The 71,523-nt window shown below is 32.1% G+C and overlaps 4 protein-coding genes, 7 non-coding genes and 1 pseudogene across 17 annotated transcripts in view; 3 read left to right on the top strand and 9 right to left on the bottom strand.

The window, feature by feature from the left end:
• LOC126676994 (NADPH-dependent diflavin oxidoreductase 1) overlaps positions 1 to 5,386 on the bottom strand; it is a 5,820-nt gene extending 434 nt beyond the window's left edge. The window contains exons 1-12 of one of the 5 annotated variants that reach the window (XM_050371398.2): positions 4,965 to 5,384; positions 4,808 to 4,885; positions 4,618 to 4,722; positions 3,751 to 3,842; positions 3,442 to 3,626; positions 3,115 to 3,212; positions 2,820 to 2,894; positions 2,630 to 2,740; positions 2,282 to 2,404; positions 1,354 to 1,473; positions 545 to 761; positions 1 to 452 (exon numbers count right to left, since the gene is read on the bottom strand). The exon at positions 1 to 452 is cut by the window's left edge and continues 434 nt beyond it. In XM_050371398.2, the coding sequence (XP_050227355.1) occupies positions 1 to 452; positions 545 to 761; positions 1,354 to 1,473; positions 2,282 to 2,404; positions 2,630 to 2,740; positions 2,820 to 2,894; positions 3,115 to 3,212; positions 3,442 to 3,626; positions 3,751 to 3,842; positions 4,618 to 4,722; positions 4,808 to 4,885; positions 4,965 to 5,105 (1,797 nt within the window). In that variant the 5' untranslated portion in view covers positions 5,106 to 5,384. Of the gene's footprint in view, positions 453 to 544; positions 762 to 1,353; positions 1,474 to 1,775; positions 1,816 to 2,270; positions 2,405 to 2,629; positions 2,741 to 2,819; positions 2,895 to 3,114; positions 3,213 to 3,441; positions 3,627 to 3,750; positions 3,843 to 4,617; positions 4,723 to 4,807; positions 4,886 to 4,964 lie in introns of those variants that run through there. The other 4 variants (XM_050371401.2, XM_050371400.2, XM_050371402.2 and 1 more) reach the window with 4 other exon arrangements.
• An 873-nt stretch (positions 5,387 to 6,259) lies between these two features.
• Positions 6,260 to 6,420, bottom strand: LOC126679629 (U1 spliceosomal RNA). The gene has a single exon (XR_007640918.1). It is a non-coding gene; the product is annotated as a U1 spliceosomal RNA (small nuclear RNA).
• Positions 6,421 to 7,811: 1,391 nt separating this feature from the next.
• Positions 7,812 to 8,007, bottom strand: LOC126679630 (U2 spliceosomal RNA). The gene has a single exon (XR_007640919.1). It is a non-coding gene; the product is annotated as a U2 spliceosomal RNA (small nuclear RNA).
• A 1,419-nt stretch (positions 8,008 to 9,426) lies between these two features.
• On the bottom strand, positions 9,427 to 9,543 carry LOC126679643 (U5 spliceosomal RNA). The gene has a single exon (XR_007640930.1). It is a non-coding gene; the product is annotated as a U5 spliceosomal RNA (small nuclear RNA).
• Positions 9,544 to 16,069: 6,526 nt separating this feature from the next.
• LOC126679637 (U4 spliceosomal RNA) lies at positions 16,070 to 16,220 on the bottom strand. The gene has a single exon (XR_007640925.1). It is a non-coding gene; the product is annotated as a U4 spliceosomal RNA (small nuclear RNA).
• A 1,896-nt stretch (positions 16,221 to 18,116) lies between these two features.
• Positions 18,117 to 18,312, bottom strand: LOC126679633 (U2 spliceosomal RNA). Its single transcript, XR_007640922.1, has one exon. It is a non-coding gene; the product is annotated as a U2 spliceosomal RNA (small nuclear RNA).
• Positions 18,313 to 22,084: 3,772 nt separating this feature from the next.
• Positions 22,085 to 22,197, bottom strand: LOC126679641 (U5 spliceosomal RNA; annotated as a pseudogene).
• A 4,095-nt stretch (positions 22,198 to 26,292) lies between these two features.
• LOC126677979 (protein SWEETIE) lies at positions 26,293 to 57,344 on the bottom strand. 3 transcript variants are annotated; one of them, XM_050372802.1, is made up of 48 exons: positions 56,957 to 57,344; positions 56,644 to 56,851; positions 56,173 to 56,279; positions 54,774 to 55,010; positions 54,554 to 54,643; positions 54,362 to 54,449; positions 52,116 to 52,180; positions 51,447 to 51,551; positions 50,755 to 50,844; positions 50,592 to 50,672; positions 49,538 to 49,606; positions 48,973 to 49,098; positions 47,181 to 47,284; positions 45,690 to 45,822; positions 45,499 to 45,605; positions 44,941 to 45,051; positions 44,653 to 44,820; positions 44,414 to 44,500; positions 44,105 to 44,198; positions 43,500 to 43,568; positions 42,965 to 43,087; positions 42,812 to 42,880; positions 42,525 to 42,629; positions 42,202 to 42,290; positions 40,843 to 40,999; positions 39,771 to 39,920; positions 39,152 to 39,201; positions 38,077 to 38,176; positions 37,932 to 37,988; positions 37,778 to 37,845; positions 37,378 to 37,471; positions 35,917 to 36,143; positions 35,290 to 35,431; positions 35,125 to 35,193; positions 33,975 to 34,031; positions 33,446 to 33,532; positions 33,231 to 33,359; positions 32,734 to 32,937; positions 32,189 to 32,638; positions 31,090 to 31,155; positions 30,370 to 30,467; positions 30,174 to 30,264; positions 29,874 to 30,018; positions 28,682 to 28,980; positions 28,463 to 28,597; positions 28,201 to 28,365; positions 27,984 to 28,109; positions 26,293 to 27,508 (listed from the first exon to the last, which is right to left on the bottom strand). In XM_050372802.1, exons 1-48 carry the CDS (start codon positions 57,119 to 57,121, stop codon positions 26,513 to 26,515), a joined length of 6,852 nt encoding a protein of 2,283 aa, XP_050228759.1. In that variant the 5' UTR covers positions 57,122 to 57,344; the 3' UTR covers positions 26,293 to 26,512. The 3 variants fall into 3 exon arrangements, with proteins under 3 accessions (XP_050228759.1, XP_050228760.1, XP_050228761.1); XM_050372803.2 differs by having other exon boundaries at positions 29,874 to 30,012; positions 56,957 to 57,343; XM_050372804.2 differs by lacking the exons at positions 51,447 to 51,551; positions 52,116 to 52,180; positions 54,362 to 54,449; ... (3 more) ...; positions 56,644 to 56,851; positions 56,957 to 57,344 and adding an exon at positions 50,948 to 51,038.
• A 1,888-nt stretch (positions 57,345 to 59,232) lies between these two features.
• Positions 59,233 to 59,351, top strand: LOC126679642 (U5 spliceosomal RNA). The gene has a single exon (XR_007640929.1). It is a non-coding gene; the product is annotated as a U5 spliceosomal RNA (small nuclear RNA).
• Positions 59,352 to 61,947: 2,596 nt separating this feature from the next.
• Positions 61,948 to 62,143, top strand: LOC126679636 (U2 spliceosomal RNA). The gene has a single exon (XR_007640924.1). It is a non-coding gene; the product is annotated as a U2 spliceosomal RNA (small nuclear RNA).
• Positions 62,144 to 62,737: 594 nt separating this feature from the next.
• On the bottom strand, positions 62,738 to 64,051 carry LOC126677986 (probable carboxylesterase 17). The gene has a single exon (XM_050372813.2). The coding sequence runs from the start codon at positions 63,980 to 63,982 to the stop codon at positions 62,966 to 62,968; it is 1,017 nt and encodes a 338-aa protein (XP_050228770.1). The 5' UTR covers positions 63,983 to 64,051; the 3' UTR covers positions 62,738 to 62,965.
• A 4,535-nt stretch (positions 64,052 to 68,586) lies between these two features.
• LOC126678630 (polygalacturonase-like) lies at positions 68,587 to 70,257 on the top strand. The gene is made up of 3 exons (XM_050373525.2): positions 68,587 to 69,039; positions 69,365 to 69,880; positions 70,008 to 70,257. Exons 1-3 carry the CDS (start codon positions 68,587 to 68,589, stop codon positions 70,224 to 70,226), a joined length of 1,188 nt encoding a protein of 395 aa, XP_050229482.1. The 3' UTR covers positions 70,227 to 70,257.
• The last annotated feature ends 1,266 nt before the right edge of the window (positions 70,258 to 71,523 follow it).

Here is a 71,523-nt window from a genome sequence, read left to right as displayed (position 1 = left end):
CCCACCTTCTTCAGATATAATTTCCTCAAAAGCAGACATTACATCTGACGGCATTTTGGTTGAAGATCCCGCAACATAGATAGAAGCTCCCTCTAAAACAAATTCCCAAATCCTTTTGCTATGTTTGCGAATTTTATGCTGCACATAAACCTTTTGTGGCTGATCTCTCGAAAAGGCAACGTAAAAACCTCCACCCCTTCCTTCAGAGAGCAATCCACCATCTAGTGCATGAGTCAACCATAAATCTCTATAAAGGAAGTCGTTCTCCTCATTTCGGCAACCAAAGAAGAACATAATTGGAGCAGCTCCACCAGACAGGTCTTGCATTGCCCTTTCCTCTACAAATCCGCGAAAAGGTGCACATCCTGTTCCGGGTCCAACAATAATAAGGGGAAGCGACGGTGGTGGAGGGGGAAGAGAACCTTTCCGAAACCATGCTGGAATAGACACACCTGTTCACGACAATAACACTTTAGAAGATAAAACACATCTGCTCTTTTAAAAATAAATTGAAGTTTCAATTGCTCAATTTGTATACTCGTACTTTGTTGTGGATTGAGTTTGGCAAGCCATGTGGAGCAGAGTCCAGCTCGCTTCCGTTTAAAAGGTGTCGTCCAAGAAACTACATTCACTGTCAAATGCACTTGATTTGGATGTGCTGAAGGAGAAGAAGAAATGGAGAAAAGCCTTGTTTTCAATGGAGGAACCAACTGCACAAGCCACTCAAAAGGCATTTGCACGGAAGGGAAATCCTCTAGTACCTGTATCACGAAGAAACAAGTCAGTTATCAAGAGCAGCTAGTTTATAGTCATGGACATGTATCAGATTCAACAAATTTAACATTTTTATTATTAGATTTTGAAGGTGGAAGGTGACCAGTAAAATGGGTAGAATGTGGAGCCCATTACCAAGAAATTAATAGAATTGGGTGTTATTGACCAATGAAATTCGTACAATTTTGTTATACTGCAATGACTAATCATATGAAGCAAATCAGCAAGTACTTAAATAGTCGATTAGTAGAAGTGCATCTTTTCAAAAGAGCCCTTGCAATGGGTGGCATCATCAATACTCTAAATTGGTATACTATAACAAAGTATAATCGTATTTCAATTGTATAATTTTATCCTCTGATGGTAACTAATTATCACTATCGGAGTATACAAACAATTCTGAGCTTTATTACATTCAAAATTTACCCTTTCCTATTTATGTCTTCAGGCTTCCTTTTATAAAATTATTCAAAAACATGTTGACATTTGTAAGGAGTTGAATCTTAAAGAAAGATGCTTATCAACTGATGCACAATGCACAAAGTTACAAAATGCAGCAATTATAATACAGGAATTCACCTCCAGCACAGTTCTTCGTTCCTTTTGGTTGTATTGATACAGATCATCTCTTCCTTCAGGTGATGAAAAATATTGCAGTCTCTCCTTTTCATGTTGAGTTGTTGCAAAAAAGCTCATGACCTGAAGAAAAAGAAAAAGATACTGTAAGTTGGGAAGAAAAATGCAGCACAAAGGCAGAAAGCAAGGCATGGCAATAAAATTCCAGCTAGCATAAAGCGTGAATTTATCATGCAAGCAATACAAGACTTGATATATTAATCAGAAGCCTATTTCAGCAAGAGCTATCTTGGATAAAGATGTTGATACCGGTTCATAAGAATAGGTGAAATGTGTCTAGAACAAAATGGCATACACCTAAAGTACAACTCTTAGATAGAGAGATTATGCTTTATTTTTAATGATACAGGGGTACAACATTTCACCTCTAAAAAGAGTGGCCAAAGGAATCATCTCCCTATGATCCTTCACAAAAAAAAAAAAAAATACATATCAAGGACTTGGAATTCATCATTTCATGCTAGAGGTTGAATTAATCGTTCAAATAATTAAATTGTCAGCATATCTGAAGATCAAACTTGGTTAATATGCATCTCATTATCAAATATAAAAATGGGCATTCATCAGTCAAAGACAGTATCTAAACATGTTTTTCTACATTTGCTAGAAATCCTATAGGTGTTCAGAGACTATGAAGCTGCAAAAAACCAAGGAGATGAAGTAAGGTGATCATCACCAATCAAGCAAACTGTTGGTCTAATGAACTTATCATTTAAAATAATTGTGGAAGAACAGTATGCTTGGAAATTAATAGACCTGGTCATAAATTGATTCACACAGTCCAGTGTCACAGAAACAGTAAAAGAGACGTTAATGAGGAGTCCTTAGTATGTTTCACTAGAAGAGAGTATAAGACATACAAGATTCTTGCCTCAAAGAAATAGCGTCTAGGAGAAGCTGACGCAATATCCATTGTCAATTCGACAAAAGATTTTAGCCTGATGGGAACATTAGGGGCATGACATTGAGCACTCTCTGTCACTCTAGGGTGCACCTGAAATACAAAATACGTATAATCGGAACAGAAAAATGCAAATTATAACACAAAAATTAGATTAATTTGCACTGGAAAAAAAAGGCAAAATAAAGGACTAATCAGTAGAGAAATTCACTGCAATAATCACTGAAACCCTTGTATCAAAGTATTAATAGAAAATTAATTTCTACCCACGCGCTGGCACTACAATATGCACACAATCAACCAATATAGAGCACATACGGTGATGAGTGATTCAGGGTCCAAATTACAGCGCCGTACAAAAGAATCCACTGCAGCAGGATCTTGACCAGGGAGAAGTTCAAGTACATCACCAACTTCGTAATTGATTCCCTGTACAAAATATGGAACATGCTAAGAAAAGACACCAAAATTAGTTCAGCATAACCATTATGTGACAGGAATGACCTACACATGAAACAGATTCAAATTCAAAATGGCGCACATCTTTTCCACAGCCTGCTTTAGTCAACGATTGATTCTTGACCTAAATATGCAAAATCAAATGAAATATGAAAGCGAAGTTTAATTTTAAATAAAAAAAATAAAGGATGTCTTGCAAAAGATCACCTATAGACAGTCTTATGCACCCAATTGGAAGAATAAACAATTGTCCACATGATTATCACAAATGCAATGAAAAAATAACTACCAAAACAATTTTCATAAGTGTCTTATGGAAAGTACAAATAATCATGCATGGTTACCATTTTAAGAAAGCAATCAGGTTTGTCCTTAGCATGAGCAAATTTTCCAGGTGACATAGAACAAGCTCTCTCAATTTGCATCTGAACATATTTTGGATCTGAGACAAACACATGAGAAATAAAAAATAAAATGTTATGATCAACAAAGAAGCTTGTTAGGCGAATGAAAGAGGGAAGAACTGTATGCATTTAAATAATCTTCAAAGAACTTTTTATTTTTTCTGAAAAAGGTTAAGAAACACTGGGTTTGTAATAAAACTATCCAACAAATTGAAATGTTGAAATACCTATCCAAAAAAAAAAAATTACTGCAAACAATTAATTTACCTGCGGCAGTAGATAGCTGTGAGTCCATGTTGTCAGTTTCATGATATGTTATTTGGTATTTTGGTTGATCAATCAACATTTGTTCTTGAGCTGCATAATCTGAACCTTTTGGGAGAAACTTTGGATTAATGTGGCACAGTGCACTCCACAAGGATGACATCCAAATATCCAATGCACCTTCATATCTGGAAATAAAGTTAATGTTTATGACCACTTAATTTACATCAATCTCACTGCCAAATTGTTTTTCAGCTAAAACTAATATCTTAATACAAAAGAAAAAAATATTGAATTGCATTGTGGTTATACCCTGAAGGGTGCTGGTCATCTCCCAAACCTCTTTCAACAATAGCCATCGCCCCAAGATCCAAAAGTCTTCTATCAAGCTTCTTTGCCACAAACTGCAGACATTACAGCATGCAAAATAGGAAGACCTCTTTCAAATATAAGGAAACAAAAAGGAAATCACATGCTTTCAAATGATTATTAAATTCAACATTGTATGCACTAAACTTAAATGCTTCCATAGATAGCAGTGTTTTCGGTCAATGCAGCATAAAGAACTTTCAACAATGCTCTGAGTTGGGAGAGCAATACAAATAAACCATAGAGAAACAGATGGTATTAAATATGAACCTAAAAGGAACCCAGGTCTTTATCTTCATGACAATAAATGTTCTCAAATCAGACAGACAAACAAGCAAAATGGGGATTAAATAGGACTTAATTGAATAATAGATAGAGATGGTATGAGCCAAAGTTCAGAGTTGGAAAGAGCACGTACGCTGAAAAATAAAAACACAATACAATACAGATTTTTTAGCGACGAACCTAATGCCATTTGGAATCTGTTTCATAATATATCATCTTCCCATAAAATAGTATTTCATTGATAAGAGATGCACAAAAATGTGTTTGTTTCATTTTGTCTTAGTTGAGTCATCGCCACGTTCTAAAAGATTATTCTGTTTCAGACTTATAGAGTTTATATTCTACGTACCCGACTTAACAAGAGTAAATATATTCAATCTTTCAGCCTAAATGCACACATCAAGATCTTAAAAATGCTCAGATTATATGATGTGACTATGATACACAATTGCACACCTAAAAGTTAAAGACAATGATTATTACCATTCTTTCTCCATAACAGATGAAATCAAAGACATAACTTACATTAAATTTCTGGTAACCAGAATCACCCAATCCAAAAACAGCATAATGAACTCCTTCCAGCCATTGCTTAGACAGATTTTTCCTCAATAAAAACCTCCAAAAACCCTATGTTTAAAAAAGAAAAAAATAACCCCATAAAGTATAAAATTGAGACCTAACCAAAAAGTAAAATAATAAATAAAAAGATTACCTTCATGGAATCTGGTGTGTCTCCCTGGCCTGTAGTAGAAACAACAAAGATTACAGCGTCTTCATGAGGTAAATTACACTGAAACAAATTATTAAAATTTAACACAGGAACTTGTAACATGCAATTCTAAATGAAACACAAACAAAAAAGAGCTTACAGGATCAAACTGATCCATAGAACAAAGAATGACAGGGCAGCCTCTGCGCTCCGCTTCACGGCCAATACGCTCCGCCGCGTCCAGAGCGTTTCCAGTTTCAGTTGCATAAAGTATCACCAGCTTCATAGACTGCTCCTCCATTAAAATAAATTGTGAATAATGATAATTAACGGCAACCAAGTCAGATAATTTGATGAAGCTATAGACTCTGGAGTGCTGGTTTGAAGGAGGTGGAAGAAAATGGGATTGCCGGTGAAGCACTGTGGCGATTAGGGTTTATCCAGAGTCCGGATCTTTAACTTTGCCCTTTGAATTCTGAGTTCTGACTGATTTTCTTTAGCGCCAAAAACAATTGTAAAATGTTTTTATTATTAATGAAATTATTATCTATGAAGAGCAATTCGTCCATGACCATCTCCTACCTAAAATATAATACTTAAAATTTAATAAAACTTATTTATTTGTTCACTTTTTTAGTTTTATTAGAAATAAATAAATTCAAGTCAGTGGGATCTAACCCAAGAATAAATTCTTAAGTAGCCAATGACCTCTAGCTCAGTTGGCTAAGAGTGAGGCATCAAGTCGAAGGGGAAGTCGAAGGGGACGTGGGTTCGAATGCACTCATGGACAAAGAAGATGAAGATATTGAAGATATTTGGAGAAAGATTTGAAGCATCAGAAGCAAGCGGCTGCGGCATCGTCCGCCATGTTTGGCGAGCTCGGAATAGCGATGGATTCAACGTAAACGATGTGGATGGCGTGAATGGCGTTTAAATTTGTAAATAGTAGTATATCTATAGTTTGTTTGTAATAGTGTAGTTCTATCTTTGTTAAAAAAATTTAAGTAGACTCGGTGCACTACGTCATCCGTAAACTAAACTAATCATATCATAACACTTCATTAAAATGAGAATATACTTATAATATCATTATTTAAAAGTTTATACTTTTGATAAAAAAAAAAAAAACAAGTCACTAACAATATAAGAGTAAATAAAAAAACATAATTATAAATGTTTTTTATTTTTTATGTATATAATTAAATAAAACTTTGTTTAAAAAATAAAGAAGACTTGTAAAACAAAACAAAATGAGTACTTATTTGCATTGCCTATACAATTTTAAAACAATAAGGGAAACTGAATAGACATAATTTAATTAAATATAATTCATCGTAAATGGGTCAGAATGTTTATAATATGAATAAACATTATAGGAGAGGACTGTAATTTGACAATTTCTCTGTTAATATGATGTTATAACATTGACCCAGAATAACATTTGTAATGGAATTGAAAGGGGCCGCGCGAACGCAGGCCCCCGCTATCACAAATTACGACGTAGACTCTCCCACTTGGGGAGACCTTAGGCTGTTGCATCTCAGAAGTGCAATTGAGGCCAACAACCTAGGCCATAGACCTTATTGATCGTCTATAGACCCCGTCCAGGTAAGTATGTTTTACTGTGCCACTGGTAATCACTTTATACATCTCATTATCTACTTTTTCTAAGCACTAGTTCGATGTGGGAGTAAAAGGATCACTTTCTTTAGGAAAAAGTCTATGTAAGTATCGGTGTTTTAATAAATCGAAACCGCTAATTCAATAAATTACTGCAAATAAAAAGTCGGTCTCATTTGATGCTTCATTAAGAAAAAAAATAGTTTAACTGAAATATAGTAAAATCTGTTGAATCAATTGAGCAGCGAAAATCGATAGATTTTTATAATTTTAGTTTTTTTTTTCAAAACTATAAAAATTTGTATATATAATTTAATTATTTTAGCGGTGTAAATGGCCCAAATCAAACCCGAGTTAGGTCGAGTTCAAGCTTAAATGAACTTTAATTTGTCAAACTCGAACTCCGATCCGTATACAATAAAGAACAAAATTATGTAATTTGATTGATTAATATGACATATCTAAATTTAGAGATATAAAAAGCATATGTAATTATTATTTATATGTGAGACTATCATTCAAAGCTCGCAAGTCTCGCAACTCTGTTTAATGGATACTCGAACCCGATTCGAAATTAAAGTTGAATAGCTCAAACTAAACTAGAATTTTCCGAACCATTTCCAAATAACTCAAAGTAATACAACTCGTTTACACTCCTAGGTCTCCTCTTCACTGCCGATTATGAGGAGATAGAAAAGGTTTTTAGTCCACCATTTTTTATAATATGGCCACAATATTGATCTGCTCATCATATAATCAGATATGCTAATCCAATTTTTGGAGGAATAGAATAAGAAAAAGGAGAATATTCCCGTAGCTATTGCTATTAACGGGAGTGTGCTTTCTGAAATTTACGCAGTAACTTACAAGTATGATATAGCTGGGATGTTCTAATTGAAAACCTAATTAATATAAATCCCCTTCTAAACATAGTAGCCTGAATTAATTTGACCAAGTTAAGTTTAATTGAAACCTACAAACCTTTGATATAGTTCAAAGAAAACACTTATATCAACAAAATATACTCCCTCCGTCCCATTTAAGAAGGGACATATCCCATTTTTATTTGTCCCACTTAAGAAGGTCATATCGTGTTTTTTGTGCCAATTTATATGAATTTTCCTTTTTTACCCCCTTTTCTCTTTCCATAATTAATGACTATTGGCCTATACACAAAATACAACACTATCATAAATAGGGGTAAAATAAGAAAATACTATAGTAATTAATACTTTCTTAATATATGTGAAAAAGTCATTTGTCCCTTCTTAAACGGGACGGAGGGAGTATTTCTTTTTTTCATTGAATGGACACGGCAATCAAACTTCGAAAGCTTTACAAATGATGAGAGAATTAAGCATATTACTTGTTAATTAGACTTGACTTGGTGGGGTGAGCCAGGCTAGTGCAGTAGTGCAACGCACAAGCGACTCGTGAAGATTCCAGCAGCAAGCTACTGTGATGAATCTTCTCCCTCAAAAAATAAATTTAATATCGTGTGGGTCAATGACCCACATATCAGATATTAAACTGATAAGAACAGATACTACACTTGATCTTAGCCAAAAGGCCGAGAAAGGTATGCTTAATAACTTATTGCAATTTCTGTTTTATAGGTACTCTTATTAGTTATTGTTTCATTGGGTTTCAATGTGGGATATATAGTAGCGAATGTGGGATATATGATTTTTTCATTTTATCTATTTGCCGGTGTGAATCAATTTATTAATAGATTGAAGCTAAATACAAAATCTGGAACTTAGTCTATTTTTTTTGTGAATTAACAAACATTTCCAGCATGAACACTACTTAATCCAAGGTAGAGAAACTGGCTACTTTAATTGATGTAAATTAAAGTATGTTTATGTTTATTTTTGTGTTCTTCACTTATGATCATGAAATAGAGGCAAACATTTATACAAGAGTTCAAAAAAACAAAACGATGGCCATAGGTCGAATAAAAATAAATAAGTATATAAAAATAAAAACCTTATAATAACAAAAAGAAGTATAATTATATCTTATATGGGCTTTTGCATTTTTAAAAATTTCAAACAAAAGAATTATAATGAAGCAAGTTGGTTTTCACGATTTAACCGCTTCGTGAGATTTATTTGGTTCAAATCGATGGAGCCACATTTTTAATTTTCACGAAGAATCGAACTGGACTGGCCTGCAATTTGCGATTGAGCAACGATTTTTAAAAACTGATTCCACTTACAAGGAAATTATGGAATGTACTCTACAAATTTAACTGTAGGCACCGCTCTAAAGAGCATGTAATAAAAAAAACGATTCAGTAGAATCCACTAAGTGCTCCACCTACACTTATTTTTTCTATGAAGACATGAGAACTTTTAAACATATTTTGAAAGAGATCAGTTAGTTGTATTATATCTACGGCCTACCCCTCTGCAATAGAACAGGAGACACCTCGTCGAGTTGCTGAATATTGTGACATGCATCTCTCAGTCAGCATGCATATGCATCCACAGTAAGTTTGTGACTCTACATGGAGCTTTGGCAGCAAGAAGTCCACAGAACCTCATTATATGAATCAAAACAGAAACAAGATTGAATTGCAAAAGATCAAAACCATTGACGTATTTCAGGACACTGCAAACTCATTACAAGCAAAAAGACAATGCAAAGCCTTCATTTGCTGTAAGTTTCATATTCATCGGTCTGCTTCAGCCTTATCAAACCTTTATTTGTTCTCTGAAACCATTAAAAGACAACACAAACAAAACAATCAAACAATTTTTTTATCCATCTCCTCTTCATCAGAGGTCTTTGAATCTTTCCTCTTATACCTGGCCATTAGCCACCACTTGCAAAACACCACCACCATTCATTTGCCCTGATCTGGAAAATTACGTTTTCTTGTAGTTAACTGCCTTTAATGACAGTTACCTGATTTAAAAAGAACCGTAGTAAACGAAATATAACATGAGGTTACCCTTAAGAGAGAGATGAAGATTATACTTAATTTGATAAAGGGTTTTCTCCAATGGAGGAGATACCCTTCCAAAAATTAGTGTATGCCATTATAAGTGGCAAGCACACGGTATTCGTTAGTAAAAGGCGAAAGAATGTTATGTGACTATTCCACCAAAGAGTCTCCTTTCAGTTCAAAACAAAAAATATGTAGAATCAGAACAAGTGATTGCTGAAATTCGGGCGGGAACATACACTTTGAATTTTAAAGAGAAGGTTCGAAAACCTATTTATTCCGATTCAGAAGGCGAAATCGGGAAATTCGTGCAGATCCAGTATAGTTCCTTTTTAACTCCACAAGGATCAAGATCAAATGAGCGTTCATTCTCTTTCTGTCAAAAGAAGATCTATTTCTAGTCCTTCCGTAAATAATGATTAAGTTAACCCCAAATTCTTTAGTTCATATTTTTCGGGTAAAAAAGAAAGTAGGATTCCTGATTATTCAAAACTTAATCGAATCATATGTACTGGATTCGCTATGTGTATACCGCATGGCTGCATGAAATCTCTGATGGGGTTCTGCCAGCTACTTTAAACAATCGAAACAATTGGTTTTAGCTCTTAAAGTCGATGTGGGAAATTATATTTGATCATCTACAACACCCAATGGCTGACATTTTATGATAATTGCATATTAGGCTTGTTATTCATGAATTCCATATCCTTATATTTGTATTCAATGCTTTTGAAATATAGTCAAAACAAATTAATAGTGCATTTACTCCAAATAAATCTTATTACATTTTATATAATTTTTTTTTCATTTGATAATTTTTTATGAAAATAATTAATATTATATCAAATGAATTATTAAAATCAAACACAACACTATTACCTGATTCAATTTTTAATACTAGCACCAATTAATTCCCGTGATAAATGTAATCATATTTAAAAACTTAAATTTTGTGTAGATTCAAGTAGGGGTGACGAGTAAAAAATTGGATTGAATTAACCGATCTATTTCGGTTAAGTCGGCTATTTTTATTGGTTATTCGGTTGGTTAAATTGGTTGATTAATAAAAGGAATAGTTTGGCTATGGTTAAAAATGAGGTTAACTTAAATAAAATAAAATTATCGGTTCACCAAATTAATTGTCTAATTTGATTGGTTTGATTTTATATTATAATTTTTTTGACTAATTCCATTAATTTTGGATTTGTTAATTCAATTAATTTATCTTATACTATAAAATTGGTTAATTTAGTTATGATTAAATCGGTTAATCTCTCTATATATATAGTACTAAAGTGAACCTTTTTTGGGTTCACTTGAGTAAAAACCATGCTTTACAATATTATTACAGAACTGCCAGCATTATATATTTTTTTTTTGCCCTATTTAAGTAATTTCCTCATGTATCCTTTAGAAAAGCCCACTTTCCTTCATTTAATATCAAGAAAACCAATGCGTGATGACCTTTTTATATAGTTTTGTCCTTACATGAACCCTTTGGGTTCTTTTACTAAACAATCCTCACAATATAATAATAATATCAAAAGTATTATACCTATATATATAAATTCATCAACAATGCCATATGAATGTCCAAATTTTTCTATTAAATTATAGAAAGACCAGCTACAAGTGGGCCCTCTTTAAAAAAAGGCCATAATTATAGAATTAATCATAAAATTAACAATCAACAATACTGCTATTTTTTTCATTAGCTAAATATTTCTCTATTAGGAACCATAGTTTTAGGTGTTCAAAAAGATTTTCAGTTTTTCTATTTACAAAATGCTAACTCTTTAATATTAGTATCTTTTTAGAATATTAATTTTAAAATGTTATTTATATTATTAATCCTTATTGTTAATTTTATATATTTTTTAATTTCAAAGACAATTTTATTTTTAAAATTATCAAAACTAAAAATGCAAAATTAATCTTTAGTTTTAGTTTTATATCCAAAAATTCTTATTTTCTCATATTTTTTCATAAAAATTTAATGTATTAGTTTATTTAAAACATTTTCTACTAAAGTCGGTTTTTCATGTGCTATGAATTATAAAATTTATCTTTAAAAATTTTAAAAACATGTAACGATATAATAAATTTTATGTCCAAATAATCCTTAATTCTTAACTTAGTGTACAAGTTTATCCTTAAATTTGATGTTCAAGTTTATAAAAAAAATCATTATATAGCAAAAAAATGTATTATATATGTAATATTTGATGACAAATTATTTTATATTTTTTATTATCTATTCAATATATTTCACTTTTTCATTTATATCCGCATTTTTTTTATCTCTTTCTCTCTCTTTTGTATTTTAATTGTTTATAATAAAAAGGTTTATTCACCAAAAAATACCAAACCTTTGCTTCTCGAGTCAGATTTAGCCAAACCTTTAAAAACCACCAGATTTAGCCAAACCTTATATGTTATGTGTCAATTGTGGCCATTTTTGAATCGAACCGAAATTGTTGCCCATATGTATTCCATGTCACCTCCAACTCAGCAAAATTTGGTGACATGGCACATTTCAAACCACTAACCCAACTTAATCAAACCAAATAATAAACTAAAAAAAATCAAACCCAACTAAATTAAATTTATTATTAATTAATTACTAAAATTCATATTTTAATTATCTCAACATTATAATATTAAAAAAAAATCACCGCCACACTACTTCGACCTCCCTGTTTTAACCCGGCTCTGATGTTTATTTAAAATAATAAATTATTTATAATTAATAAATTAACATCACGCAAAATTTTAATTAATTTTATTCAATTAAAAATATCCGGTAAAAAATTAATTTAATAATTAAAATTTTTTTACATAATAAAAAAACATTTATTTTCTGTTCCGATGAGTTTCGTTAAATATTAAATAAAACAAAAAATTAAAAAATTCTGTTCCGATGGGATTCGTTTTCAGGCGAACCAAAGTTCGCCTGAAAACGAACCTCTGTTCATCTTCCATGGAAGATGAACAGAAGCTGTTCATCTTCCACTGAAGATGAACAGAGCTTCGTCTTCTTCATGAAGACGAAGAACGGATCTTCATCTTCATGAAGAAGACGAAGATATTGTCTTCGTCTTCTTCATGAAGACGAAGAAACCGATCTTCGTCTTCATGAAGAAGACGAAGATCTTGTCTTCGTCTTCTTCATGAAGACGAAGAAACCGATCTTCGTCTTCATGAAGAAGACGAAGATCTGTTCTTCGTCTTCTTCATGAAGACGAAGAACAGATCTTCGTCTTCTTCATGAAGACGAAGAACAGATCTTCGTCTTCACGAAGAAGACGAAGATCAGATCCCAGGGATCCCTGGGATCTGTTCTTCGTTATAAAAAGAACAGATCACAGGGATCCAGGGATCTGTTCTATCCCTGTTCTTCATTGAACAGATCCCCCTGGGATCTGTTCCTTCAATGGGGGATCTGTTCTTCAACGAAGAACGACGAAGAAAATTCCGCCGGAAAGAAAAATTCTGGCGGTGGTGGCCGGTCATCCGGGCGGAGGTGGTCCGACGAGGAGCAGATCGTGTTCCGTAAAAAAAAAATTATTTATGAAATTATTTATTATATAAAAAAATTAGTTATTAATTTAATTTTTTAACGAATATTTTTAATTGAATAAAATTAATTAAAATTTTGCGTGATGTTAATTTATTAATTATTTTAAATATACATCGGAGTCGGGAAAAAACGGGGAGGTCGAAGTAGTGTGGCAGTGATTTTTTTTTAATATTATAATGTTGAGATAATTAAAATATGAATTTTAGTAATTAATTACTAATTAATTTGATTTAGTTGGGTTTGATTTTTTTTGGTTTATTATTTGGTTTGATTAAGTTGGGTTAGTGGTTTGAAATGTGCCATGTCACCAAATTTTGCTGAGTTGGAGGTGAAATGGATGACATGTGGGCAACAATTTCGGTTCGATTCAAAAATGGCCACAATTGACACATAACATATAAGGTTTGGCTAAATCTGGTGGTTTTTAAAGGTTTGGCTAAATCTGACTCGAGACGCAAAGGTTTGGCATTTTTTGGTGAATAAGCCTAATAAAAATATTCATGTCTACTAAAGCAAATCATGGAATGAATAGAATTTTAAAAATTGTATTTGTTCAAGGGTTGGTTTTTTTTTTGCTTTTTTTTTTTTTGAATTCAGTTCAATCATCAATATGTTCAATTAAATCTAAGCATGTGTGCAATATATGCTAAACTTAACATTGATGCGCATGAATATGGATTAAAAAAGTAAATTTTATTTTAATTTTATGGTTTATTAATAATTTTATTTTTCCAGTTCCTTTTTTATTTGTTTAACTCAAATCGGGTGATTTTCAATATGATTAAAAAAACTATGAGGTTTTGAATTAGACTGTTCTTTTTCTTCAAAAAATCATCTAGAATCTTCATTATATTTTATTTTTTTATTTATTTTTTTATTTACTGCCATTTTTTATCATAATTTTTGTTCAGTTTGTTGATTAAACCACTTCAGAGATTATATTTGTTTTATTTAGTAGTCTTTTCATTTATATTTCATTTTGGCCTTTTGTTCTTTTTGAATTTATTTATTTATTTTAGTTGTGTTTTTTTTTTAATATTTTTCTCAATTTTTTGTGTTTGTATATCATGAGTTTAATTAATGAAGATGGACCAACAAAATAAAATCTTGAATAAAAAAATAAACTTTTTAAATATTATTGAAAAGTAAAATTTCAAATTTATAAATAACTTGGTTAGTTTTGATTATATAGTACTAATTTTATTAACTTTACGATGTAGTTGAAAATACCGGGTTCATATATAAAAATGATAATCCGGTGTCATTAGAATTGATATTACGATGATCTGAATGTGGAGTTCGTATTAAATAATTAATCGCATTAATGAGGAAACAAAATATATTTTCATCTAAATATATCAATTATACAAAAATTATTTAATTGCATTTAATATTTATATTTATCTACTTTACTATTATAAAATATTTAATTAGTGTTATATATTATTCATTTATTTAATTCAAATTTTTATTTGTTAATTTGTTTCAATAAAAATTAAAATTCCGATGCGAAACAAGGGTTTTTTACTAGTATAGTATTAAGATCAAAATACTTGATACAATTTGCAAACCTAAAGGTTCGAGTAAGCTCTCGATTTAACCAAACAAGATAAAAAAATACTACTACTAACTATTAAGTACTCCTTATTTTAACATATTATTCATTTGCTTTTAACCATGTTGATGTTAGATCAGGCGCAGAACTTTTAGGTTTTTTTAGATAAATAGTAAAAAAAGATAAAATATTCTCAAAAATACTATTACAAAGTTTTTTTTTTTGAAAAATACAACCTGTACTTGTTTTTTGCAAAAATGACTTTTATTATTCTCAAAAATATTTTTTTTAATCTCAGGAATACGATTTTGGTTATCCAGCGGTATACTAACACCGTTGGTTAACCAACAAACAAAACTATTACAAAATTCAAACCTCTATATTTATTAAACTAGTTGAAAATTTTATTATAAACCCCTCCGCTTTCATCACCGCAAGAGCAATCAACAAATAAAACCTAAATCGTCTTTTTTTAAATATAAAATTATTGATTAACCATTAGTTAATCGTTTGTTAACCATTAATATATTAAAAACAAAGGCCATTGGTGTACCTTTAGTGCGCCATTGGTTAAATAGCAACAAAAATAAAAATCAACAACAGTTAATTAACGATTTTATTAATAATATATTCAAAATAACATTTATTATAAGTTACCCAACGGTTTACCTAATGTTAACCATTGATTACCCAACACACAAATATATCACTTAATTCTCACAAGCATTTCTTCAAACACCTAAAGTGCAACATGCTGTCTAATACACAAAAATCAAACCAGAAACATGAAATTCAGCAACAGTGTTTACTAACGATTTCATTAATGATATATCAAAAATAAAAATTACAGGTTACCTAATGGTTTACCCAATGTTAACCATTGGTTAACCAACACCCAAAAAATATTACAATTCTCTCACAAGCATTTCTTCAAACACCTAGAGCGCAACATGCTGTGCAATACAAAAAAATTGAATCACCATTACATCAACACCATCGTTCACAAAAATATAATAAGAAATGGATTAAAGAACACACAAAACATTGATTCGATTTTAGATCTGAAAAAGACTTGATTGAAACGATTGTGTGCGAGAGCTTGTGCGCGACGGCAGCGGGCTTAAGACGACGGCATCTAGCGTAAATGGCATCGGCGGCAGTGAGATCTGACGAATGGCGCCGATATTGAGATCTGAAGAACGGCGCGATTGAATGGAGAAAAGAAAGACGAGATCATCTCTTCTCGAACGGCAGCAGCGGTAGGCTTGGGATTTTCTGAAAACGACGGTCATCTCTTTTCAAACGGCAGCGGCGAGTCTAAATGAAAACGATGAAAGGGATTTTGAATTGGATTTGGAATGGAGAAAGAAAATGAGAGAGATGGAGAGAATAAATGTAAGGTCGTATTTATCAAATTTAGAAAGCATAAAAATCAAAAAAAGAGAGAAGAAAATCTAAATCTCTAAAATGAAAGTCAGCGGCGTATTTGTCTAAATAATTTAGTTAATTTCCGCTTTTTCTCTAATTAAATCGAACTTTTATGACTAAGATTTGTAGGGCTTTACCCCGAAGGGAGCCCTTCCAGAAATTCTCGAAGGCCCAGGACAAGCCAAGGCCTAAGAGGGGGTTTGGAAATAGTTTTCAACCAGCAATAGACGCGCCTCGGTTAGTACCTCACTAGCTGCGTCATTGCCCCAAGCGCAAAGATAATACTGCCCTTGGTTGATCTTTTAATTTATTGCATGCATGTTGAACTATTTTAGCATTCATAATCGATGTGGGTATTTTAAGTCTTCATTTCTTGCTTCTTATCTATCTATGTTTATGAGTAAAACTATGGCACATAAAATATAGTTATATGTATTCTATATTACATAAAAGCAGGAAATACTCCATTAGATGCACGTATACAATTACATACACGAATTAATTTTAGCCATACATCGTCTATCCCTGAAAAATTAAATATATAGTTAAACATTTTTTTAAAAATCTATAATTATATATACAATTTAGTTGATGCATTCAATATTTCATTTTGTTTTAAAATTTGTAATTATAAGAGTTATTATTGATAAATCATTATTTTAAGTTCTCAATTTATATAAACTATTTATTTAATTTTTACTTTGTATTTTAAAAAAAAAATCTCTAAATATATTGAGCACTTACATACGAGTTTTTAATGTATATAAACTTGTTATTTAGTTTTCATTTCAACTAGTAAAATTTTTAAAAATATAATTACCTTTTTAATGATATTTTAATTTTACAGTAAATTTTTTAAACCAAATGAACATCATATATACATTATCCAAATTAAAGTTACATTAAACAAATGGACATTTAAATCATATCCAAATATGAACAATATGAAAGGGAAGGGACTGTGAAACTCATGTTCATCAATATATGCTCCTCATAAAATTACAAACTTGTTTATTCATTACATGTATATATTGAATAAAGACATAACGAACTTAAAACATAAAAAGACAATTGTCCGTCATAAAAATAAATTAACGATTGCTGGTCCTTAAAACCGATTACTTAATTCACATCCGTGCATCCTTAAAATCACAGTTTTGAAAATTGTATTGAATCAATTAGGCAAACCGATCATTTGCATTTTCATTATGTTTCGTATTCATATGTTTCACCTAGAGTTTAAAATACCTTAACTTATTTTGAAGAACAATTAGAATGATGATGTCAATAAAGAAGATAATTGTCTTCTGAAAATAAAAAGAAATGAAAAGGTTTTTTTTCTTTGAAAATCATTTGGAAGGGCCTGCGTTTAGTGAAGAGGGAAGTTTCGTAGCACTCCTTAATTTGGTTTAATTGGTGGTGATATTCTCATGTTATCTTTAATTGCTTGATTTGCTATATTGAATTGCAGACTCCTTTTCAAGAAATGGAGTTCCATATTCCAAAATATCTGCCCTCTTTGCCATAAGTCACCTGAAAATGTTAGCCACCTGTTTTTGCCAGCAAATAATTCGCTTCTGTCTAATGATTTTAACAGATGAGTCTTTGAGCGAAGGAGATAAATTAGCTTTTTCTCAAGAAAAACTAAAGACGTCATGTTTTGGTGGAATGAAAAAGAAAAGAAAAGATAGTGATTAACAATATAATTCATTAAACTTATATATTACTATTTTTGGACATGAAATTTTAATTTGCTTCATTTTTATAACTAACTTTTAATTTTATATGAGCAAAAGATATTTGTATCACCAAACATATAAATAACAAGTTGAGTTTTTAGCTACTTCTATGTTTACATAAAAATATATAATCTAGCATAAACAGTCAAATATCGGTAGCCACATTCACATTATTTGGCTCAAAAATATTAAAAAAATTCAGCTCAAATAAAATTAAATTAAAATCACCAAAGTAAAATAAATTACAAAGAAAAAAAAACAATGTCTGACTCCCGAAATTAAAATACCCAAAAAAGAAATAAGCTAGCAAGGAGTGAAGCATCCTTCAACCAGGAGTTGCTAACAAATGAACCATCTAAACAACATCCTCTTCAATATATATTGTTCAAAATAGAAGAACCAATAATCAACACATCATGTAAGTTTAACTAGATCTGGTGGGGTGAGCCAGGCCAGTGCTATAGTGCGACGCACAAGCGACTCGTAAAGATTCCAGCAGCAAGCTACTGTGATGAATCTTTCCCCTCAAAAAATAAATTTAATATCGTGTGGGCCAATGACCCACATATCAGATATTAAACTGATAAGAACAGATACTACACTTGATCTTAGCCAAAAGGCCGAGAAAGGTATGCTTGATAAACTATTGCAATTTCTCTTTTATAAGCCCTTTTAGCTTTCACTGTTTTATTTACTTTCCATGTGGGATATCTGGGACTAGTTTTCTCATGCCCTTTTAAAGCTCATCTCTTTCTCAATGACAATGAGATTCATTTATTTAATCAATAAAAAGAAACTGAACACAACATCTGGAAATTTGTCTAATTTTATGGATAGCAGAAAGTTATGGCATCAACATTGTTTTATCCAAATGAGAGGGTTGGCTATTTAGCTCGAAACTATTTATATTTAATTTTGTGTTATTTTCATTAATAATTATCAGTGTCTTATTTCAACTATAAGGAATAAATAATTATTTTAAAAATTGACTTTTTAGTTGTTAAGAGTGTTTTTAAATTTTGATAGGACTGGCAGGTTAAGATTTAATTAATTGTGAACCAACAACTGCCTATAAAGTTTAATTAATTATTTCGTTTTTAACTAAAATAAATATAAACTTTGTGACAGAATTGATTCTTTTATTCCAACTTTTAATTTAAAGACCATTATAAAAAGTATTTATTTATGCACCATTCAAAGTATAATTTCTTGCATTAAAAATAAAATAAAATTTAAAATCATAAAATTTAATAAACACGCCTGACTAAAAAAGTTTAAAATCACAAAAACTACATGATGTTTTAAACTTACTTTATGGTAATGTAAGTAATTAAGTCATGAGTATTTGCATTCAGAGGAATCAATAAGTCATTTTATTAAATTATCAACATGTAAAGTCACAGCTTTGGTATAATACAATTTCATTTTTTAAATTCTTGAAATTTAGACATTAAAAAAATAAGGTTCCATTTCGAATATTTAATGATAAAAGAATATGTTTTTAAGTATTTAACTTGAGAGGTATTATGTTCATAGTTGGTATATAAGACAAGTTTTTTATTTATAGTTTTAGTAAACTAATAGCTATCAATTTTATTTAAATTTTCAGTAAACTAAACTAATACTGAGAATGAGACTTTATTTTTTATTGTTATAATTTAAAGATTTTCTAAAGTGAAATTGTATTGTATGAACACAATTTAAGCTTCAAATAGTACCTTTATGCAGTGAATTATCAGCTTACGGAAGTGTCTTCCTGAGTTCAATAAACCCTGCAGAAAGGAAAAGCAATAGGCCTATTAGAACATTAAATAAAATTAGTAGACTGTAATTTAAATTGGCAGAGACTGGAAATGTTCCGAACAAATTAGGCGCGTCTAGTAATCCATACATATTGATGCACATGTGTTATCAAATCTCAGTCAATAATTTGAAGGATAGATAGATGTCTGATAATATAAGGTATATCCATGGTAGAGTTAAGTAGCTAACATAATTTGCAAGGGAAATCGAAATTATTACAATTTAGAAACAAAGATAACACTTTTTTTTTAACAAAAATTTATTTTTATACATAAAATATAAACAACAATTACATCATTTTAATACAAAAGGGTGAAGGACTACTGCCAACATGACTGTAAAAAAGCAAAAATACTATCTTAGCCTAACTAACACCAACTCAACTACATGTACACAGAGTTTGAAGTTGAGTTAGTGTAAATTGTGTCATCATAGAGTCCAAGTCCCTCACAAGCCACCCCGTTCCCCTATTCATTATGCCTCTTGAATATTGCACGACTAGTAAGATAAATAAAGACTTAAGAGCAATTTGCCCCTCAACTTGTAAATAATGGGCGATTAACACATAAATTAATTTTCTGGGCAAATTAGTCATGAACTTGTATATTATGGGCAATTAGCCCTTTTTTAAAAAATAGTTTAAAATTTTATGGGGCAAATTGCCAATTTAGGGACAAATAATTTACAAATTATGCAGGTTCATGACTAATTTGCCCATAAAGTTAATTTATATGTTAATTACCCACTGCTTACAAATTGAGGGTGCAAATTGTTACTTAAGTCGATAAGTAAACTTCAACATAGTCTTCTCAACAATCTGAATTTTTTTTTTTGCGTTTGTATTTAGCTGTAAGCATGTTATAGTCTGCTACAATAGTATCATAAACACAGGTTAAGATAGCAATTTTTGCCTCTAACCGGTCCACCCTAGGTTTGTTGAAATCATTTACGGTAATATGATAACGAAGATTTAGGAACCTTAAAGCAGTATGAGCAGCTAATTACTTTGCATGAGCAAATCCTTCAAAACTAATTCCGACCATTTGTTCAATTACGAAACCAATTTGTAGGTCTTTATAAACAAACACAATTGTGGCTTGGTAGATAAAGTTGGAGGCCTTTTCATATAATGGGGTTGCAATTCTAACATGCTAAGCTTTTTTTAGAGGATAAGTCATAACTTATATTCACCGTAGCCATTTAAACAAACATATAAAGTGTGACATTCATAATATATTATATGTTAAAATGTAAATAAAATAATATATATATATATATATATATATCTCCAACTTAGCTTCAAAAGAGAGATCTCGGCACATAGAGAAAACGAAAGTCATAAGTTGTACGAGTGGTCAAGTTTTAGTACATAACTTGGTCTAGAGATCTTGTAAGTCATTTGCTTGGTAAATTGTAGTACATGCAACTGTAATATTAATTTGATATTTATGCATGTTGGTATGCATAGTTATGTCCTTTAGTTGAACTCAAGTTGAGTGATGATGCAGATGTGAAGTATGAACTTTCATATTTGTAAATAAAATATAAAAAAAGACAAGTATAAAGTTTCAAGTTAATATGTTTAAATGCTTGTCTTTTGCAAACGAACAACAGTCTCTGAAAAAAAAAGTAACAAAAAACTGATTAAATTATTACTATCTAAAACATGAAAGACTAATTAAAAATAGAAACAGAAAAGAGACTTTAATGAAAACAAATACTAACCTAATAATAAAAGACATGTGAAAAGTGCTTATATGTCTCTTTCATATCTTAATTTATAGTGTTGTTATGCAGGGGATAAAAATAGAAAGGGATAAAGATGATAGTATCCGAGTTAGGAGGCTAGCACATTGAGACTCTAACAGCTACATCCATATCTTAAAGTCCATATGTCACAAAATCTAAAAAAACCTTTTTCAAAAAGTTTTGCATAGTTCAAAATATTATATCCTTTTCCATTCCAACTAAATACTTGCAATTTTATTCATTTTCAAATGCCTGTTTTGCTTTTTGTTCCATCTTAATTAAATATTATGCAAGCTGAATAATGACACTCATAATGGCAATACTGTGATATAAAATAAAAAATATATATATGTTGGAATCTAAAAACAATGTTTAATGTACATCATTTTTGGGTTATACTTTATAAAAACTGATTAAAAATAGAAGCAGAAAAAAGACTTTAATGAAAACAAATACTAACCTAGTAGTAAATAAGACACATGTGAAAAATGCTTATGTGTCTCTTTCATATCTTAATTTATAGTGTTATTGTGGAGGGAAAAGGAATAAAAATGATAGTATCTGAGTAAGGGGGCTAGCATATTGAGGGTCTGACAATTACGTCTACACTCATATCTTAAAGTTCAAATGTCACAAAATCTAAAGAAAAATTCTCCAAGAAATTTTGTAGTTTCGATTTTTGTTACATCCTAATTAGATATAAAATAAAATATATATATATTGAAATCCAAAAACACGAACAATACTTTTGTATTCTACTTTAAAAGATAGTATATAGATCCTTCTAGGTGAGAAATTTCGTACCAAATTAGTGCAGTTTGAAAAAGTGAACTAGAATCGGTAAAGGGTGTACTCGATTGAGGGCAACCCTTCCAAAAATTAGCGTATGCCACTATAGACGGCAAGCACACGGTATTCTTTAGTAAAAGGCGAAAGAATAGTTCGCTTTGTGCTTACCGCATGGCTGCGTGAAGATTGAAGGAGTGTTCTGCCAATTATATTAACCAATTGACATAATTGGTTTTGTCTTTTAAAGTCGATGTGGGAAGTAACGTTTGTTCTACAACATTATTCAATCGCTGACATTTTCAACATGGATGATTATTGGTACATACATTACATCCATAGCACATATACTCATAGTCATATCCTTGTATCCGTGATTCAATGCTTAGTGTCCAAATATCAAAGCTCCCAACAAAAATGTAATAAAATTTACTATAACATAACAAGTATAATTATTATTTTATTTATAAATTCGTTTAATAAATAGTTTGCTATCTAGGGCATTATTTAAAACCAAACACATCATGAATCTCCAAATTTATTTCTTATATAGAGATATCACTTCATTTCCATGAAATGTAATAGACTCTGAAAACATAAGTTCAGATTTGAATGAGTTTTAAATAAAAATAAATGTTTTACAAATCAAACCGGTGTGACTATCAAATAGACTGGAAATTGAAAAATACCAGATCGTTATTATTTAACTAGTTCAGAGGTTTCTGATTTTCTTTTATTCAAATTGATGAACTACATTTTATATTTTAGGGAAAATTCGAATAAGAATGACCTCTAGTTTTTCAGTCAAACCGAGTCAACTGTTCGATTTGATTTATAATTATTAGCACATTGGTTTTAATAATGTATGCAAATAGAATTTCTATAGCTATTTTTCCATTTTCTTTTTTTAATGAATATTTTTCCATTTTCTTGTTCTATCGTTTAATTAAAAAAATTGTTATTCATAGTCATAAGTGAATAAACTGATATTTAATTTATAAAAAATAAATTAATAATGAAGAAAACAATGTAAGTATATATACGGTGCTTTCATTTCTTTGAATGCTAATCTTTTTATACTTTGCCTATTTACTCACTGGATGAAATTATTTAATAGTTGTAATATGGTTATAAGTAGAAAAAATAATATTAACTTAGAAGGTGACGCTCTTCAAATATCTAAAGCTATCAATAAATATCAATATCCAATTGTCACTTAAACAATCCTTCATGTTCTAAGTTTTGTCATATTAGAAGATCTGTTAACATTGAGACGCGTAATTTAGCTAAAACTGTTAAGTTATTTTTATTAAATTATGTATAAGCCTCTAATGTTGTAATTTCTTTTATCAATATAATTTTATATCTGTTACAAAAAAAGTAAAAGGTAATCATAGAAGCGATTAGTTGTATAATTATTTTTATGTAGTTTTAATTTATAAAAAACGTGTAATTTGCAAAATTATTGATTTATTTTATTAATTAGTGTTCTTTTAAATGTCTACCTTTTATGAAATAATTTTTTTGAGATTTTGTTTAAATTATATCACAGATTGTATAAAATATTTAACAGAAATACATGAAAAATTCATTTCTGTTAGATCTATAATATTTGTTGTACATTTGTAAAAGATAGTAGAATTACCTTATATACATATACAAAAAAAAATCTTAAAATATATATTATTTTAAACAGTATTATTTGAAAAAACAACTTTTTTATGAATATGCATTTTTTTAAAAGATACAAAATAGAAGTTTAAAAACATATGTTTCCCGAAAAACATTTTTTTAAAATATTACTTTTTGAAAGACGATGATTGTACTAATAATGCTATTTAAAAATAGCTATAAATCATATTGATAATTTGACCTAATTGTCTAATTAGTGAAGAACAAGAAATTGTACGCTTATATTTTTTAAAATGCATCAGCGTCTATAAATGTATACAAAATTTAGTGAGCGCCTGAGCGGCACCAAATCTTTCCACCCTATCCATCTTTCCAGCATTAATATGCATTTCATTTTGGTATTAATAAGATTAAGCATGTTATTACATATTCATTAGTTTTGTATTTTGTTACTCAGTATGGTCTTCCGAAAGCAATGTTAGAATTTCATACTCATTCTATCTATCTATCTATCTATCTATAATAACTATCTTATATGTGGGAGGGGGGGGGGGGAACAGACAAAATTACAACATTAACCTTTAATAATAGTGTATAAAATTTAATTAATAATAAGAGTTTAATTAGTATTTAATAACAAAAAAGATTAATAATTTAACTCATAAAAGGAAACAATGCTAGCTTTTAGAAATTTTAGGCCATTGATAATTTTTAGGAGTCCTTTGCTATATATACTTAAGTCGTTGTATAATATGAGTCTTCCTTGTATGTTTTTTACTTTAAAAAAATTTTAGTTCAACTTCTTTTTCTTTCCATGTTGATGCCTTCTGTTCAGCCACAGTGCCACTATTTCTAATAGTTAATAGCTATAAACTACTAATTGTATGATATAGCTTATAGCAATGTGCACTTGCGAGTTTATTTATTTATATTATTTAAATTTACACATATTAAAAGTAAAAACAAATTTTAAGAGATTGACTAATAAAAGAGAAGAGATAGTAAGCAAATACTAAACTGTAGATCAAAGTTGTCGGATTAATGGAAATTTAATATAAATCATTTTCAGTTATAGACTTTTAGAAAACTAATGCAAAATTATTAAGCATTTATAACCAAATTCTAAACTTTGAACCAAATACATTAGGATATTATCAATAAGCAAAAGGTGATAATTCTTTTTACACACCCTATAGGTGTCAAATATAATATCAAATAATTATTTTTTAGTAGAAGTAAAAATTTATACTAATTTTAATTTCAACATTAGTCTTAATTAAATATCGAGCACTATAAATAGAGACTAGAAAAATTACTGCATGCAACCGTTGCATCATGTCATTCGTGCAATAAGCCAATAATGCGTCAGCTATGTGAAAAAATTGATTATAAAAAAATTAAGTAATAACTAAAAGATTTTTTTATCGCAAATGCTCATTGGCTTGTTGTAAATATGACATGGCACAACCAATACATGTAATAAACACTCTTAGGGACTATATCGAATAATGGTGTAGGTTGGATTCCTTAATTTTTGATTAAAATACAAACTATGTTTAGACAACTTCGCAATAAATTAATTATTAGTTTAAATTAGATAACGGGTCATATAAATCAATAGTACATAATAAATAAAATTAAAATAATACAACCAAAATTAAATGATTGTTAAATTAGATAACGGGTGATATGAATAATTAATAAAAATTGAATTACTATATACAACGGGTCATATAAATGCCGCTCACGTGCATAGCACGTGGCGAAATGCTAATACTATATATAAAAGCACGGATGTGGGGGGGGGGGGACATGCAAATTTACTAAACAATCCTTTCCAGTTTATTATTAAATAAAGATTTTATAGTCATTAACTAATTAGTTATTCAATTAATCACTATTATAATTAAAGTTCTAATTAAAATAGGTAGCTAAATTATCTCCAATTTAAGTTTTAGTTTGTAAAATATAGCTAAATTGTCTCCAAATTAATAGGAATGCCTATCTTTTAGTTTGATTTAACTACAAAATTAAAATACTGTATTTGGTCAATATATTATTATTTAAATTTTTATCTTATTATTTTTTAAAGATATTATTAATAAAATTAAGTTAATTATTTAATTATGGTTATTATAAAACCAAAAGAAGAATAATTTCAGTATGGAAAAAAAATTAATAACCGAATATATTATATTTACTTTTACAAAAATTCTTAACTAATTTAATATTAATTATAAATAAAAAATTGATATAATTTATGATAAATTTACTAATATGTATATTGACGAGTTACGTTACAAGCCACGTGCACAGCACGTAATGCAAAACTAGTATTTATAACAAATATGAAAGTATGAAAATAAATTTTAAATATCTAATAAAATTAAATTTTTAATAAATTTTAAATATCTAATAGAACTAAAATCATTATTAAAATGCTAATTAATTTTTTAAACATATATGTATCAGATAAATTTAAAACTGTGCCCTCTTACTACTAAACTCGTTTGACTAATTGAAATTTGTTACCTGAAGGCTAATCTTATGAAGAAGTAATGGAAGTATATGATGGAATCTAATGATAGTAATAAATCCTCAATTATCTTTGACATTTTAAAAACATGTTCAACTAAATGAGTATTAAAAAAATCTCATTTATATTTGATATAAACTATAACAAATTTGTTAAATTCATAGAAATAAAGTAACCATATAAAATTTTAAGTAAACTAAATACAACAATATTCATTTAAAAATAAATTTACAAAATTTTATGAATTCATTTAAACCAAACACTTCAAATATCGTATTTGAACCACGCTGCTCTTATATCCAGCCACCACATTGTCCCATATGGATCCTAATCGGTTTCTGGATGTTGTTCTCCATGGGATTTACCATCTGCTTCTCCCCTTTCTTCGCCTTCTGATAGTTCCAATTTAAAGCCACTCTCTTGGTGCTGGTCACTGTTCTCACTTTCGTCCATCTCTTTGCTTGTAGCATCACCAGTACCAACATGTTTTTCTCTGTTGACATTGTTGTCTGATTCGCATTGGCGTTCATAATCGGAATTTTCAGGAGGCAAAGAATCTAACATTTCTGGGATATCATTGTTGCTATGGACATCATCTGTTTTCTGTGGATGGTCCTCTGTTACACTAACTTCAAGCGGTTCTCCTTCAGGTTCATCTGATAAGACTTGATCATACTCATCAGCTAGAATCCTTTTTTGCGGTTCGAAGTCCTCGACCAAGTTCATTTTAACAGATTCTTCTGCATCTCCGACAGATTGAAGATCGGATGAGATCCGAGTATTTTCTTGGCTAGACGCTACTTCGCTTTCACTCTCTTGGCTTAGCACCACTGTGTCTTCGGATTTTGGATATTGATCATGATGTATTTCTATCTCGCCTTCTTCTGTAGGGCTACCAGAAATTTCTTCAGGGTCATCAGCTTCTTGTTGCTCTGTCACATTCATATAATCTTTGTTCATCGGGTGGGACATAGAGAGCTCCTGACTGTTGTTGATTTCTGAAACAGAGTTTTCTACCAGTTCTGGTTCTTCTGCAGTACTCTGCACTTCTAAATCTTTTCCCGCAACTTCTGTAGAGGCAGGGAAAGACTGGAAAGCATCCCAGTCATCTTCATCATCTTGGTCCTCATCGTCCTTATCCAAGCTAACAGAATCTTCTGACAAGGGGGAATTTTTCTCTCTTGTCTCCTCTACTGGCAATGATGGCGGGACAGCCAATGGTTTGGAATCTTTTGGCAATGGCAATGGCAGTTTAATTTCTAAAGGCGACGTTTTTGTCGATGTTGCACTATGATCTTGCGCTACAGAAGCGCGGATAACTCCCTGTGAGTATAGAAAAAGAGCAAAACAGATTTCAAAAAAAGCACAACATTGCTATAGCAAAAGCAATGATATAAAAGAGCAAATGTTGCAAAACGGGCTGGGGCAACTAGTTCCTCGAATATTTTTTAAAACAGTAATAGTTTCCAAACCGCATAATGAATAACGCCTAAAATATGATAAAAGAAAAATATCCATAAAAAGATGTACATATATGAAGTTCTAAATCAAGATATGCTCAATTAGAAGAAACAAAGTAAATTTAACAAATCATGATGCTAATGATATAGTAATAGTTAAACATACGTTTTTCCTGTTGAACAGAAGATCATGTTAGTGCTATGATGAGAATTGCTTGATATATAAATGCAATATTTTGTGTTCATGGTCCCTCTCAAATAAACTAATATAGATTATTAAACATCTTTCAATATTAACATGAAAGAACTACATAAAGAAATATATAACAAGAAAGTACCTGAAGTTGCTGTCTATGTGTTGCAGGCATTGATAACAATACATCTTTGAAGCAAACTGCTGAAGAAGAAACTTGAGCAAGATGAGAAACAAGCCTTACACCAGTGCTTCTTAAATCATTTACTTCCTGTTATTTGATTGCATTGATATAAATGTCTATGGAAGGGAAAAACAAACACCAAGCTTGTTTAATAATAGAGTTGCCAACAATTATTAACCTGAGAAGGATTGTCCTCCGATGCCAAGAAGACCATAATAATTGTACTGAGAAGTATGTGCATCAAACCTTTCTGACACTCACTGGATCTTGAAAGCGTATGTAGAAGTGCTAGGAATCTCAAGCATTCGCTAGCAATAGTAACTGATTCTTTACTAACAGGTTTCTGTCACCAATAGCATGGTATGACTTGATTGAAATAGAAACATCAACTTTAAAAGCAGTGCAGTAAATTCAACAAGCAGTTAAGTTAAAGATTAAACCTTCAATTTTGTCTGTATCATAGTTAATATATCTGTAACAAGCTCTCCACAAAAGCATAGGAGAAAGTTAGTGTCTTCTAAGTCGGTGCTTCTCTGTAATGTGGTTTTGAGCACTTGCAATCCAATTGCTTGAACCTGTAGACAGCAAAATTGAGTTCAGTGCATGTGGTAAATGATAAATGATCATCCCCAGAAAAACATACATGTGAGTCAACTTACCTGAGAATTTGAGTCACTTAATATAATATGGACGTACTTAATGCAGCACTTGAACACCTCAAAACAGATTGGGGGGTTGGTTTCTCCAAGATATTGACAAGCTAACTTGGCCAAAGACATTATTTGTTCCATAGAGAAAGCAAGCTTCAATTGCAGTAATTTGCGCAGGTCAGATCTTTTATTCTCTAAAAACTGGATGCCTTTAATGCAGTCCTTTGTCAAATCAGAAATTAAATTCAGGCAAGCTCCAAAAGATGCTCTCAGATAAAGACTACCATCATCACCATGCTCAGAAGAATCTAAAATGCAAAACACTGATTAGTTGAGAATCATTGTATAATGTGAAACAACATTTAGCTAATCGTCACTAGTTAACAAAATGAAACCCCTCTAATAATTTCAATTGGATATTTTTTGTACATGCAGCTTTAATAGTTGTGAAAAAAATAGGGTGCAATTTTAAGCCTGCAAACATATAGGAGCGAAAAGAACCCACAACTTCATGATAACCACCAGGAAGGACTGAACATCCTAGGAATCTGTTGTATTCTTAGGCAATGCCTACGTTTCCTTTTAATTTTCCTTCGATTGTTCTTCTTATGAATATTGCTGCAGACAAATTTCCCATAAATCATTGCCATCTACATCCACGTATTAAATACTTCATAAGGGAGGAAACGAATGAATCATATCATATATCAATTTTCTACTCCTGCATGTTTAGGCTCCCGTAGTACAATTGGCTTTAATGATCCACGTGTAGTTAAAAGGAAAACATAAGTTGTATAAACCCCCAGTGCAGCATATAAGCTTTTTCCGGTACAGGTTTTCCCATAACACGTACATTCTCAGTGCGTGAGGAGAGGTTTATTGGTCAGGAACTTCCTCAAATTGGACGAGCAGTGGATCAACTTAACAAAATTCAATACAATTATGGATCTAAATCACTTGGGATGAATTTATGCATTCTAGAGTTATGTGAAAACAATATTTAGATTAAAAATATATTTCACTTAATTTAAAACATAGGGAAATGAAAAAAACACAAGGGGCTGTGCGAAATTAAAAGAAAAAAGGTGGCCAAGATAAAATTCATAATCACTACTAGATGGCTTTTGCTTGAATTCCCTAATAACTATAAGTGAAGAACAGAATGAATCCTGAATGTAAGAGTAAAATAAAAAATGCTCACCATCATTGAAATTCTTTAGCAAGGAGCTAATACACCTGACAAAATCATTAACTATTGAAAAGCATAATTCAGTTGAAGCTTCTCTGATGCACTTGTAACCAATTAACAGAAAGGCCAACATTGCAGACTTCAATTTTGTCTGCATCTTAAGACAGAAGAAAATATGCCATGCATCAATGACGATAATATGGATAATATGAACAGTATGCTTGATCAGTAAATTCTTGAAGTGAGCATAATGTACGACAAAGACAACTCAAAGAGGCATGGAAACAATATACACCAGAAACTTTAACCAACCTTTGGCTCAAAACGCTTCAAAATTGTCTTTGCTGTGATAAATAGTGGAGATGCCAAATCCTCCCAGTTTGGGTGATCTGATACACAAGTGCTGAGAACAAAAATATGTGGACCTGTTAGCCGACAATGGTATATGATTTACACCCAAATGCACGTCATCTGTTAAACTAGTTTAAAATCAAGTAAAGTCTGCCACCTCTGCAAAACATTGAAGAAATAAGCCAATAGAAGTTCGACAGCAAGATAAACAAAACTTTCTTCTTCAAGAAAGTCGTCTGGGCAGTTCTGGACAATCTGTATAAAACAAATGAATTTATCTCAGCTCACTGTCCAAACTTGTTGCAGCACTTCATAATCATGCATCTTCTATAGAAATCAAATTTTAAGCAGCGTTTGTCTAAGAAATTGATATTTTTTTTTTCAAAAGTGCTCACCAAACTGGGAAAGGATGAACTCAGTAACTCTTGCAAGTGGTTGAAAGGATATCAAAAGGAAAAAGGTACCAAGCAGCAGAGCTATAAAGTCCAACTGCGACTCAAAAGTTGTATGCATAAAAAATGCATATGCAGTTCACCTTTAAATAATATTCTAAATAGTGACGATAAATTTTATGGTAAGGATTTCATATTCAGTGCATTAACGTGCAATAATTCCCTTTTATTTTGGTAAATGTTACATGAGTTAAGATCTCATGACAGGTGTTGCAATGAGTTTAATTGAACTCAACCCTTGGGGAATAAAGCCCAAATGGGATGATTGGGAAATGAAATTGTGTACTACTGCCATAAACGACATAACTCAGCAGAATGAAGCCATAGCAATTCTAATTTAATTATAACCATCGAAAATCAAAATTGATTTACTTCAAATTTCATAATAGAAACTTGGATTATTTGAAACATTCATCAAAGCTTACCTGAGATAGTACTGATATCGCAAGACTATTCCAAGAATTATCCAGATAAATGGAGTATGATAGAACCTGCATTGATTCAGTGTGATGAGTATCAGGTAAGCATTGTTTTGAAGAGGATAACCATCAGTATAGATAAAAGAAGCATCTTAGCATCAAATTCCAAGGCAAGATCACATGGCTATAAACACAGATTCTGGCATTTTCCATTTTTTTAATGGAAATGTTTGCTTAGAGTGAAGTACTGGTAAATTTTGATGTCCTTTCTCTCAATAAAGTAATACATAGATTAAGATTGTGGAAATTTCAATAACCGCCATGGAAATTTTCTTTTGGAGTTATCCCAAGCAAAAATATAACAGTTTCATATTATGACTTCCTCAAAAAATTTGTTCCTATAGGGAGAAAACAAAGATGATAAAACATTATTTTCTAATATGTTTTATAAATAGTCTGTTGCATTAAAACCAAAGGAGCTAGAAAATTATACACAGAAGATGCACTAGAATAAATTTCATAAAGACTGTAAACCGTTGTAAGCTCTTAAGCAGATATATTTCATTATTTGAGAAGCACCATCAACAAAATAGTTCCATCATAAGCATCAGGTGCATCCAATTCATGCTCCGTTTGTGTTAGAGATAATAATAAACCATAGTTGAAGCCTAGCCTTAATCTTGTATTAGGATAGATAGTTATTTGACATGGTATTATAGACTTTGTGACTGAAAGGTTTAGAGTTTGATCCATGATAATCGCATATTTGATTAATTAAATATTTGAACACGAGGTAAGATGGGCATATGTGCTTGTTCACGCTTCAAATCTAATGGATAATTGCGTGCGGAGTTGTGTTCAAGATAACGATAAGACCATAGTTAGAGACTCATTTAAAAGCTCGACCTTTTGGGAGGATTATTTTATTTGATAGCGTAATTTGCCTTATCAAGTTTCTATATTGCATGCTCCATGGAGTCTTAAACTACTACGGCCGAGTGAATGACTCCACTAAGCATAGAGGAACGACATACATGATAATGAAAGAAGCTAATAAAACTGCACATAGTCTACAAGGAAAGAAGAATCGGAGAAAGATCAACACCTGCAGCAACTCTTGGCATATATCTGCAGTAAGGAATTTAGCAGTGAAAAAACTTTCTGATGATAGAAACTGGAACACAGGCAGCACAATTTCATACAACTTCAACGCTGTGGAGCTGGTCTCTTCAAGCAAATCTCCTCCATTTCTACATTTAGCACTGCTCAGTGGGATTATTTGTCTATTAATTGTCGGATGTTGCTGCTGGAAAAGGACAAGCAAAGTAAAGCCCCATAGGAATCGATATTCTTCCAACTCCAGTTCGACCATACTATAACCAGATATTAAACTATGTCTAGATAAATCAACAGCTGAACGAGGACTCCCATCAGCATGAAGTGGAATGGCATCCAATGCAAGTGCTTGCAAAATTACTGGCCAAGCTTCTTCTAAACTACAAAGCAATTTTCCTGGAACTAGAGGCAGCTGAATTCCATCAAGGAATGGCTTCCACTGTGAAATGATAGCAAACTATTAGGTTTATTGCCATGCCGAAAACATAATCAATACAGAAATATGCTAGCATATTTCAGATTTGCCATGCTTACATTTTTCTTGAGATTTAAGCACAAGCAGATGTAGCTGTAGTCCTTCAGAACACCAATCCAATACTTCCCCAGAATACTTGAACTTTTTGAGAATAATGGCAATAATGCAAGATACTCATCTGGAACCCCACTCTGATATCTCCTCAAGAATGCAAATGTGTAACATTTGAGAGAGGCATGAGCAGCCAGAAGTCTTATCTTGATCTATTCAAGTTCAATAAGTTAGTAGTAGAACACTTCTCCTTATAGAAAAAAACTGGTTATTGGAGTAAGGGGATGGAAGCAGCTATTATTCTTTCTTTATGTGATAGACTTAAGCAATTTTGCAATTTTAACAATCCCCACCATTTTCCATTTCAAAAATTCCTGGTAGCGCACACATCAATTAGTTTTCAAATGCATAATACAAAATGGAATTTAATTGAATTATTATAATCTGAAAATTTTCTTCTTTTTTAGGTCCCACCTTCCCTAGAAACCCACTCAGAAGAAAATACCTTGCAAGAGACCCATTCTGCAAAGGAAGGATAATAAACATCATTGAACTCATTCAGTGGCCGAGAAATCAAAGAAAAAATTCGTTTCACGGCAGCTTGATCACCACCCAGTATTCCACTTATCATTATCTGAAACAGAAACGGTTTATCTCATTAGAAGCAGCATATAATGAGAGCTGATGAAAGGAAAACAAACATATAAATAAACACCAAACCTTAGTAGCCAACTGCAGACCTGCCTCCAGAAGAATTGGGCCACAGGATGCATCTAGTGCAGTGCGGACAGCAGATATTAGTTGAGCCTAGAGTCACAGAAACAGGAATTGCTCAAAATAAGTTGAAATATTCATGAACCATTGTACCAGATGATGGAAGTTGGGAATGCACAAATTAAAAAACTTGCAACTATAAATATATATCATAGAAAAGAAAAACCAATAGAGAACATTTCATTACTAGCCACCAATATTGCAAACAATGCTCCTTGAAGTTTTGTTGAATTCCATCTTTTTTTTTGTCAAAGTGTTAAATTCCATTTAGCAAATGCATAATGAATACTGCAGAACAGTCTCTTTTACAATCTTCTTAAAACTTTTGGTGTGGTTTAAGTAGCAATTAATATGAGAAAGAGTAGTTATATGTTTTGCACCAATTAGCACATTATCAAACAGATGAGCAAGTCTAACTCACTTCAAGTACATAAAAACATTGACCCTGATCAGATTTAATAAGTAAGACACATACCTGGTACTGTTCCAGCAGAAGATGTCCTGGAAGCTCTGGATCAGGTATTTTTTCAAACTGGATTCGGAAAAAAAGATGGAAAAATTAACAGTGAGAAGATGCAATAGGTAAGAGAAAATGAACAGTAAAAGTCTGACCCAATAAAAGAGGCTATAACTTGCATCCAATTCCAGAAAATATAAAAAAATGACAAGTAGAACCTCTTATTTCACAACAGCTTCTAATTTTCCATGAAGCTGATCGTTTCTCAAGAAAATAAAAGCAATCTAAGTCTAACAATGAAAGAACTCCAGTTTTAAATGGAAGCTTCCCCACTCAATGTGTAATATTGTAAAACAAAACAAACGTCAGACAATGTTACGAAGACATTATTTCTCAACCTATGAAATCTCAACAACAGGATGCCATCTCCAGCCAGAAATCAGCAAAAACTTATAGCAGTTCGTATAAAATAAATTAGGGAGAAAGATTATGACTAATCTACTATTATTTCTATTATAAGAACAATAAGAAAGAGAAAAAAGTAAAGCATGGAGCATATTCTCTGACAAAAACAACAAACAGACATAAAAAAAAGTGATTTATCAAGATTTCAAAAATTTTTCCAGCACAAACAACAGCCCAAAATTAGTTGGTCTTCCTATTTTGAAATGGGATACATAAAAAAAGGCAACATACTTGCATGCTTCCACATTCACCAGCTTATTCCATATATTGCTAGTTTAGCACCACAAACACAAGAAAGAGGTAGAAGTAGACATTTAACTTATTATCACCACGCAAATCAGCAATGTTACAGAAAATTATATGCTATTTTCTGCCTCCCTACACGTGATACAGACTTGAAAAGATCTTTGTAACCAATTATAATAAGTCGAACAAATCAGAATCAATGATAGGTTCAACAGAATAGAGACTCCATTCACAGTTATTGCTCTTCCTAGAAGACAAATCTTAATGAATTATAAAAAGACAAATTTCAAATTGTCATATTAGATTATCGTAAAAAATTAAATTCTGATAACCACCTAATGCATTACGAGTAACAACAGCTTCCTGATTACTTGGATCAGTCCCATAAAGGCATAAAGCAACCCAAGAAGCACATACAAATAATTAAGCATTCCTGTAGCACATTTAACCATAGTACCTTATCAACAATGGTATTTAGAAGTCCCACACCAATTGGTCGCATGTTCTCGAATTGGATTGTACTTATCTATGACATGCAGGAAAAATAAAAGAGGTCAATTCTTATAACACAGAAGAACTCTGAGATTTGCTTTAACTAAGATAATGGCCGAGAGTCCAGAACCTGATAAGCCAATGAAATCAATTCTTGTACATGGAGAACCAGCCAATCTCCAGAGTTCTCTCTGGACAGATTTTTCCTTGCCAAAGTGAGGTCAAAATGAGCTGGATTGCTTCCCACAGCTGTAGGAAGATGACTCAAACACCTATATTCAAACAAAATTATTACTTCCGTTAAGATGATGATTGCAAATGAAATTAATCAAAGGGTCTTGATTAAATTAGTGATCAAACAATAGATAAGAAAGCCTTTATGCTCAAGTTCAAACAAGCACTCCGGTTATTTGATACAAAATTACTCCCCAATTTAACTAACAAGCTTTGTCAAGGTTCCTTGTGTGCTTTACAAAAGAATCATCCTATTCCTTGATGTACTTTTCTTGAGTTATTCTCTGGTTTCCAACATCGTACACTATTGACTTAGCACGCATGAAATTGAAAAAACATCAATCACATCAACTATGAGAATCAGATATTGTTTTTGAGGTTGTAAAATTTACATAATGACAAACTGTAATTGCTATTTAGAACCTGCAAACAATAAGTTAAACATAATGTACAGAGAGAGGAAAATCTCACTTGCAATAATTATATTAAAGAGAAAACATAATTAGAAACATAAAGGGCTTACTCAGCAGCAAATACTCGTGTTCGATATCTGAGGTGCTTATGCCGACTAGGATGAATATTTGAAGCCTCATATATGTGTCCTTGCACTGGTATGGCCTTAGATCCAGATACCATATTCTCATCATCTTCTCCAAAGTTCAATCTTGAGTCACTGTCTGGACCATTAAGACGATCACCTCCCCTGTCACTATTGGCCTCAACATCTTGTCTTGCTGACACAGCAAGAACCTGAAGGAAGGTTAAAAGAGCACAAGTAGCTCATGGGCCACAGCTTAATATGTTTTATAATTAATGAGCACTACATCCACAGAATAATTGCAGCAAAGAAAGGTGGATAATAAACAAATGTGTCGAGCATTTTGTAAATCTTGCACAGGTAAAATTTATTAAACAAGGGGAAAATGTAAAGGCGGAAAACTCCCTTGCTTGAAAGTGCCATATAGGGATGAAAGTGTGCCACACATAAGCACAAGAAACTATGCTACTATTGAAAGTTTGCCAGAAATGATAGATGACCATCGCTCGGACCAATGGATAAAAGTGTGCCACACATAAGCACAAGAAAGTAAGTGTTAGTTACTAAATATTCAATATGATGGATGTTCTAATAATTTCCATCATTTGGACAAAATATCCACTTATCAATGAGGCTTGGGGACCCAACATGCTGACTTGTAGATTCAGTTCAGAGATAAGATGAGGTAAATGGTACAATTTGGATCTTCTGCTCTAACCCCATTACACCTTAGCATTTTTTTAATTCATTTAATGCTTGTCGCCAATATAGCACGGATACTTTATAGTATTTTACTTTTTATTTATTTAATAAATACTCTTAACAATATGCTTTCCATTGAGATGTGGAATTGTGGATGATAAATAAAACAGCCTCTCTTTATCAAGTTGATCAAATAGAGTATTCTTACTGGCGGTAAGAATTAACAGAGAAAAATATTAATGGTGAGATTTTCAAACGTGACCAAAGTGGGAAATAATTGTGACAAAAATCATCAGACATCATAGAGTACATAAATAACATACCAAATATATGAAAAAAGAAAAGTGAGCATAAAAATTGTGACGTCCAAATTCTCCAAATACTTACTTGACATATAAAAGTCTCGTGTAATGTCTCTGCACCTAAACGGCTAAAATTAAATCATGGTGTGAAATGTTTCTTCCCAAAAGGCTAAAACAAGACTTGGACATAATAATTGCTTTAAGAATAACCTTTCATATATGCTCTATAGTAGCACCATAATTATCATAGAATACCATATTTATAATTCATTTTTGGTACTTTCATGGATACATATGTGTCCTACTTGATGTTAAGAATCCGGACAATTTTACTCACAAAATCAAAATCTTGCTTCGACCACTAACTTTTCTAGTAGAATTTGCAAGGAATTCTTTTAACAATGCAAGAAAACTAACAATTTTATTGGAGAGACGAGCATACCATTTTACGACACAACAGTATCCAGTGAGATGGACGTGATGGGCAGGATGCAAGCAACAATCGCATAATTGTAGCACGTACCAGATTACCAATCCTGCAAGAGCACAATGAATTCAAAACCTAAGAACGACAAGGAAAATACTAAATCAGTCTATTGTTTTCCAGCATCTGGCCAAAGACCTATGGTGGTTAGATTGAGATTTAGTCTAGTCTATTATGATTTCAAATCAAAATGGCTGGCTTGTGAAATAATCATAATCTCATCAAATTGACAATGATCTTCAATTTTTATTTTTGATCAGTTTTCTTTCAAATTTAACTATCGTAGTGACATGTAAATGAAACACGAGTTAACGGTAGGAAACATAGAAAATGTATGGGCAAGAAAATGGCAACTTACTCAGAATCTGTTTCGTCGTCTAGCATACGAAATAAATTATCTTCTATTTTCTCATCTATGATAGAAACCTGTGACAAAAAGTATGAGCACGAGAAACTGAAACTGATAAGGAATATAACTGAAAGATACACTGTCTTAAGTCCTAACAACTTACCGGGTCTTTCTCAATAAGATGTCGCAGGGTGGACACCGCGAGATGCCTAAGAGTTGGCTGCTTTCAAATAAACCAACATGTATTAATAGAACAATATAAAATCATGAAATTATTTAGGAACAATTTTCAAGATAAAAAGGAGAACCTGTCTTGAGGACAAAGTTGAGAGAAGAGTTTGCACATGAGAATGCACGGAAACTGCTTGTGGCGCGAAAAGAACAAGCTGTTGAGTGAAACGAACACTCCTACCAATTGATAAAACATTGGTTAAAAACGTTTAAGAGCTGAAAATAGATAACAAATAATAAAATTTTGATACAATAAGTTACATGCTATTGGAGATATGGATAAACTTTCTATTGAATAATTAAGAGAAAGTCAAGTGATTTATAATTATAGGTCAATGATACTTAACAAAAACCAATTGGTTTTATGTCAGATGAGTTTCAACTCTATTATTTGTCACTTGACGGCCCATGAAGTTTCTATATGGTATCAGAATCAGGCGATTCCTGACTTGTATTTGAAGAGTTGGAATTAATCTTGCAGAGAAGACTAGACACATTAATGATCGTGAAACCTCAGAGTAACATGCCAATAAATGTTAAGGATAAAAGAGTTGTGCATCTATGTTAAGTGGCAATTAGTTCAGGCCTAGTTGCAGTTGAGGAAAAATTATGGAGATATAAAAAATTTCCACATTGTGTAATTAGGAGAAAATCAAAAATTGAGAGGAAGCCAAGTGACCTATTAGTGGAGATTAATGATACTTAGCACAGGTCAAATAAAAATGAGTAGGGTGGTTTCCAGCCATGATCCATCATTTGATCCAGCATTCTCAAGGCCTATAGAGTTTCTACACAGCCTGTTCTGGAACATTAAACACTCATATTATCACTAACCACACAATAGTTTTAACTGATGTCTTTTCTTTAATATAAAATCAATTACAGCCTATCCCTATTTCCTCAATTAGAAATCAATTAAAGAGTGTCAATTAACTACAATTTCAACTTATAACTTAATTATAGGCTAAACTTGATCATTTCCAAAGAACAAACTTCATATCTAAAATCTTTAATTGAGTGCCCATTAAATATAACTTGTTTTCCTTCATTCACATCTAAGGAGGAAAAATTGCAGTAACGTTAGTTTAAGGTATCAAAACATTATAAACATACAAGGAAGAGAAAAAAGATAATAGTAATCTGCCGACATACTCTAGCAATGTAGTGGTTTCTTGCAACGATCTGATCTCTGCAATAACAGACTGAACAAGAAATGTGATGAAAATTACTATCATGAATTAAAAGTGCCAATCTGAAGGAAAAAAGGCTATTAATTTCAAATACTCATCCATTTGTCATATACTAATTATCTAGGGAATAGGTCACTCTGGTACATGGAACAGATATAAATAAAAGCAGATCAAATTATATGCAAATGTCAAATAGGGGAATGGAATGAGATAATAACAAATATGTCCTTGTTTTGTAAAACAATATTAAATTAATTTCAATTAGAATATAAATTATTGCTCCATGCTATAAACAAAATAAAATTTGCCAAAACAATAATTTTATAAGAAATGATTAAGATTGAAGGTTCCTTGTATTTTGATGTATACAGTTTAGCATTCAAAATTGCTGATGATCTATAGTCTGACTTGTTCAATCTAGAATGCAAATTACAATAGTGGAGCCTTTTGCTGGTGTCAGGTGATCCTTGTAAAAAAAAAAAAATCAGTTACAAAAACACAGATGATTACCAAGTTTGTCACAAGCAAAAAGTCTTAAGCAGAGACTAATCCAGAAGCTCAAAAAAATTTGTAAAGGATACCTTGCAGCGAGAAAAAAAAATGCTGCCAGAAGCAAGTTCAGGACCGAGTACAGCAACAATAGCATTAATAAGGCGGGCCACCCCTTGTTGAAGGTCAACAAAACCATTATCTTCAGACAAGAGAATGTCCATAGCAAGGCCAAGTGTTGCCTGTATTTATAAAATACGAAAAAAGGAAAGGATTTAACATCAAAATGAGAGGTATGTAAAACTCTTTGAAAAAAATAGTTGAGGAACAGCAGATAATTAATTTTTTCCTGTGAAACATAACTCCACAAAGCATTAGTTGTACATGTAGTCCGACAAATAAGTACTGCGCCTATTTAGTAAAACACATTTATAGTGATAAAACAAATAATACCAGAAATAGTTGCATCATAAAGGCCTAAAACCAAGGATAATAGGTGAGCAAGAAGCTTAACTTTTTTATTATTTCTAACACTTCCAGCATGTGAATGCTAATTGGGCTTGAAGCATGAACAAACAAGCACACAAACCCATCTTACCTTGTGCTCAAATATGTAATTAGCCACATAGGAGTTGTCAAGGATCGAACTCTTAACCTTTTGATTATAGTTGTTTTGATACCATGTCAAATAACCAATTCACCCAAAAGTTCAAACCGTTAGGTGAGGCTCTAATAATATTTTTTGGCTCCTCAAATCATCAAGTAAACAATAACTGGATTGATCTCTAGATGTAGTTCAAGTCGTGCAGAAAATTCTCATATGATGTCACTTCAAAAAACAAGTTCATGGTAATGCATGCATCCATACAAATAAACAGCGAAAAGAGGAGAAAAAATGTCCATTCTCACCCTTCACAGTACTGACTACTCCTACAACTGTTATGCAACTGAATTGACAAAACAAGCACCAAAAAGATCTCAACAGAGCCATAAACCCTCAGGTGCATAACATAATTTTATTTCAAGCCGGGCTTTATTAATATACAGATATTACAAAGACATTCAATCATGAGGAAAAAATGAAACGAAAAGGATATATAAATCAGAAATACAAATCATAAACTTTAAATTTGAAACCAAGACAATCCATACTACTTCCATTACCTGAACATGAGAGACAAATGAGAAACCAGCAGCTTCAATGGTCAAAAGAAGTCCATGCAAAGACCAGATCTGTAGACCACTTATTGTACTTTTTGCCAGTGATGATATTGAGCTCACGGTTAAAGGCACTAAACTTGACAACGCCATTCCTCCTGCACTGCAGATTAGAAGGGTGGCAGAATAAGAAACTGAGCGTGAAAAAAATGTGAAATTCTGAGACCGTGAGACGTCAATATAACATTCCATCAGTGATCAAAACTGGGAAATATAAAACAACATTAATATTTGGAAACAAAAAAATGACATTTAATGCTAAGTTGTGAAGCTAATAAGTGATAACTGTTAAAATGCCATGATAGAAAACCTAGCCCTCTTGTTTCATAGCTCTCGTCGATATTTTGGTTCAATATAGTTTGACAAAATGCTAGCAATGAAACTACACATGATCTGCACCAAGGTATCTATTTCATAAAGAAGGGGCTGCCACACAATGTACAAGTTGACAAAGTATTCCAGTAACTTGACCTTCATATAAGCTTTATGATGCCCAGGTAGCAATTCTGTACAGTTCACGTTAAACGCATTTTAACTTGAACTGTAACGCATATCCTTATCATAAACCAGTGTAGAGCAATTCTATTTCCACTTAAACAAGATGTTCAGAACAGATGATTACAATCATTAATAGATTGGTTACTCGGTCAATAATCCTACTTTTAAGAGATTCCGGTTGGATGAAGAGGTCTCAAATTTGTCTACCACGTCCATTTTCTGGTTCTCCATGACCTCTAAAATGTAGAGGTTTCTTAAGAGTACCATATTTGCATTAGTTCTCAGCATATATTCCAAGCAACTTAAACTCATGATTCAGAAGCCTTTAGAAATGCAAGAAATAGTACATAGGACTTATAGCATGCCAACATAAGTTCCAGTTCTTTAAGCAAGATACATGTTCAACCATCAAAGTGACTTGTAATCCATTATCAATCGGAATAAATCTAGTGGACCAAAAGATTCCAAAGTTCACTTTTAACTATTTGATTAAAAGTTAAAAAGATTGGGTATTGTACATTGGCTTCATTACATTCATTTGTAAAGAGAGAAGGACATGATCACGAGATATGATGGAAAAACTGTAAAATGTATATCTTAGCAAGCATTACTGTTATAAATGATTACTAAAATTTAAATGCATCCAGTTTTTTCTTCATTAAATCGAAGAACTAAGAAGAATGAGCATTTCACTGGCATCCAATTATAACCAACATGAATTAAAACAATTTTTCGAATAAGTATGCTTGTACAAATGTTTGTAGGGAGAGAAAGAAAGAGATCTTCAGTAAAATTCATGGTTATCACCTGCGATGAATGCATCCAAGTGCAAAGGCAATTGAACCCGCATAGTACGAATCCGTTGCTGCAATAAGATCACCAAGAAGCGACCTAGTCTTTTTATCATCAGATAAGAGACAGAAGTGAGAGGGGGGAGGAAGGGGGTGAGAATATCCAAAATGTAACATGTGTAAATAAGTAAAACAAAATGAGCCGGACTCAGAATGGGTCTCTTGCAAGGTATTTATTGGCATGTAATACCATAAGGTATTTCCTTCATTCAAAGATGTATTTCCAAATCTTAATCAACAGCTCCAGTCAAATCAATGTAACATAGTGGAGTAACTAACCAATCTGGCTGTAAAGGCATCATTCCCAAGTCGAGCTAAAAGACCAAGCCCTTCAGATGATGCTCTACGTTGGGATGCACAGATGTCTCCCTCTGCCAGAATACTCTGTAAATTAAAAAATGTTAAATGGAAACAAATAAAACAATGACAATGACAAAATCAATCAGCAAGATCATAGTTAAAAAATAATTATTGTAAGAGGAAGAGAAACCTTGTAGGGCTGCAAATGAGCAAACCCAGCCTATATTAGCTAAGAGAATGAAGGAAATGCACTTAAGAAATAGTACCTGAAAAATTGATTGTGCTGGATTTAATATCTCAGATCCTAAAGGTTGACGACGTGATGTAATCAAAGCCTGAGAAAAGCAAAGAATCAGATTTAGTCTAATCTAATATGCTTTTAGAAATATTAAAGCAGGTCAATGAAGCGTAGCCAGCACCTTTAACCCAACAAGTAAACCAACACATATATTAGTAACACTGGCTGCATGCCATATTTGCTTTTTTCCACTTTTGAGACACTGCTCAATCATTTCGAGAAGCAGCAACATCCCGCCACTATCCTGTACAGAAAAATCAAAAGATTTAGCAATAGTTAGGGTTGTAGATTAATTGAGCCGAGCTTTGAGGTTTCATTACATGAAAAAGTTGTTCAGGTTCGGCTCGTGTTCGTTCAAGCTTTGAACGAGGTGTATTCATGTTCAGTTCATTAAAAGTTTATTGTGTTCGTGTTTGGCTCGTGTTCGTTCTTTTAGATGCACGAGCCGTTCATGAACGTAAATGAGTCAAACACCCAGTTCGGCTCATTTAAATAAATGAAGCTTGAGCTCACTTCCTTAAAAGATACAAACGAACACGAACGGGCTCTTATTGAACTCAACGCCAAGCCGCTTGTGAGCAGCTCGGTTCGTTAACAGCCCTAGCAACAATTGTAAGATGGTCAACTTTTTCACCTCATATGTCAAGCATTAGTACCTGCGAAGCGAACAAGATTCCAAAGCAGAGAAGCATCTGGTTCACCAATGTATTGTTTATTGTTTCTGGCTATAAAAACGGAAGAAATCCGCAACATAGCTTTTAGTGAATCAAGAGATAAAAAAAAAAACTTTCAGTCTTAAGAGATAAATATAACATCTACCATGTAATTACAAATACTTTCAAATCTTCAGAGACTTTTGTTGGTTTATAATGAAATGGGTCAATGGCCAATGGAGAATTTGAATGCAAGGTTGGATAATTTGAAGAATTCCAAATTCTCTCTTAGTTTACTCCAAAGTGAGGGGGTTGACTTAATATAATTGTCATTACCCTTCATGTTAACTGTTCTGATGAAGAAAAAAATCATTCAAAAAAGGAATAGAACTTATAATGCACATATATTTCGTAGATGAATATAACTTTATATGAAAAACTCCCATCATTCACAAACCAAATCAAAAATAACACATAAAATGAACAAAATAAAAGTACGCTACAATCAAGCAAAAAATTGTGGCATTTGAAGGAATAGATATTTCATCAAGTTAAGGACACAGAGAAAAGAGGACTTCAAAATGATAATTATTCAAACTACTTACTACCTGAGGAAAACTTGAGGGTCCATTTTCCCATGGACAAGGCATGAGGCCATCTTTTCCACCTTGGAAAGCACGAAATTCATCCTCAAACCAATCTCTGAATGAAGACGCCGCAAGAAGTTAAATTAAAGTGTTAATGAGAAGAGAGTACAGTCTTCTGAAAAAGAAATGATTTGTAACAAAAAAATAAATGACAGAGTAAACTTCGATTGTAGCAAAACACAAACTCAGTGAGCTCGAACCCTGAAATTAGAAAACATAATAGGTGGTGCAATAAGACCTAAATGGACACATAAAATGATAGGCAGATACCTTCCTGGAACATAGGGACCCAACCATGCGTCTCTTTTATCAAGCAACAATCTCAAGCATGTGCTTTGCTCGCATTTGGAAGCATCCCTTTTTACATTACAAACATCAAGTAAGGAATTACAATCAGTCATACAAGATTTCATGTCAAGGTATAAAGCTGGGCATGCCTTTGACAGGTCTAGTGAAAAGTGGGGAAAAATTCAGACATAGTATTACAGCATAAGTATAGAAATAGTTACCTATATGGAATAGTACATAATTGAATGATCCGGGGATGGTCGCTTTTATATGCCATTGGATCAGGAAGGGACTGATAAGCCATTAAAGTTCTGATGATTAATATGTTGATTGCTGGCTTAAAATTTGATAGTTCTTTGCTTTGTAGCAGCAGGATATAGGACAGAGCACTGTTTCCACAATATATAGAAATCATCAATGATGTGAACCTATGTTTTCTTGAAGTTGCTAATGCTAAAAGAATTTATCACCGATATGGACTGGGAGATGAAGACAGAATACAACTCTACCTATTCAAGTATACCATCACTGGCTGAAGTAGAATGCCATTGTTCGCAGAATTGGGAGAAATAAAACATCTTATAAATGCGGCAAGTGCATCAACAGCAGATGACCACACACTGCAAGAGCCACAAAATATGTACATACACAAAGATTAGAACAAATTAAAATGGCCTTGGTCAAGACAAGGAAGTCGTTAATTTACAATTAAAATCAGTAAAAGGAAGGAAAGAACTCCAAAGTTGCACAAAATATTAATTCATCTTTACACTTTATCAGTAATAGGAAAAGCTTCTGACTGAAACTGCCTTTAAAAAACAATCAGGGAGCAAGTGAGGTTAGTTTTAAAAAGACAAACAACGACTACTTAAGTAAAAAATTTAATATAATCAATTCTTTACACCCACTGCATGCCTCCAATTAGCTCCAGCTAAGGCACTTGCATCATGTGCTTTGCAATCTTGACACTTGCCTAAGCACAAACCCCAAGAGACAAATATGCTTTGGATTTTGGATATGTGTGACAAAAGTGATCTACTTAAATATCCTTATTTATAAGGGCTTACCCAACTCTTAGTGCCGAATCGCCGATTTGCTTAATTTCCTGTTCTGGAATTCCACCAAAGATGGGAGCCCACAATGAAAGGATATCAAAAACTTGATCTTCAAGCTCCTACGAGTTTTAAAAACGTCAAAAATACATTTAGTGTGCTATTATTAGTGCCTAGAACAACTGATGAATATAAATGACTAATACCTCCTTCGGCATAGCATATAGTAAAGAGGACAGAAGTAGCCATCCAGCTTCTTTTTCAACTGTTGCAGCCATAGGATTGCGACTAGATTCTGTTAGCATTTTCTTTGATACTTCAAGTACAGATCTGGGCAATCTGAGTACAATACAACAAAATGGTTCTATGGACTTGTAAATAAAAGAGTGAGACATCAAGGAAAATAACAACAACCAAATCAAAGTCAACTAACAAATAGTCACATAAAATGCATGTTGAACAACTAAAGGGATAAAAGGGTATCGAAAGGATTAATATAAAATGATTGTTCATGTTTGTCCTAGTTTAAAGTTTTATTTGCATGCATGTTCAATAGATGTTTTCAAAATATTTCAGTAGTTGTCACGTCATAGACCTCCAAAATCAGATGGCAGTCATGATCGACTAAGATTAGACTAAGAGGATTTCAAAATGTGCTGAGATAAGTTCAATCCTTGATGGCGACTAACATGAAAACTTCTTGTGTGCCTCCAGCAGAAGTCACACTAGTGATTGCTTCTTGTACAAGCGTGTGTGTGCGATATACCTAATCAGCTTTCAATTTATATATACAAAACATATTCTGAACCATAGCTCGAATCTCAGAAGGCCTTCTGAAGGAACAACAATCTTGAAACTAAAATTTAATCAGGCCTAAGCTTGATAAAACAGGCCAAGAAAAAAAATGAAAGGGTTGAGAAAGAAGACAGGAAAGACAAAAAAAGGAATTTGTTAAGAAGACGTGACTAGGAACACAAAAATGTGGAACCTGATGAAGCAAACAATATCAAAAATAAAAAATTAACATTGAAGATAACAAATATATTAATAATAACAAAAATAACAATATCAATATCAATGATAATCGCAAAGCTTGAGAATTAACTGCACAGCATTAAATTTGAGAACCAAAATCTATTAAGTTACAAGTCCAAAGGCCGAAGCGAACTTGTTCCACATGTATTTTGACTTTTTGAGAAATTAATCTTCCTCTATTGAAAAAATTGTCAGAGTTCAACTTAACAGTGTTCAGAAAAACTCAAATTAAAAGAAAAGTAACCAAATGAGAGAGAAGACAAAGAACATATGAGGCTTGAGCTTGAACATTGCTATCAAATAATATTTAGTCTACAATTATTCAAAAACCGATTCCCTGGCCCTTTAAGATTTAAAAAATAGGTAAAAACTCATCTAAAACTTAACGTGTTAAATTTTAGAAAAGTGGGGGATCAGAATTATTTCACTTTGCTAAAAATAGGAACAACGTATCTACACGCTAAATGTCAAAAAAGGTTTTGTGTTTATCCAGATATCAGATTTGTGAAATGGTGGGATAAATAATAGCTAAATATAATATCTACAATACAATTAAAGGAAAACTTGTAAATAGAGGATGATAGAAAAAGAGAGAAAGATTAAAATTGAAAGAAAACCATATGATAACTTCCTTACATATACAAAATAAATAGAGCAATCACCTAGCTGGATAACCAAGGGGTAACTTCGGCGAGACAAACACCAATGCTGCCAAAACTGTAGCTTGCCCATGAAAAGAATCAAGCTCAATTTTCAGATTGCTTCCCTATAGAGAGTGGGAATCAAATATTAAAATGTTTTTATATATAAACAGAACCATAAAAAAAAAATGCTTAATAAAAAGGGTGTTTCAGTGAACAAGACTGTCTGGTGTGGCTCTAAGCAAGTGTGCAACAATTCCCTTATGTTGCAAAGAGAAAGATTCTGTAATTTAAAATTGTGACTCCTATTTCACAATGAACCAACCTTAATTTTGTTACAAAATAAAATTTGGATCCCAGACATCTATAATCTTTCATAAAAGCAGTAATTCCATATAATTATGCTCGAAATATAGCACTTGGACATATTTCCAAAAAGTTTACATTGCTATCATGTCTAAAATTCCACCAAGACATGATAACTGTGAAATCGAGACAGAAATCAGGCACATTTTATATGAATTATAGTGATAATAATAAGACTTGGACATAAGTTCAGTAATCATTTTTTACTTATCCCCTACCATCCCAATGACATAAAAGAACAATAGACAGCAATAAGTGAAGCCCAATTAGTAATAGGGGGGAGAAGTTCACTATTTTTCAACAATGTTTTCTTTATACCATGAAATTTAAGTGACTATACGTTTTAAGTTAAAATATAGATGTTTCATCCCAATGTTCTTTAAAGCAAAAACTTAAAAATACAGTGCCTGACAGTTGACACTTGACACTTGACACTGACAGTATGTGGTGAAAATTCACCAACAGCTAATTGCTACAATTGTAGTTTGGTTCTTAAATAGATCTTCAAGATGGACAGGTCCTTTTCAAAGTCTCCAGAAGGAAGAACATAAACAAAAGTTGGCATATATGTATAAGAAGGCCATTAAGCAGCTCTTCTTCAGTCATAAAGGTACATAAGATAGCAAACTTCTTTTAATGTTTCCTTGCTTCAACATGTAGTAGAAACTCCTAAACAAACTGTAATACCCATTTAAAAGAAAAACAAAATCATCTAAATAACTCACAAAAGAAAACTTAAGCACAGAGCATCACAAATAAAATTTGTTTGCACATCCAGAAGTGTTTTTTTTGTGGCAAATTGGCCTAGACACTAACCAAAAATACAATAATACTACCATGGCTATATTAACTACTATTATTTGGAAAGTAAAGAAAATAACATGTAAAAGAAAAACAATCAAGTCCAATTATAAATTAGGAGATTGAATAAGAGCCCATGTCCATGACCATAGCAAGCAAAGATCTTTCATACAGAAAGTAATCACTTGTGAGAAATTTTTAGTAAGCATTAAGGCAGTGGCACTGAAGTTCTATTTCAAATTGCATTGAAAGTTTAAATCAAACTCATCTATATAAGGCAATATCATTGTGACATTTAGAAGAACATATAGAGCATGCCCCCACAAACTCTACTTATGCTGCCAATATGCAGACAAGCATGAATCTTAAATGTGGGATGGGAAGCGCTATGGAATCCATCAATGAGAGCAACAAGTTTAATACATTTACAAGCGACATGGACAAGAGAAAAAGAAAACAAAATTGGACTTCGATGTCATATTGTTCAAAAGAAAATCAGACGAACAAGAGAAGGAGGCGGGAGAATTTATTATCTAATTTCACACAAAATACTAAAGAGATTCCAGGTCATTCATCAGAACCATATTTCAAATAGAGAATAGTTGCAAACTCAGGAGAATTTTTACAAAAATAATATTATATTTACCTTCTCAAAAGAAATATTTTCTCTCAAAGCACTTAGTGTGGTTACTCCATAGGAAATCAAACCACCAACACAAGTAGGATCAACCTCAGCCAGCACACGTAATGTTAAAGCAGCCTCAATGCGTACCTAGCCACAAAATGATTTTTGTCCCAAAGCCACCCAAATAAGGAAATAATTAGAAATTTGCACCACTAAAGCAGTTCAGCTATTGTGAAATAATGAGATTGACTATATATACATATAAGTACCATATACCACACTACCCGCACTACCATTTACTTAAAGAACTTTTAACCCATAACATTCCCAATCCATAGGATTTCAACTGTACAGTTAATCATTATATCAGTATGAACATTCACATCTTAAAAGCAAAAGGCTTTATGGAGTTATAGATGGCAACCAATAGATAAATATAGCCATGAGAAATGAGGACTTCACCATCACTACATAGTTATAAGACAAGTGAATGTTAAAACATTCACAGGAAAAGATTGAAGGATCTATTGACACGACTGGTAACATTGAGCATTGAAATGATTAGTATAGCAGTACGAGTACTTACAAGTTCAGAAGAATGAGATATTGCAGCAACAACTGTATTATCAATGACTTCCTTGAATTCTGTTGGAACCTGTAAAGAGGAAGTAGCAAAGGAACCAAAAAGAAATTGACATCAACTTATCAATACGACTAAGAAGCTAATCTTTCATGTGGTGTAGTACAAGTTGCAAATAAAGAACTCAGATGAACTAGCATACATAACCATAGTTGTCAAATTAAGATTCGAATCGAGAATCGAAATTCTAATATTCTGAATATAGAATCGAATTGAATCGCAAGATTTGGTTTAAATTGATAATATTAATTAAAAATAAAAAAAAATGTAATAAATTTTTTTACTTTGAGGAACTATAAAATAGATATTATTGATTTATTAATTTTTAATATGTTAAGTATAAATATTAATAAATATTTAAATATGAACTTTTTATGTTCTTTATTTTAAGGTTACTTCTTTTGTGTTCTCTTTTCTTTTTTTATTCCACCTCTAAACCTTGTCTCATCTGCTTCTTTTTTATACCGAGTCTCTTAATGAACAAAGCTAACATATTCAGAACAAGATTTTTTTACATTTTTTCATGCTTTTATAAGAATCGTTTGAATCGACAGAGTCGGCCCGATTCTGACGATTGAGGTCGGATTTGAACGATTCGGGACCGATTTTACCCCAGTTTTGATTCCCTTAATAGATTCGACTCGTTTTGCTACTGACTCGACTCGACTCGGACGAGTCCACTCGTGACTCGTATGAGTCTAACAACAGTGTATATAACAAAATGAAATCAGGAGCCACAACAACTTAGCACATGATGCAGAAATGCACATTGTACTTACGAAAGAAAGTTCAATTAATTATTGGGTCAAATTACTTAAAAATCAAATATAGTGTTTGTCATTAAGCCTAAACATTGTGCTTAGAAGATACGGATTTTTACTCTCTAAACAAATTCATTATGGTTATCAGCTTGGTAGAATCTGGTAGACATGTATGTGCCATATCAAAATCAAATATGTATATATATGAACATATAGTGAAAAGTTTGTTAATAACTCACCTCACCCAATGTTTTCAAGGTGTATGACAAAGTACGTAAAGCAGCAATCTTCATGGAAGGACTGGCATCCGCAGACTCAAGCTGTAGGTCTCCTTATGAAAAAGTGTCAAGATAATATTTAAATCATGATGATAAAGGACCTAACTAAATTATGACAACAGACCTGATTTCCCAGGAAAATCAGGAAGACTCTTTGAGTAGGTTCAGTCATCTGATCAGTTATGCCAACCCGCAGTATATATAGAATGCATGCCTTCAAAAAGCACAGAGATGAATTCGTCAGCATCTTGGATGCTCTTGAAAGAATGCAAATTGCTCTAGCCTCTAAAGTTAAAAGCCTTTAATGATTATGAAACCTTTAAGTTTTGCTAAATTTCTCCATCAATGCTATGAAACACCATAAGTTCTAATAGGCACACTCTGATATGCAGGCACGTACAGCCACTCTACTATCTATACAACAAAGACCAATTCATGACATAAGTTAGTTTCTTGGTATTAACTTCAACGCCAGCAGCAATCATTCATCATAACTAGAGCTCATTTTGAATTTTTTTCATTAACTTGGACAAAAGTTGAGATTATCCAATTTTGGCATTAACTTCAATGTTAGCAATCATTCATCATAACTAAAGCTCATTTTAAAATTTTTTATTACGTTCGAATCTTTTAGATATGTCTGAAGTTCCATAGGATTGAACTTTTTTTACGGCTTATCTTCAATAAAATGTTACATAGACTAAAAGACATACATAAACAACTGTAACAGCCAATTTTTCAAAGAAATCAATTTTTTGACAAACTAGAAACTGAGAAGATTGGGAAAAAAGAGAATAAATAACGTTCAAGACATACTAGTGCATGAGCATCGATAGAAGTATCCCCATAAAGCATTTCCATGACCTGCAGAGCATAGTTTTGAAGCTCACTGTCTGGATGCAGATACTTCAGCCGAATAGTCTACAAGGATGATTAGAGCAACCAATGAGCAAGCAAATATATCAGAACCAAGACAAAAAAAAGTTATGATTAAAATTATACTTCAGAGCTAGGTCAACAGGAAAAAGGAATAAATTTAAAAAAAGATAATAGAGATATATTGATGATGACAACAGAAACACAAATGAAGATATAAATATACAACTACTTCACCATTTGACAAATTTACCTTCCATCAGTTAACAATACTTCAGCCAATACAAACAGAACACATTCAGGTTATGTTTAAAAAATATTGAGTTGGGCAAGGGAGGGAAGACCTTTACCCTGTTTTAGGAAATATTGAGAAACAGAAGTACAAGAAGAAAAGAAAAGAAAAATAGCAATACCCTTTAACCACTAATGATAACAGCAAAAATTTAAGAATAAAATATGTTTCCATTACTCTTTTTCCTTTTTTTTTTCCTTTCCATAATAAGTAAATGACAGCACAAATGCAAGGAGTCACAAAAAGAAGGAAAAACAAAGGGTCGCGGGGAAGGAGAGAAAGGAGAGTAGAAAGATTCGGGAAAGGTCAACTTTTACCTGTAAAAAAGATACCCATGATAGAGTTATACACATCCGTGTATCCTTCAAGCGAGATCCACTTGCTGCAATTTGAACAATGTATCAAAGATGGAAGAGTGCCAAGTTGCATACATATATTCTGTTATACATTCTATAAACACTTTGTGAGCAACCTATGCAACTATCATAAATACAAAGACGTAGCCAAAAGACTCTGTAGTTTACTTCCCGTGCATTGGCCTTTTAGTATTTCATACTTGGAAAGAAAAATCAATCAGGAAAAAATTTATTTTAGGTCATACAATTCAACATGCCATTTTAATGTCCTTCAAAGATCACTAGTATAAGGTCCCCCTTGCTTTCTTTGAAAAACAGTAGTAAGGTTAGGGACCGGAAAGGACATGCATTTTTGGAAAGTTTCAGGAGTATCTAAGAAACAAGACCATGTTTGAACAATGTATCGAAGATGGAGAAGTGCCGAATGGCATATATAAATTCTTCCATACATTCTATAAAGTCTTCATGAGCTACCTAAGCAGCTATCATAAAGACAGATACGTAGCCAAAAGCCTCAACAGTTTGCTTCGTGTTGTGCATTTGACTTTGAGTCTTTCATTCTTGGAAAGAAAAATAAAGCAAGAAAGAATTGGTTTCATGTCACATAATTCAACAAGTCATTTTTAATGTCATTCAAACGTCACTAGTAGAAGATCCCACTTGCTATCTTTAGAAAAGTTATAAGGTGAAGGTTAAGACATTAATTTTTTGAAAGTTTTATGAGTACCTAGCCAAACAAACAAGACCCTGTTTGGGGATTAATTAGTAAATTATTTTGACTCTTTTGCTATATTTAAGAAAGTTAAAAGGTCAAGGTTAAGAAATGAATTTTTTGATAGTGTTAGGAGTATCTAGCCTAACAAACAAGACCCTGTTTGGGGATAACTTGGTAAATTATTTTGATTATTTCCTCATTAAAAATGAGCAAACTCCATACAAATAGTTAGAATTAGAATTATGTTAGTTTTAGTCCTTGGAACTGAAAATACCTCAAATACAAAACCAACAAAGGTTCATTTTGCCCCTCCAACTTGTCAATTTTGGGCCAGTTTACACCCTAATCTGACCTAAAGGTGTAAACTGACCCAAAATTAACAAGTTGCCGGTGTTTTAGTTCAAAACCACAAACTTGAACTATTGCAATCTTTTGTGCTAAGTTGGAAGGGCGAAATGAACCTTTATTGAATACACCTTCCACACAGTTAAACACATATGTTATGAATTTCGATTCAAATACGATTCCTTTGCGCACTTTACATATTTCAGTTATATGATATTATATTTTTTCAAACTCATTTTCTAGTACTAAATACCCCATAAATTTTTTTTATAATAAAATAGCTAAACAACTCATTTTTTAGTATTGTACATAAAAAAAAAATTAAACAAATATCTTTGAACTAATTTATCAAACTCAGTTTAAATAGTAATAAAATGTGTCTATCCAACTTAATGATGCGATTGTTGGCTTTTGTCATGACAAACAAAATTAAACAGAAAAAAGAATGAAAACGTTAAAAATTTCATTTTACGGTTAAAAAAATTATTATTTTGATGGATATAATTAAAGACTTAAATAGCAATTTGCCCCTCAACTTGTAAGCAATGGGCAATTAACACACAAATTAACTTTGTGGGCAAATTAGTCATGAACTTGCATATTATGGGCAATTTGCCCCCTAAACTTGTAAGTTATTTATCTCTCAATTGGCAATTTGCCCCATCAAATTTTAAGCTAATTTTTAAAAATGGGGCTAATTGCCCATAATCAGCAAGTTCCCCACAAAGTTAATTTATGTGTTAATTGCCCATTGCTTACAAGTTGAGGGGGCAAATTGCTACTCAAGTCTATAATTAAATAGTACAGTAAGTTTTCCAATAAAATTAAACTCCAGTGTCTAGATCTTCAGAATCTGCCATCGTCTGCAATGATTTTAGGGGCTTATATAAATCAGTAAACATGATTAACCATCAGCAGTTAGAGTCGAGCAGTTGTTGCCCTATACAACCGGTTCATAAATATTAAGAAAGTATTGACTCAACTCAGCGGTCAGGTTGATTACAAAATGACTAATAAGGACATTTGCTAAATTTCAACGATAATTGTTGAATTTTCAACTGCTCGCCATTGCAAGCTAAAAGCTCAATCAGACAGGTACCTGAAAATCTATTGCCAATAAAAGCACCATTGCTGGGCCAGTATTTACCTTTTGTGAATGGCAAAGCGAGATGCCTCTGCAAGCAACCTTCTAGTTTCTTTGCTTGAGGATAAGGTCCTTTCCCCCTTGGTTGAACCTTGCAAAGATGAAAATTGGGAGATTGCGGAAAATGTTTAGATAAAAATGAAAGCACAAAAGTGCAGAGTCAACATTTTAAGAATCGTATAACATATTGTATACTTGTGCCTCTGGATTCATCCCAAGAGCGAGTAATGAGCCTAAAGCTTCCGCAAATGCATCTCGAACAGATGATACAGGATCCTCAAGGGCCTATTCAGGACAACAGAAATGGAATGATTAGTTGAGATACAGATCCTTATGACATAATTATTTTCAGATTTATCAAGAAACTTGTAAATGAAAAGGATGCAGTAAATAAATTAGCAAAACAAACATGAACCTTCACACAAGATGATGCTGAACTCTCGAGCTCTCCAACTCCCAAACCAGGTCCTCCAATGTTGGCGAATGCCTTAAGACAACGAGCAGCAGCTATTCTAACAATAAATGACTTGTCCCCAGCAGCAAAACGTGTGATGAGACGGAATGCTTCAGTATATGCTGCAGAAACAGCACTACCACCACATCCTTCCAAAGCTTTTTGAAGCATGAATAAAGATTCTTGTCTCACAAACTCCTGATATTTATCATGCATAAATGGAAGATGTAAACATATACTGAATAAAAAGTATATATCCAGCGCTAATAGTTTTTAAAGCCGCATAATTTCAATCAAGTATAGTTCTAAACATTCCTTAACTAAACTAACTATAATTGAATTAACCGTGACAAAAATTAGTAACTGTTTATCAAATCACTAATTTAATAATAGAACTGCTTTGCAATTATCAAATGACTAAAATATGCACATGAATTATAGCTAATAACATATATGCTTTAAATTTAGTAATTTTGTGTATCTTTAATTGGTATACCTTTAACTAGTGATAAAGATAATTAAGTACAAAATAAAATATTAAAACCCAACAAAATAAGAAATGCTAAAAATCAATAATTTATTAAAATCTGGTTTGTTTTTCATTTTTGAATGTTGCAAAAATCACATACACAAAAAAATAAAAGTTTAATGCTCGAATCTTTATCACCAATTTCAAGAGAACTAATTAAAGCTAAAAAAATTAACAAAAAAATTAAACAAACCATAACTATCATATTCGTGAATAAAGCTATTATATTCATGAATAATATATAAAATCAAAGAAAGCTATAATATTACTCATATCAAGATTCTAATTGTTATCACTAATGTAATCTCAGAAGAAACCTATGAAATCGCACTAACACTACTCTTTTCTTTAATAAACCAAAAAAGAGAGACCTTGAATAAAGAAATGATGTAATGTAAAATAGCTATTAAATACAAGTAGGTAATATTAATCATTATTTTATTTTGAATTTATTAATCATATTTAATCATCAATTCTATTAGTAGCAGCTTTTGTAAACAATTCTACATTCGATAATTTACATGATAGGTAAGTATTTACATTTAGTTAGTATTTTAAATCTGTTCATTTAGTTTATGATAATAATTAGATAGAATAATTAACTCAAACAATAATTAAATTAGTAGTAAGAGCATAAGTGTCAATGTGTTTGTTCACCCTCCATTCGTACTTATATATATAGTATAGATAAAAAGGAAGGTCCTTCTGGTCATTTTGTCTCTTACTCAGAGTGTTTGCTTTAAAATTACTATTTATTTGTAATTTTTTAATATAGACATGCATGTATATGTATGAGTAAGTATATGGCAAACCAAAATGGAATTACACTACCTCATTGAACTTCATAAGTTTAGTAGCAATGGTCGTTGTTTCAAGCAAACCCGAAGTAATTCTTCTTCCAAAATACCGATATAATTCTCCCAAGCATTGTGCAACACCTGCTTTTTATAAAAAATATTATAATTTAAAACAAACTACTAAATAATAAAACACCAAGTTATGCCACATTCACCAAATAATAACTCAGCACCATCACAAAGTACGACAGAAACAAATATATGTTACACACTGTGCAGCAAGTAGTCTCGTTAATTCCTCTCAGCTATTTCTTTATGTGCAGCAAATAATAACTCAGCAACATAATTTTACTTCCAAACAATGCATATGTGGCATATACATAGATTACTGTCACAGCAACATAATTATCATATTTACAAAACAGTTGATATGGTGTTATACAGTGAGCAGGAATTAACTGACTAAGAATCAAGTAGTGTTAGTACTAAAAAAACTAAGACTAACCAGCAACTTTCTGCGGCTCATTTTTCTTTCCATCAGAAAGAAAGCCTTGGAGAGCACCGACTCTAGAATAAATGGAAATAGCATCTCCTTTATATATAATCGACGCCATTGCTACCGACGCTAAATGACGCACCGGCCGTTTCGCTCCAAGTACAAGCAGCGAAAACAGAGCATCCTCGCATTTCCTTTGCCACAACAAGATTGACTCCTGAAAAAACAAGCAAACAAACACAACAATCACGTGGAAATTCAAAACCTAACGGAATTAAAATAACTTTTGGATCCAAAACAAAGAACTGAACTAGTTTTTAACCTTAGGCTCTTCGTCGATGGCGGAGATGAGATCAGAGAGGAGATCGAAGCAGAGAAAAGGATCAGGTGATTGTTGAGAAGATGAAGCGACGATTGATTCGAGTTGTGCTACTAAAACGCCGAATCGTGAGAGAGGTACATTCTCTCTCACGTAGTTCTTAGCCATTTCTTTAGCGACTGATGATGAGTGTGTGCGCGGTACAGAACAGCTAAGTAACTAGCCTCACCCAGTACCACATTACCTTGTGGTGTTAGAAAAAATTAAGGAGACGATGGGAAGCAGTGCGATCTTCTCCGGTGAGTCTGTTGAGAGGATGTTGGGTTTTTTTTAATTGGGGTTTTCTTATCATTAGTTAATGAAAATATTTTTATTGACGGAAGAGGATTTACAGAAGTTAGAGGATTCTCTTGTCAAAAAAATTAGCAGAACTTTGACCCAAAAAAAGAGAACAAAAGACCCCCTCGACTTGACACGAAATATAAAAAAAGTCTTTTTCAAAACGTTTAGATTAAACAAGCCCACAACTTTGCACTTAAATCAAAGTCGCCCTTCTATTTCAAAAACGCAAAAAAAAAAAAATTGAAATTGCTAAATTATAAATTTTAATCCTAATTGATAACGTCTCTTAGGTTGCTTCGCCTCAAGAGGTTCGCCCCTAAGAGACGTTAATTTATCTTAATCTAACCTTAATTAAATATAATTAAAACTTTAATTAACTCAAATTAATAAAAAACTAATTACAAAATTTTAATTAAAATTTTGATTATCTTAATTATTTTAACACTAAAACTCGCTGCCACCGGCAATTACCTTGCATCCATCTGACCAACCGTAGGAGCAGCTTCTCCTCCCTAAGGAGGAGCGGTACTCTTCGTCTGAAGAGGAGTTGTTCTCCTCCTCCTATGAGAAGGAGCAGTTGATCCTTCTCATGCAAGAATGATTAATGCTCTTGCTAGTTTGAGAAGGAGGAGCAGTTGATCCTTCTCATGCAAGAATGATTAATGCTCTTCCTAGTTTGAGAAGGAGGAGCAGTTGATCCTTCTCATGCAAGAATGATTAATGCTCTTGCTAGTTTGAGAAGGAGGAGCAGCTCCTCACATAGTAAGGAGTTGGGAGCAGCAGATCTGCTCCTCGTCGGCGGAAGACGGTGGTAGATGGCGACAGTGGGCGGTTTCTGGCTGTGGTGGGTGGCAATTAGGGGTTTAGTTTAATTAGAATAATTTGTATTAACTAAAATGTTAATTATTTTAATTAATTTAAAATTAGGATTAATTAAGATTAAAATAATAATTAAACAATTTCACTCTCTTTTTGTGTCAGAGGGGTGTCTTTGATGTTAGAGTGTTATATTGCGGGTTTGTTTAATCCAATAGTTTTGTAAATGACTTTTTTGATATTTCGTGCAAAGTTAATGGGGTGAATTGATTGTTTGTTCAATATTTTTTGCGCATTATAGTTGTGCTTAAATGCAAAATGGCCGGGACTAGGCGAACCAAGTTCAAATTAGGGTTAATTGTAAATACGAGTGTAAATGAACCGACCTGCTCGCGAGCAGCTCGGTATTCGACTTAATAAAAGCTCGATTCGTGTTCATTCATATTTTAAATGAATAAAGCTTAATCTTGATTTGATGCTCGTTAATTTAAACAATCTGAACATGAACATAATGGTATTTGACTCGTTTACATTCACAAATAGCTCGATTGGTTGAAAACTATTTCCAAACCCCCTCCTAGGCCTTGGCTTGTCCTGGGCCTTGGAGAATTTCTGGAAGGGCTCCCTTTGGGGTAAAGCCCTACAATTATAAGTAATTTTTTATAGTTATGACTCACGATAGTTAAAATTACTATATTTTATGTCTTTATTAAATTATTAAATCAACAAAAGCAAACCGGTAGTGTTTATGATTGATTAGTGCCTCAGAAGTTCAGTAAAATTCATATTGATATTCCGTTTAATTAAAATTAAGTGGTCTCTAGATAAAAAATATAAAATCGATTCATGCATTTATGCTGTGTTTGGCTAGTAATTTGTTTCGATTTTATTTCAGACATTCAGTGTTGTTTTACTTCCATTTCCATTTGGTATTTTGCATATATTAGCCTAGAATGTAGTAGACAGTAGACTAGTAGTTTTCACTTGTTAGTGTATGTACCATGCGATTGGCCGTTGTAGAACAAATGTAACTACTTGCTTCCCACATCGCCTTTAAAACGTAAAGCCAATTGTTTTGATTGTTTAAAACTAATTGCAGAAGCAGACTGGTTTTCTCACGCAGCCATGCAGTAAGCACAAAGCGAACTATTCTTTCGCCTTTTACTAAAGAGTACCGTGTGCTTGCTGCTTATAATGGCATACGCTTATTTTTGGAAGGGTTTTTCCTTTATTGGAGAACACCCTCTACCAATTCTGAGTTCAAGCTTCACACCTGTAACCATATAAAAATATCATACTACCCTGTTATGTACTGATATGGCTCTGGTGCATCTTATAGATTTTAATCTTACAAAAACAATAAAATAAAAATGAAACTGTCCATTGAAATTTTCAGTCCTTTAGAAAAATACTAATAATTTCGAGGCTCCCCTTATAAAATAAAAAACATTTATATGGAATTGAATTATATTATTTTAATTGCATAAAAAATTTATAAGATGTCTATTTTATATGTAGCTAATTTTCCCCAGACCCGACAATTCATTTTGTGCGAGTTATAAATTCGTCAAACCCGTTTAAACATAAACACGACACAATTATTGATCGGGTTTGATATATAAAACCAAATACGACGCGAATGTTACAAGGGTTACACGGCACAATACGTATAAACCCGTTACTAAAACGTGTCTACCCGTTTAAAGTGACACGTTTAAATCCATTTAATTATTTATTTCTTCAAAAAATTTACTTAATATATTACTAAATGAATTATTACTATAGTTTGAGATGAAGAATATTGTAATTATATACAATATAAAAAATAAAAAAAATAAAAAAAATTAATAACATGTAAAATTTGAAATATAGATAATATTTAATTAAAGTAATTGTGTTTGAACGGGTTAGACGTGTATAATCCATTTACACGAAATTTATGCGGATCCGTTTATGACCCAAACCGTTTAATTTCCTGTTGTGTTGTATTATATAATAGTGTCGTGTTTAAAATTGCCAATTCTAATTATTTTTTGGATGGCCTTTAAATTAAAATTTGGAATAAAATAATCAATTTTGTCCTAATTTTTCAATTGAATCAGTAAAACCGGTTTAACATAGTTTATATTTATTTAAGTTAAAAACTTAATAATTAATTGGACTTTCTAGGCAGTCGATCGGTTCACAATTAATTCAATCCAACCCGCCACTATACCCAATTTTAAAGACATGCTTAAAGCTAAAAAGTTAAAATAATTACTCTCTCCTTATATTTCGAATAAGCAAGTGCCGATTTTATGAAAATAACATGAACATGAAAATAAAAAGTTTATAGCTAAAGTAGCCAACCCTCTCATTTGGATAAAACAGTGTTGATGCCATAACTTTCTCCTATCCATCAAGTTTACGTAACATAAAATATAGACTTATTTTCAGATTTTGTGTTCAGTTACTTTTTATTAGAACAAAGGATCACTTTAGCCCCTGAACTTGGCACAAAGTATCAAAAACGTCAAAATTAGCAAAACGGGATCACTTTTACCCTGAACTTGTCAAAATTGGTACAAAAACCACCCTCCCCACTCTCACCTAAGAGAGTGAGATACACTCTCCAGCCCTAGGTGGTTTTTAAAGGCAAAAAGCTTAAAATGATCCTAACTTTATTAACTCATTTTAAATTAATACCAAATAATTAAAAAAAATACAAATAAATCCTTTTCATTTTAAAACATTATATATCAAATTAATGTTAATTAAAAACATAGAGGACCATTTTGTAATTTTTACAAAAAAAATTATTTTTTTTTTAAAAAAAGAATTACCTCCGGCGAGGAGGAGCAGCTCCTCCTCGCCTGAGAAGAGGAGCACTGCTCCTCTTCTCAGGCGAGGAGGAACTGCTCCTCCTCGCCTGCTCCTCGCCTGAGGATTGCTCCTCAGGCTGAGGAGCAAGGAGCAGATCTGCTCCTCGAAAAAACGAGGAGCAGATCTGCTCCTCGTTAACGACCCACCGCGCGGTGGGTCGTTCAAAACAGACCCACCGGTGGGTCTGTTGTTAACAGACCCACCGGAGGGTCTGTGAACTTCAGACCCGACGTCGGGTCTGCTGCAAACAGACCCGACGTCGGGTCTGAAGTTCACAGACCCTCCGGTGGGTCTGTTAACAACAGACCCACCGTCGAGTCTGTGTTTACAGACCCGACGGTGGGTCTGTTGTTAACAGACCCACCGGAGGGTCTGTTGGTGGGTCTGTAACAACAGACCCACCGGCGGCGGGTCAAGAACAGACCCGCCGGTAGGTCTGTTTTTGAAGAACAGACCCGCCGGTGGGTCTGTTCTCCTTCAACGGATTGGCCGGAAATTTTTCCGGCCAATCTGTTGAAGGAATTAAAAAAATTTGAAAATTTTGCTATTAGGGAAAAGATTCAAAAAGATCCCTGATGTTATTTACTTTAATTAAAATTTAATTAGAATTAATTAGTATTTAAGTGTGATTAATTAGAGTTAATTATGATTTTTAGTAAACTCACTCTCCAATTAAGTGCCACGTCAGCACCGAGGGGGATTTTGAGCCGGTTTTGCCAAGTTCAGGGTAAAAGTGATCCGGTTTTCGCAATTTGGACGTTTTTGATACTTTGTGCCAAGTTCAGGGGGTAAAGTGATCCTTTGTTCCTTTTTATTAACTAAGACGAATCTCATTGTCATTAAGAAAGACGATATTTAAAAGAGTTATAGCTATGGTATGACAAAACCAGTCCCTTATATCCCACATGGAAAACAAATAAAACTGTAATAGCTAAGAGGGCTTATAAAAAAGAAATTGCAATAGTTTGTCAAGCATACCTTTCTCGGCCTTTTGGCTAAGATCAAGTGTAGTATCTGTTCTTATCAGTTTAATATCTGATATGTGGGTCAATGACTCACACGATATTAAATTTATTTTTTAAGGGGGCGGGTTCATCACAGTAGCTTGCTGCTGGAACCTTCATGAGTCGCTTGTGTGTTGCACTACCGCACTAGCCTGGCTCACCCTACCAAATCAAGTTTAATAATTGTGGCTATAGGGGCCTGCGTGTGCGCAGCCCCTTACAACTCCATCGACAACATCACTTTATATTGTTGAAATAAGATTTTTTTGATGTTCTTATATTCATTAGGCCAAATGTTGTAAAAAAGTCACAAAGTGTCATGATCTTTCAATTTTGTCGATCTTGGCCAAAAATGAATTATTTAGTTTCACAAAAGTCCTGACCTTTTAATATATGTGCATACCATGTAGGCGCTACATAGGCTAATTGAAATCAAATTGAGAGAGTTGGCCATAATTGAAACTAAATAATCTGTTTTTGACCAAAACCGACAAAATTAAAAGATCGGAATTTTTGTGAAACTTTTATGAAAGGTTTGGTCTTATTACGACATTTGGCCTACTCATTATGCCTAGCATTGAATATATTGTATATTAAACCGCACTGTGTCCAGCTATTGTTCTCTTATTCTCTAAAAGTTGTGGAGTAAAACATCGACTTATCAATAAATATTTTTGTAGGTCGGTTTACTAATGAGATGTCTTGAGAGTTTATGCAACTTGTAGTGATTTTCTTTTTGAAAAGGGAATATATTTGACCATATAAATATTCCTGCAATATTAACAGATTCTTTGCTCAAAAGGCAGAGTCAAGATTTCTGTTATATCTAGTATTGAGGTCATCAACAAAAAGTTTCCTAAACAGGCGATATTGGATGCAACTGAGCTACGATTAAATTATGTAAGTTCTAACGGAGGTCTATGCCAGGATACAAATGAAGGAACGGAAAAAGAATAAAAACTTAGAAAATCTAACATCTGTTTAATGACTATTGATTGATGAAACCCTTGAGGTGAGACATCATTTCTTGAATTCTAATTTGAGAAAAGTGAGAGTTATGCAGAATCTGAAATGCATGTCCAACTCCTTTATAGATCACTTTTTCCACCTTTTTACCTGCACTACTCAACGCACTGCAGAATTCCAAGTTCCTATCTTTCATTATATCCATCTCTGATATGCAAACCATTATCGACGGAACCTGAAAATCGCGCAATTTTTTCGCTCCATTCGCCAATGGATTGCAGTATGGATTATCGCGGTTAGCACCAATAGGTAGCGACAGTCGCCAATATGCATCAGAAGCTGACAGAGTTAATGCTGAATTGGCAGGTTGATTCAGATTTCTCTCAGAATAAGTTCGCGCCTCGCCTCCGAAAAAAGGTTGAATCAGAATTATACCCCTCAGGTAAAATGGCCTGAGACTTGAGTCCGAATTGACATTAGAAGCCACATTGTAAGCTATATTAGCACCAGCACTGTCCCCTGCTAGGAACAGGCTAGAGAAGTTGCACTTACTTAGCCACCATTTATGTTCAGAGGGACCAAGTAAAGCCTGCTGTTTAATCCACATAAGAGTGTTGGTTCCATCATCATAAGCAGAAGGAAGTCGATTTTCAGGGGCTAAACGATAATTTACTGACAGGATTATGCAACCTGATTTTGAAGCAAGATTGACTAAGAAATTCTGATAACAGCTCCAAGCAGGTGAACCAGCACAAAAACCACCTCCATGGAAGTAAACTAGCAAAGGCAGTCTACTTCCGGGATGGCTCGGAACGTAAACACGAGCCCATAAGTTGGTGAACTTATCGATGAAAACATCTCTTGCTGTAACACCATCTTCGGGTGCTAGAACACAAGAAACATTAGGAACGATTGGAGGTCTTTCGACGCGTCCGCCTTTGTAAACTTTGATAAGACCTTCAATTTCTTCAACTATGACTCCGTGACTGGTCTTGCCTGCTTGAAGATGATGCCTTGGATCATAAGATAGGGCGGCCATGTGTTTTGTCTGTGTATAATAGGATTGTGGAGGGTATTGAGATTTAGCTTAATTTTGGATTGCTTGTTATGACTTTGGAAGTTTCTTTATATAGAAACTGAGAAGATTATTCCATAGAAAAGAAGCATCATTTTATATTAGTTGAAAAGTAGGGAGTTGAATTCACTATATGTCATCACACTTTTGGATTCTAATATTGATGTGGGAACTCTTACTATTCAATTTTTATTTCATATAATCACTTCTAAACTCATAGTTACACACTTTGATTTGTATTCTCTCTTGATTGTTCTCAAACTGTATGTACCCTATAGCTATGTAGCACGCAGTGGCAGTTTCATAATCTTTTTCTCGCTCAGGCTTAGCTTTTTATTAGTTCACTTCTAACTTTTCGACAGCCCGAATTTAACCTTTTTAAATTCTGAATTTGCTACAAATCCAACCTTAATTTTCAAAAAAAAATTGGCCCCTGTCCGGACTAGAACCTATAAATAGTAAACGATGAAACAATTTTTTATATATATAAATAGGTTATAAATATAGACTTTGAAAGATTTATGAAAACAGAAATAAAACGTCAAAAAATAACCATTCAAGAAGTTTTACGTGTGCGAAAGCTAGTATCCGGGGTAATTTATCGTGAGAGTACTCAAACTATCGTTTTTTTTCCATTTTGGTAATTATTTTGTTTTTTTTAATTTGATTACTAAATTTTAATATTTTCCAAATGAGTTTTTTCCAGCCAAAATGCAAACATACGAGCCGGATTTTAACACGCAGGACGCAGCTATCAAATTTTACTAGTTTTACCTTCTAATTCAATTTTGGAGAGGAGTTTTAAAACCAAATCATGCATACATGACAAATTTTAAGTTAAAAAATAATACCCTAACATTTTTTTAGTCGAAAAATCTCCCAATGAAATAAAAATGACTTTCATTAATGACAAAAACCGAAAATTTGGATACCCTTAGATCAATTACCCCTAGTATTCAAGATAAAACATTCTGACTCTATCAAATCTGCTGTACTAGCTAAACCCATTTGAAAATGACTCGTGATCTACGGAAGATATGAATTTTGCAGGAAATCTTATTGTTCTGATCTAGTAGAATTTTCTTAATATTCCATTAGAAGATGACTGTGCAATTAATGCACAACTTGTAAACAATTTTGCTTCATACATAAATGGTAGTCATGTGTTAAAAATGTACACAGTTGACATCAGTAATCAACTTGCTGATAAGATATGGTTTGCTGAAGATCCATGCAAAAGAATTTTGACAAAAAAGTCAACGAAAAGAAGAAAAAGTTTTGTTGCTTTTTCATCATTTTTTTGCTACACTCTTATAAAAATGCTGAAAACGTAAAAGAAAATGGAAATTGCACGTGAAAACATAGATACACTATATATACTTTATGTACAACAAATATATACGCCAAATCTTGATTTTGACTCTCTCTAATATATACTCATTCTTTTTCTTCCATTCCGGAAACTTCCTCTGCTGCACTTCATTTTCATATGGAATTTTATCTGTTGTGCAGACGCGTACTTTGCGCGTACGGAGGTACAGGCTTATTATTCTTAATTAATTGCCATAATATATACAATTTTACGACTGGTTTTACGTAAAAACAATCGTAAAGTTTAGTTTCTTTTGTAATTTTAACATGGATTTTACTTAATTTTGACAGTTTTAAGATAAAATGATCAAATTTTTGGTATGGACTGTACTCACAATAACGTAATCCACAAGACAGTCAAAATAAAAGGTAAGAGATTCATTTTATCCAAGCGAATGCCACCCCACCCCACCCATGCCCATATATCTTTATGCTCTAAAATATTCCTTTTCTTTTTGACTACTTTTGTTCCCCCGTGTGTGTCTCTGTATGAATTGTCCCAGTTAGCTAACTACTCTAATTACTCAATTATAAATTACTTTTTTCATTTATTATCGAATTAGAACTAAAATGTGTGTGTGACAATTCTTTGGATATAATTTCGGTTTAGTACAATTCATTGTGTGTGAATTGTCCCAAATCCTAATTGGCTTAATCAATTCTCTATCATTAGCTCAAAGTTAGTGTGTTACAAAATTGCATCTGACGTGACAATTTAAGTAGTATTGGCTTGATATTATTAAAACTATATTTTCTTTCCTCCAATTAATGTTAGATCGAAATTACCTGTATTAGCCGGTATGATATATAGTTGATACAAAATATAATATCAAAATTAAATAAAACTATGAATTTGTCAAACCAGTTAGACCAAACCAAAGGGTACATTTCTCTTGATGGGCGAGTAACCAACTAATTGTTTATTCCTCAAAGTCGCCATATTCCTCATTGCCAAAGTCACCAGGATTCAGGAATATATACGTTTTTGAGCAAATTAGGCATTCATATAAATCATAATTTACACTTTCATCTCTTTTGTTAAATATCAAATGATATAATCTTCTATTTTTATTTCCGTCAACGATTTAATCTCTCTGTCTATTTTTTATGTTAGTCAACTAACTAGTCAAAAGACTTTACCAAAAAAACTTAAATTTCCACTACAAGAAACTTGATTTTTGGAAACGTGAGTTGTCGTTGTAAAAACATAAAATATGGTTGTTAAAAGTTTTTAACAACGACAAATGTGGTTGTGCGTGTTGGCGTAATGTAATGTTTTTTATAACGACTTTTTTAAATAATGGTCGTTGCTATAGGTTTTACAAAATCTATAAGATTGGTTGTTAAAAGTTATTAGTAACCATAAAAAGTCGTTGTCAAAAGATTATAATATTAATTATTATTTTAATATGTTATATAATTTTATAATTTTATAATTTTTATAATTTAAATACAATTATTATTAAAATTTAATATTTTTTATTTTTTGATTGATATATTACAACAAAAGTAAAAATTATTTTTATAGTGAAAGGTGGGTTTCTTTTATAGTGAGAATGCATCATTCTCATTTCACTTATTTTCAATGTGGGATTTTAACTATTCCTTCTTTCTTTTAGCAACGAAATTATTTGTTGTTGTAAAATGATAATATTTAAAAACGACACATATTTAATCGTTGGTAAAGCTAATAATTTACAATGACATGATTAGTCGTTGCAAAATAATTATCTTTAAAAACGATATAAATTAAGTCGTTGCTAAAAGTATAACTTTTAATAACGATTTTATTAGGCGTTGTAAAATACTTATATTTAGAAACGACATTAAAATAATCGTTATAAAAGGTATATGTATTGTAACGATTTTAATGGTCGTTGTAATAGACCGTTGCTAAAACTCACTTTTCTTGTAGTGTTCAACTTATTAAACTTATTATTGACATAAATACAAATATAAATTATAAATTTACTAAATTTAATGGCTTAATAAATTTATTCATTTAGTTTTTTCTCTTTTATTTTTTTTCTATTTTAAATTTTCTTATTTCATTTAAAACTAAAAAAATGACAACCAACAATTTTTTTTTTCAAAAAGAAAACATTAATATATATTAAAAGATTAAATTGAAGTTGTTAATTCACTAAATTTTATAATATTTAGATATAGCAAAAATATAACTTTAAGGATGAAATTGAATTTAATATTATTATTTAATTTTTTTTGACTCAGTTGACTAACACAAAAATGGATGGAAGAACTAAATTGTTGATGAAAATAAAAATAAAATATTTTATTATTTAACTTTTAAATATGAGAGATAAAAGTATAAATTATAACATATGTGATACCTCATAGACTCATAGTAATCTTCTCAATATTTTATCATCCAATTTAGCCAATTTTCAAACTAATTGTATTTTATTAAAATTAGTGATGCAACCTGTCTCTTAAATTAATAAAATTGATGCAATTTCCTTTCAACAGGAATATAAACAGATAATCTAAAACGCGCCCCAACTAAATAATTTAAAAGACTACTAAACAAATAGTAAAAGTTAATGATTTTTCGCTGATTTCAAATTTAATTTAGCAAAAACTTTAAAACTACTTACATAAATAAGGTAAAACTATTATTTAGTAATGACATCTATTATAATAATTTATAAAAAAAAAACGTTAAAATTAACCCATGAAGAGAATTATGCACATAAAATAAAAGAAATGTAATAAGTTACTCTATAGTTGGGAATAACAAATTGATCAAGGTTGTCTAATAGCTTCACCATAGAATCTTTTGGATTGTTTTATGGGAAAAAAGTACTCCAATAAATAATTAATTATACAAAGAATTATTGTCTAAAAAAACTAATTAAGCACACCACAATAATTGAGTGATGCAAGTTTCATTACTTTCTGTTACTTGATAAATGAGTGACAATAAATGATATTATACACAGTAAATTAAACTGTATGAATCGATTAAGAGAGATTCTAAATTTAGAAAAATAAAATGAAATTAACTGGATGTAGGAAAAGATAATCGAAGTTAGTTGTCTAAAATTAGTTGAATGAGTGCCCTATAAATCAAGAACTGAGAAAAGAGAAAGAGTAACTCATCCAATTAAGTGAGAATTTTAATAAGCCAAAACCAAAATAAATAAATATCAATTTATATAATTAATTTGATTGGAAAGATGATGATGATGGGGACCAATGGCTTAACAATATCAATAGTGTTGCTTTTATTTAGCTCAACCCTTCAAGTACTGCAGGCTGCCGGTACGTTCGATGTTACGAAATACGGTGCGAAAGCTAACGGAGAAGCCGATATTAGCAAGGCTTTATTAAGTGCATGGGATGCAGCATGTGATTCAGTTGGTGTAAGCATTGTTTTGATTCCGAAAGGCAAATATGCATTACGTCAGGTCGATATTTCCGGTCCTTGTAAGGGTTCGATGGTGCTCCGAGTCGAAGGAACAGTCGAGGCACCGGTCGACCCTAATGAGCTCAAAGGCGATTTCTGGATTGCTTTTAGTCACATTGATCATTTTAAAATTACCGGCGGTGGAACTTTTGATGGACAGGGAGAAATGACATGGAAAAAGTATAATTGTATGGAGAAAAAAGGATGCAAGGCCCTTCCCATTGTAAGTCTAATTAATCCCTCCAGTATAACTCTTTCTTTATACATGAAAGTTAATTAATTTTTATGCTCTGTATAGCAGGAATTTTAAAATAACATGAAATTAAATTATTAATATTAATATAAATATATTTTCAATAGAAAATCAGATTCGTTAACAATTAATTAGGACAATATTTTATCGGCAGGGGTATGCCATAATTTCTTTTCATAATATATATTAGCACTTTTTATATCAAAATATTTATGGTCACTTTTAGTATATTTGTAGTGATCTATAATCATTATGATTGCTTGGGATATAATTAATTTATTTGTATGTTTATTAGAGTTTGAGGTTCAATTTCATCGATAACGCCATAATCGAAGACGTAACATCCCTCGATAGCAAGAATTTCCACGTCAACGTCATGGGCTGCAAAAACATTACTTTCCAACGATTTAATGTCGTGGCACCGGGGCACAGTTTGAATACAGACGGAATTCATATTGGGCGTTGCAACGGAGTCAAGATTGTCGACAGTTCATTCGCTACCGGTGACGATTGTATCTCCATCGGCGATGCTAGCCAGCAAATAACAATTAAAGGAGTAAGATGTGGACCTGGACATGGCATCAGTATTGGAAGTCTAGGAAAATATCCGAATGAAGGACCTGTTTCTGGCGTTGTGATTTCGAATAGCACCATTTTTAATACCGATAATGGTCTCAGGATCAAATCTTGGCCGGCTATGGAAAATGGCATGGCTTCTAATTTGCGGTTTGAAGACATTATAATGAAGAATGTGTCCAATCCTATTCTCATTGATCAAATGTACTGTCCATGGAATCGCTGCAACAAGAATGTAAGTAACTAATTAAATTAATGTCGATTGAACATAACTCGATTTCCAGCCGAAACAAATTTGAATCGACACCATAGTCGTTAAACTATCATTTGTGCTAATTTGTGTCCTCATCTTATATTTCCAGGGCCATTCAAAAGTTAAAATCAGTGATGTGAGCTTTAAAAATATAAGAGGTACTTCTACGACACCAATTGCAGTTCAACTAATTTGCAGCAAAGGCATTCCTTGCGAGAATGTGAAACTTAGCAACATCGATATCAAATTGCTCGGCGGAGGTGCCACAAAATCTCAATGTTCCAATGTCAAGCCCATAATTACTGGACTAGTTCCTGCCGGATGTTAATGCAAAAGAGTTTAACTTAATCTCATTTTCACGATTTTAGATCATTATGCTTCACCAGATTCTCATTCTCACATGTATGTCTTTTTTCCCCTTATAAGTATAAATGTTAAGACATGTAATAGAATATTAATACCAAGTAATTATTATCGAATTTTTTTTTGCAAAGGTTGATATTATTAATAAAAAAACATCAAAGTACACTCCAAATCAACTGTTACAAAGATAAAGCAAATTAAAATCTATAAGAATGGAATTTTGAGAGCGCCGATATTTTACTTTCAATGGACTGATTATTACCGTGATCTATCAAAAGAATTTGAATTTTAAGCATTTAACAAACACTACATAGTCTTGATCAAATCGAATATCAACTCTCCCTCCAACAATATTAACATAAAAATTGACTTATTTATAAAACTCTGGCTTCCGTTTTAATCTTTCAACTTTTTTATATCTAAAAATCTACAATTACTGAAACTAATTGGAGCAAGATATGAGAGACAGTAGAAAAATTATAAATTTTACTTAGCAAGGCAAAATTTGCTTAGCATAACGATATATCACTCAACAAAATAATCTACAATTTCAATTTTTTTAGATCTTATTGGTAGTTTATTTATCAATTTTTTTTTGAAAAAAATATCTTCAACTGTTTTTTTAAAATTGAAATTTTAATTTAAAAATGTATACATTAAAATTTTACTTTTTCATTTTGTTTTAATTTTCTATCTAGAAGACTTTTTTTAGCCTAATAGAAAAATAAAGGTCAAATGTACGGTTTGTACCCTCTCGTCCGGTTTGGTTTTAAATTTAGATCCTAATGAATTTTTTTCCGATAGAGATACTTAACATTATAAAAGGACCACCTGAACCTAAAATTCCACATGTTCGTTAGTGACCGGCCAACTCAGCGCTGACGTATTAGGTGCGATGATTCACATTGGCCAATTACTAATGGAGCTGTGGCATTTTATGTTTGAAGGGTCCGATGTGAACTTTTTATAATTTCCATCGAAAAAACAGTTCATTAGGACTCAAATTCAAAACTGAACCAAATATGAGGGTCTAATATATATATTTAGCCAAAAATAAATCCAAAACTTGCACATTGTTACATTTTTATTTGAAAATTTTAGTTTTTATAATAATGTTACGATTTTATCATTTCGTTGCAATTCTAATCAAGTTTTTGTAATCAATTTATTTGTTTCATTTTTTAATAAGATGCACCACAATTTGTACTTGAATAACTTTTATATTAACTCCATAATTAAGATAAACTAGTAGGTTACTAGAG

This window comes from Mercurialis annua, linkage group LG4, assembly GCF_937616625.2.
Source record: "Mercurialis annua linkage group LG4, ddMerAnnu1.2, whole genome shotgun sequence".
Classification (NCBI taxonomy): domain Eukaryota; kingdom Viridiplantae; phylum Streptophyta; class Magnoliopsida; order Malpighiales; family Euphorbiaceae; genus Mercurialis; species Mercurialis annua.
This window is presented reverse-complemented; position numbering and strand designations above follow the sequence as displayed.

What these genes read in the sequence shown, in the direction of transcription:
- LOC126677986 (XM_050372813.2), bottom strand. Translation starts at nt 63,982, where the DNA reads ATGGCCGCCCTATCTTATGATCCAAGGCATCATCTTCAAGCAGGCAAG.
- LOC126678630 (XM_050373525.2), top strand. Translation starts at nt 68,587, where the DNA reads ATGATGATGATGGGGACCAATGGCTTAACAATATCAATAGTGTTGCTT. An exon ending in GATGCAAGGCCCTTCCCATT is followed by an intron (nt 69,040 to 69,364) that starts GTAAGTCTAATT and finishes TATGTTTATTAG; the next exon opens with AGTTTGAGGTTCAATTTCAT. An exon ending in GGAATCGCTGCAACAAGAAT is followed by an intron (nt 69,881 to 70,007) that starts GTAAGTAACTAA and finishes TTATATTTCCAG; the next exon opens with GGCCATTCAAAAGTTAAAAT.
- LOC126677979 (XM_050372802.1), bottom strand. Translation starts at nt 57,121, where the DNA reads ATGGCTAAGAACTACGTGAGAGAGAATGTACCTCTCTCACGATTCGGC. An exon ending in TATCTCATTCTTCTGAACTT is followed by an intron (nt 49,099 to 49,537) that starts GTAAGTACTCGT and finishes TTTTGTGGCTAG; the next exon opens with GTACGCATTGAGGCTGCTTT. An exon ending in CACATAGACAGCAACTTCAG is followed by an intron (nt 27,509 to 27,983) that starts GTACTTTCTTGT and finishes CTATACTCACAG; the next exon opens with GGAGTTATCCGCGCTTCTGT.